General features: G+C 39.6%; 1 protein-coding gene and 1 non-coding gene across 2 annotated transcripts; one reads left to right on the forward strand and one right to left on the reverse strand.

The window, feature by feature from the left end:
- Positions 1-13,860: 13,860 nt before the first annotated feature.
- RNF138 (ring finger protein 138) lies at positions 13,861-60,013 on the reverse strand. Its single transcript, XM_067699389.1, has 8 exons — positions 59,759-60,013; positions 59,102-59,285; positions 37,695-37,860; positions 35,832-35,947; positions 23,727-23,783; positions 22,778-22,889; positions 17,809-17,916; positions 13,861-16,199 (listed from the first exon to the last, which is right to left on the reverse strand). Coding segments are annotated over exons 1-8 (813 nt in total). The 5' UTR covers positions 59,760-60,013; the 3' UTR covers positions 13,861-16,130.
- A 10,534-nt stretch (positions 60,014-70,547) lies between these two features.
- Positions 70,548-70,654, forward strand: LOC137204247 (U6 spliceosomal RNA). The gene has a single exon (XR_010933485.1). It is a non-coding gene; the product is annotated as a U6 spliceosomal RNA (small nuclear RNA).
- Positions 70,655-72,089: the final 1,435 nt, after the last annotated feature.

The following is a 72,089-nucleotide window of genomic DNA, read 5'->3' on the forward strand; positions in this document are numbered from 1 at the left end:
TCCGGGAAGATCCCACATGCCACGGAGCGGCTGGGCCCGTGAGCCATGGCCGCTGAGCCTGCGCGTCTGGAGCCTGTGCTCTGCAACAGGAGAGGCCACAACAGTGAGAGGCCCACGTAACGCAAAAAAAAAAAAAAAAAAAGAAAAAAAAATTATATGTATAAAGTTAGTGCCTAGAATATAGACCAAACTAGGGTATGAACCAGAGATGTGTGCATAAGGGAGCTCATGAATAAAGGAAAATATGGAAAACTACACTGTTCTTTACTTAACATATTCATACATTCATTCCAAAATATTTACAGAGAGCCACAGCCAGACACTGTGCTCGGTGATGGGGATACAGAAACAAATGACATGAACCCTGCTCTTAAATAGTTTACAGGGGCATTTAAATCACGCAAGATCCAACCTGATGAGTGTTATCAAAATAGGTATACACCAAGTGCCAGGGTCGAGCAGTAAAATACCTGCTTGTAATCTATGGCTGGATTTAGGAAGCCAGTTTAAAAGGAGAGACGGGCTCTTGGGGCAATCTGAGTGGAGAAGACTACAGAAAGCCTGGTTTTGACAGGGTTTACTGGTCACCAAAGTGCCTAGTGGGCTAAGAAGGAGAGGGGGAGCCCCACCATTCTGAAGTACAAACTGTGCCCTCAGATGGGGAGGAGAGTCACAGTGACAGTGCCATGAGCACCGGATTTTCGGGTCCCCACCATGGTGGTGAGAAGCAGCAGCAGCTGATACTCATACATACATCATGGGAATCTTCAGCTATAGATAAATAATGCTCAGCTGTTCTATGACTGAGGACTTTGCTTTGACAGGTGCTTGCTGTGGGTTCTGGGCCCTCGAGTTGCTGACTTTGTGTGGCCAGAAGGAGAAGACATTCATGGAGGAGGTGAGATGTGATTCATTGCAGGTTTCGGTAAGAATAAAAGGGAAAGAACAACATTTGCTTCAAGTGTCATAATTTAAGCCGTTGGTCACTGTTTCCATGGAGCTGGCTCCCCGGATGAGAGTTCTGAAGAGTTATGTCTGGGCCTGGGACACAAAAGAATGACACCTCACCTCACAGATGGAGCAGATGAAGTCATCATTGTTTTCAGACAAAGCAGACAGGACATACAGGCTACTGTTCCATCTTCATCTGAGAGAGGAAAAAGAGAGATAATGAATTACCATGGTAATGTGTCATCTTACATGTGGGCTTAAGGAATTCACTACCAGCAGTAGACATTTCAGGGCTAAGGACTACAAGACAAGAGTAACCAGCATATCTCACAAACTGGCCCTAAAACCAGTCCCGCATAGTGAAGTGACTTGAATTGCTTTAGCTACCCTAGAAACTTCTGTGGATGACTCTCTCATGACCCACCTTTATCAGTTTCTGGAAACTTTCTAAAAAGAAAATGTGCTTTCTTGCAACCAGTAGATAAATAAGTCCTGGAGATCTAATACACGATATAGAGATTGTAGACAACAAAACCGTATTAGAAACATCAAACTTGGGACTTCGCTAGTGGTCCAGTGGGTAAGACTCCACCCTCCCAGTGCAGGGGGCTCAGGTTTGATTCCTGGTAGGGGATCCCGCATGCCATGCGGTATGGCCAAGGAAAAAAAAGAGAGAGAAATATCAAACTTGCTAAGAGACTGGATCATAATTACTCCCACCACCACAAAAAAAGAAATATGTAACATTAATAGAGGTGTTAGCTAATCACATTACAATATATAAATGTATCAAATCAACACATTATACACCTTAATCTTACAAAATATCACATGCCATGCCAACTATGTTTTTTTTATTTTTGGCTGCATTGGGTCTTCATTGCTGCACACGGGCTTTCTCTAGTTGCAGAGAGCGGGGGCTACTCTTCGTTGCGGTGCACAAGCTTCTCATTGCGGTGGCTTCTCTTGTTGTGGAGCAAGGGCTCTAGGCGCGCCAGGCTTCAGTAGTTGTGGCACGTGGGTTCAGTAGTTGTGGCTCTCAGGCTCTAGAGCACAAGCTCAGTAGTTGTGGCGCACAGGCATAGTTGCTCCACGGCATGTTGGGTCCTCCCAGACCAGGGCTCGAACCTGTGGCCCCTGCATTGGCAGGTGGATTCTTAACCACTGCGCCACCAGGGAAGCCCTTTTTTTTTAGGGCTTTGCCACGGGGCTTGTGGGATCATAGTTCCCCGATCAGGGATCGAACCTGGACCCACAGACGGCAGTGAAAGCACCGAGTCTTAAGCACTGGACTTCCAGGGAATTCCCTATGCATCAATTGTTTTAAAAGAACAAATCCACTGACTGCTCTAAACGGCTCATAACGATCCAATCAACAGATTTCCTGCCCTATTTTATGCCGGTGTTATTCTCAGCGTGGGGGATAATGCAGCGAACTGAACAGATGAAGCCCTGCCTTCACAGAGCTTATGTTCTCATGGGAGAGAAGACAGCTCTCAGATCTGTGACCTTAGAGCACCACATGAGGGAGTGATGTGCACCCTGAAGACATACAATTCAAGGCAAGGAGGTCCACAGTGACTGAGGGCATTATTTATATGAGTGGTCGGGGAGCGAAAATCTCTTGTTAGATGACATCTTTCCGAAACCAGAAGGACAGAATTTAGTGAGTGGTGGGTATGAAGTTTCAGGATTAGAGACCCTGTAAAACAACACCTTTTAAGAAAATGAATAAACAAAAGTGGCCTGATCAGTTATCAGTTATACAAACAGTGGCATTTCCCAATGAAAAATTTGGGCTGCAAATCAACTCTCTATTAATCTCAAATGTGACCTAAAACACTACTTAATATTTATTTCTGATTCCCAAAACAGGGTTAAATTTTGGAGAAATGAAGGATAAAATTATTATAATAATCCATTTTCTGTTAAGTTTGCATGGAAACCACTAAGAGAAAATGACTTTTAGGAAAGCCTGAGACAAATAGCTGAGCTGTCTAAAATATTTTAAAATCTCCTTGTAGTTTAATTATTCATCAAACACATGCTATACACCTACAAGTGCTAAGTACTGGGCTGGGCACCAAGGGTCCGGATTTTGAGCCACAGCCCTGTCATCTGAGATTCCACTGCCAAAAGGGATGGTAGATTGGAAACTAATTACTTACATCGCATGGCTACAACAGAACATGGTCAAAGTGCGTTAGGAATATAACATCCAGAGAAAGGAGAAACCAAGAGGCTTCTCAGCGAAACCTCCTTTACCTTTCCTTATTGCCCTACCACAACTTATTCTTTTTATGTGCCCCAGCAGCTAGCAAAATACCTGGCACACAAGAGGTACTCAACAAATATTTGCTGAATGAACTGAACCAAACCAGGTGACACCTTGACAAAGTTCCTACCCAGGTTCTTCCTCCACCACATCCAGGGTTCTATTCTCATCTTGCCCCAGGCCTCCTCCCACACTACATTCCTTCCTTCCTTCCTTCCTTCAATAAACACGTAGGGACTTCCTTAGCGGTCCAGTGGTTAAGACTCCATGCTTCCACTGCAGGGGATGCAGGTTCGATCCCTGGTTGGGGAACTAAGATCCCTGGTTGGGGAACTAAAATCCACCATGATTAGGAAAGGGAATAAGGAGTATTGGTAGCAATTTTCAATAGGATTTTCAGGGAAGTGAGACAGAGGGAAGGGGGCAGGGCACAACCTTTAAAAGAATGACATAGTCCTTGAGGATACGACAAATCCTAGTTAGAACAGATTAGGCCCAAGATGGCAGAAGATTCGACTTCCAACAGACCTTGAGCCTCATTATATGCTCATTATAACACATTATCATATGGTAAACGAAACACTCACAGGTGCCATGACAGCTCCGAGGACAACCGTAAGAGGCCAGAAAGTGGGCCTGGTATTCCTGGAAATTCACACCTCTTCCCCAAAATAGTTGGAATAATCCTCCCACTTACTAGCCTATGAAATTACCCAGCCCGTAAAAACTAACCACCCCATAATTCAGGGCCACTCTCACCTTCTGAGACGGACCACATTCTGTCTATGGAATGTGTGTCTCTCTCAATAAACCTGCTTTCACTTTACCATGGCTCGTTCTTGAATTCTTTCCTGTGCGAAGCCAAGGACCCTCATTGGCGGCCTGTCCCAGGAACTCGCCCGAGACCTGGGACATAACCATCCTCTTGCACCATTTTTTCCTGCAACATCTTTACAAAGGAAAAGGAGGAAGGTGGTCTTCTCTCCCTCCCCACTTTTCCTTTCATTATAAAAATGCAGCCCACTTAATTCTTGGGGCAGAGCCCTCTTGCCTGCCCACTTGGATCCTTCACAAGCGTCCTATACTAATAAATCTACTTCTTACCTATCACTTTGCCTCTCGTTGAATTCCTTCTGTACCGAGATATAAAGAACCTGAGCTTCATTAAATCCTGAGATGAGTTGTTTGGTTTCAGTTGGAAGATTGTGGGTTCCAGTCCCAACTCAGGTGCAGTTTCACAAGGACTTACTAAGAAAGTGATATTTGAATAATAATCTGAAGGAAGTGAGGCAGTAAAACTTTGGGGATTTTTATGAGGAGAAAGTTCCAGGCAGAGGGGACAGCAAATGAAAGACCCCGAGTTGGAGGCATAACTGACATGTTAAAAGAACTACAGGGACGACAGTGTGGCTAGATTGTGTATGTGAGGGAGAGAGTATCTATAGGGAAGTCAAATGGGTAATGGCCAGATGTCTGTGTTTGTGTGTGGTGGTAGGGAGAGGGCTTGCAGGGCTTTGCCAAAAACTTGGCTTCTACTCTGTGTGTGATAAGCATCCACTGGATGATCGTGAGCAGGGGAATAACAAGATCAAAAATGTCTTAGGGAAATCATTCTGGCTGCTATCTTGGGAACAGACTGAAAGGTCAGCACATGCAGATTGTAAGGTTATTGCAAAAATCCACAGGGAAGCTGATGACAGCTTAGATCTGGAAAGTAGCAGTGGGGATGGTACCAAGAGGTTGGATTCCTAGACATCTTTTGAAGGTAGGATCAACAGAATTTGGACTGGATATGGGATATGGGAGAAACGGAGTAATCAAGGATGAGTCCAGGTTTGGGGGCTGAGCAACTAGCACAATAGAGTTGCTATTAGCTAAAAGTGGAAAAACTGAACGACAACCAAGCTTGTATGGGGACGGGGAGAGCAGGAGTTCAGTTTGGACAAATTAAGCTTGAGTTTTCCTTTAGCCATCAAATTGAAGATGACAGATCTATGAATAGGAAGTTTAGAGGGCAGGTATAGGTTAAAGGCAGAAATTTGGGGTTAACAGCAAAGAGTATTTAACACCATGAGACTGGATGAGACCACTAAGGTGTAAAATAGAAAAGAGAAAGCCTGCAAGGACTGGACCCTGAGGCCCTACCCACTAAAAGTTCAGGGACGCAAGGAGGAATAAGAAAAGAAACTAAGAGGGAGTGACCAGAGAGGGCCACAGAAGAACCAAGAGAGCATGGCAGCCTCCAAAGCAAGCGACAAAAAGATGGAGCGGGTGATCAATTGAGTCAGACGCTGCAGGTAGGTCAAACATGATGAGAACTGAGGGCTCATCATCGGACTTAGCAAAATGTTACCTTTGGCCACCTTGTTACATACAGTTTTGGGAGACTTGAAGCAATAATAGCCATTCTGGAGTAAGTCAAGTAAGAATGTAATAGAGAAGTTAGTGACAACGAATACAGACAACTCTTTTCAGGTGTAAGAAGTAGAACAAAAATGGGACATGAGCTAGAGGCAGAATGGGGCAAGAGAGTTTGGGTTTGGGTTTTATCTGAACCAGAAGTAATAGTGCATTCGTAACACTTTAAGCATGAGCCAGTAGAGAGGGAAAATTTTATGATGGACAGAGAGAGTGGACAATTGCTGGAACGATGTCATTTAGTAGGTGAGAGGATGAGATCTGGTACACAAATGGTGAACTTCATCCACAGCAGACCAAGAATGTGAGGTGAGTAGACTGAGTACCTGAAGCAGGTGGGTAGATGGGGGTGAGGAAGAGGTTGTAGAAATTCTCTTATTGCTAATCTCTCATTTCTATATAAATGGGATAAAAGTATCAATTGAATAATTTGTTGGGAGAATTAAATAAGTTAATGCATAACACATCGGAGGTGTGTAATAAATGTTAAATATTAAATACTATTACAGGTTAGTCTGGGTGATCTAATCTGCTCTCGTGATACTGAAACTGACCTCCTATCCTTTTTTTTTTTTTTTGGTGGTACGCGGGCCTCTCACTGTCGTGGCCTCTCCTGTTGTGGAGCACAGGCTCCGGACGCGCAGGCTCAACGGCCATGGTTCACGGGCCCAGCCGCTCCGCGGCATGTGGGATCTTCCCGGACCGGGGCACGAACCCGTGTCCCGTCCCCTGCATCGGCAGGCGGACTCTCAACCACTGCGCCACCAGGGAAGCCCTGACCTCCTATCCTTGATTCACATTTAAAATCCTGCTTCTACTGGACATCTCTCAAAATCAACAGATCTAGAACTCAACTCACTTTATCCCTCTCAGGGCAACTACATCTCCTGCAAGCTCATCACAGCGAATGGCTCCTCCTTCTTCCAGGGCACATCAACCAGGATACCAGTTTTCTGGATCTCCTGCTTTCTCTCATACTCACGCCTGAGCCATTTGGTAAGCAGATAGGGTAGGGGGTTCCCTGGAGAAAGAGAAGCATGCATGGCTTTCTTGACATAAGAAAAGCCATTTTGGCCTAAGCCATTTTGTGATCTCAGCCCGGCCACAATGCTTACCCTTGAACAGGTCCTTGTAATGACCTTAGGGAACAAAAGAACAAACTGTTATCAGGCAAGAGAAATCACAATAGCAAAGAAAATAAAGCAGTTGTAAAGACTCCCAGTTCTGTTTCAGGGGTAAAGATTAGCCTGAAGCACTTTCTTGAGCTGTTTTGCTGAATTGAAACCCCCTTTGGGCCCTCAACCATCACATCAACTGGAACCCAAGGTAACTGACCCTCCTGACTTCAATCAACTAAAGCTTGGACTCTGTTGATCTTGGCCCCAATACAAATACAAAAATGTATTTTGTCATCCAATTGTAATTGTGTGATAAATCTGTTGGCTGTAATGTTTGAACATTTATATATGCATAGTAGCTACGGATTGTATTTTATAGTATTTGGATAATTTTTTTAAAAAACAAAGTAAAGCACCATCTACATCTCTCATTATAACCAAACCAATATTCACTGTGTAATCTTTCAAAAGTTCAGCCTCTACCAGTCATTACCCTCCTCAAAGAGCCTGCGTGCCCCTGGGTACACAAGAACAGACCCTTGAAGCCTGGCTCCTCATGCTCTGCCCCATCGGAGTCTTGTCTTATCTCCCACCACACCCTCCATGAACTTCTGCTCTGTCCATCCTGCTCTCCTCACCTTCTCCTAAACACATCTTGCTGAGTGTGTTCCTGGCACTCTGCTCGTCTTATTATGATCTAGGTATGATGCACCTTCCAAAGTCCAAGTCAATGTTAGTCTCCTCTTCCTTGATGTCAATAAAGTGATCTCTCCCTCCTGTGAGATTCGACGGAATTTATTTTACCATACTTCGTCGGAGATGTTTTTATGGACATATTGTCTTTTCCCTCTAAGTTGTAAGTTCCTTGAAGTCAGGATGATATAGTACCCTTTGCCCTATATCCATAGTTTGTAGCCTAGTGTGAGTCTGATTTTGCTACATGTGATTTCCATTTGTTAGATACATAAAAGCTATGTTTAAAATGGTGTACACATGGTTCACTATAAATAACATTTCCATTACTTCAGTAATCCCCTACATTCACATGGTTCAGTGAATAGTTTTTGGACTTCTTTTCGGGCAGGTTGGAGTATAATCAATTTTTATTAAATACCTACTCTGTGTAAGGAACTGGAAATGAGAGTTCAAACAGCATGTTTGCCCTCATAAACTTTGCCTTCTATCAATCACCTTCACAATACTCTTATTTTTCCTAAAGAATCACAACTGTATTAGAGGAACTGGTGTTTAAATCATTAGAAGGACATGTGGACATGATGACAGTTTGGACCAAAACTAAGGGGTGAACGCTGAGTTTCATAGATCCCTAGATGCAGCAGGTTTACTCTGATAAAAGGAAGCAAAGTAGGCATTCTCTTCCCCCCTTGTTGCCTTCTGCACGTCTACACTGCGTCCCTCTAGGACCCTCTGCACCGTGTGGAATAGTGCATGACCCTCTACACTATGACTGTCTACACTGTGTTGAATCTAGCAGCTCTACTGCTAAGTCTGCCCCTTCCTTTTCCTGGACATTTTATCTCTGTTTCCCTTCAGTTCAGTTCAGCAAACATATATTGAGCACCTACTGTATTCAAGGCATGTTGGAAAGCACTGGTTGCCTGACTTATCAGTATGTTTTCATAATATATAAAATATATGTTATATAGAACATATATAAATTTATATTTGTGTATATTTTTATAAGCAGAGTAAAATTTATTAAGAGGATTAGGTTCAAAAGTAAATATGTCAGATGAAAACCAAATAAAATAAAATAACCCTCAGGGAGTGCTTGAATAGTCTATAAACCCTACATACGGGTTACAGAGAAGGTGAGGCTCCCCCTGAGGAAACAGCCAACTCATGCTTGAAACACCTCAGACTCACTGTGGGGCTTCTTGAGAGTGACAAAAGTTAAGTGTATATGTGATGAGAATTTGCTGTGAGTGCATACGTGTGTGCCTGTCCTTTTTTCTAGGAAAAACAAAATTATAAAGATGTGTGCAGTAAATACTACAAATCATGGTCTTTCTCCCTTTCTGGTTCAAATTGCCCAATATGCCTGCTTTCTCTTCTCCACTCTGGCCGTATTCCAAGCAACTGGTCTTTCAGAGTTCTCTCCATAATGTCATAGTTCTAGGCTGCCACCTAGTGGCTGTTTAGACGTATGTGGTTTTTTTTGTTTGTTTTTGTTTTTATAAATTTATTTATTTATTTACCTTTGGCTGCGTTGGGTCTTCGTTGCTGCGCGCAGCCTTCCTCTAGTTGCGGCGAGTGGGGTCTACTCTTCGTTGCAGTGCGTGGGCTTCTCATCGCAGTGGCTTCTCTTGTTGCAGAGCACAGGCTCTAGGCGTGCAGGCTTCAGTAGTTGTGGTACAGCAGGCTTCAGTAGTTGTGGTGCGTGGGCTCTAGAGCGCAGGCTCAGTAGTTGTGACACACAGGCTTAGTTGCTCTGCAGCATGTGGGATCTTCCCAGACCAGGGCTCAAACCCGTGTCCCCTGCATTGGCAGACGGATTCTTAACCACTGCGCCACCAGGGAAGTCCTGACTTCCTGAAGACTGGTTAAAAGTATGTGTTTTAACCAGTCTTCTTATTGTGCCTCTTGTGATTTGATGCCATCCCTAACACCTTCTGCATTTTCAACACCACCACTAACTCCGCCTGGCATTTAGGAACAACGTGTTCCTTCTGTGACAGATGAATAGTAGAAATATGTGCTTCCTTTCCCAGAGCTGCCAGTTTTCCTGTCACAGACTCATGAAAATGGATTACAATCCTTTACATCTTTCAGGATAACAAGTGTCCCAAGACCTTAAAACCATGGCAGGGTTGCACATTACTTCACAGTCTAGACATAATTATGGTTCTCTCCCAAATTACCATGTAATCTTTATTTTTAAATCCCAATATACCACAAGCAATAACAAATTCCTTTCACGAGCATTTACTGAGCACCTATTAGCCACTGCCTGGAGGAGACGCCACCTTGTGAGGAGACGTGAGGGACAATTGCTGTGATGCAATCTTTTTAAACTGGCATCTTCGTCCATTGGGGGCCTGGGAAAGAGCACTCAGGGACCCCGGAAGGGGTCAGTGATGTCATCACAGAAGAGGCTGGGCTGAGGCTTAAGCCAGAAGGTCAAGGGGCCAAGGTTGGAGGGGTGGGGAGGTGGAGTTAAACATGGCAGGGAGAGGGAACAGCAGCACTGTTTGGTGGGGCACACACAATGCCATTCTGGGATTTTATTCCTAGTTTCATCAGCCCAAGCAGCACTCCAGGATCTTGCTTTTAACAGACTTCTTTAAACGTTCTTAGGAGAACTGAAACCGAGCGGGACCCTGTGGGTCCCTCCTGGGTACAAAGCCTTTCTACGTCCCCTGTTTCTAGTTTGTAGGAAGAAGGTTTCAGCCTCTGAGACCTTCCTTGTGTTCCAAAGGGCAGATTCAGTTACTAATTAGGGGAGCGAGGGAATGCAGAAACAAAGGAAAGGCAGTCAAGAAACGATAGCGCAGCTATTAAAGCAGGATCCTGGTTCCTCCTCAAGGGATATACATAACAATACCTTAAGTTCTTCTGTATGGCCCCCACCCAGGTGCAGGGTGGTGACTTCAGGCTGAGCGCAAGATCCCTGAAGCACCGCCCTGTTACCTCACCACCAGCCAATGAGAAGAGAGTCACACAACCTGCAGCCCTCACCCCAAATTTTGCCTATAAAAACCCCGCCTTGGGGACTTCCCTGGTGGCACAGTGGTTAAGAATCCGCCTGCCAATGCAGGGGACATGGGTTCAAGCCCTGATCCAGGAAGAGCCCACATGCCGCCGAACAACTAAGCCTGTGAGCCACAACTACTGAAGCCCGCGCGCCGAGAGCCCATGCTCCGCAACAAAGAGGAGCCATCGCAAATGAGAAGCCGGCGCTCACCACAACTAGAGAAAGCCCCACACACAGCAATGAAGACCCAACACAGCCAAGAAATTTTTAAAAATAAAAACTAAATTTAAAAACTGCCCCAAAAACCATCAAGGAGGTACATGTAAAAGTATGAAATTACAACACTCCCTAACACCATACACAAAAATAAACTCAAAATGGATTAAAGACCTAAATGTAAGGCCAGACACTACCAAACTCTTAGAGGAAAACATAGGCAGAATGCTCTATGACATAAATCACAACAAGATCCTTTTTGACCCACCTCCTAGAGAAATGGAAATAAAAACAAAAATAAACAAATGGGACCTAATGAAATTTCAAAGCTTTTGCACAGCAAAGGAAACCATAAACAAGACCAAAAGACAACCCTCAGAATGGGAGAAAATATTTGCAAATGAAGCAACTGACAAAGGATTAATCTCCAAAATTTACAAGCAGCTCATGCAGCTCAGTAACAAAAAAACAAACAACCCAATCCAAAAATGGGCAGAAGACCTAAATAGACATTTCTCCAAAGAAGATATACAGATTGCTAACAAACACATGAAAGAATCCTCAACATCATTAATCATTAGAGAAATGCAAATCAAAACTACAATGAGATATCATCTCACACTGGTCAGAATGGACATCATCAAAAAATCGACAAACAATAAATGCGGGAGAGGGTGTGGAGAAAAGGGAACACTCTTGCACTGTCGGTGGGAATGTGAATTGATTCAGCCACTATGGAGAACAGTATGGAGGCTCCTTAAAAAGCTAAAAATAGAACTACCATAGAACCCAGCAATCCCACTACTGGGCATATACCCTGAGAAAACCATAATTCAAAAAGAGTCATGTACCAAAATGTTCATTGCAGCTCTATTTATAATAGCCTGGAGATGGAAACAACCTAAGTGTCCATCATTGGATGAATGGATAAAGAAGATGTGGCACATATATACAATGGAATATTACTCAGCCATAAAAAGAAACGAAATTGAGCTATTTGTAATGAGGTGGATAGACCTAGAGTCTGTCATACAGAGTGAAGTAAGTCAGAAAGAGAAAGACAAATACCGTATGCTAACACATATATATGGAATCTAAGAAAAAAAAAAAAGGTCATGAAGAACCTAGAGGTAAGACGGGAATAAAGACACAGACCTACTAGAGCATGGACTTGATGACACGGGGAGGGGGAAGGGTAAGCTGTGACAAAGCGAGAGAGAGACGCATGGACATATATACACTACCAAACGTAAAATAGATAGCTAATGGGAAGCAGCCGCATAGCACAGGGAGATCAGCTCGGTGCTTTGTGACCGCCTGGAGGGGAGGGATAGGGAGGGTGGGAGGGAGGGAGACGCAAGAGGGAAGAGATATGGGAACATATGTATATATATAACTGATTCACTTTGTTGTAAAGCAGAAAATAACACACCATTGTAAAGCAATTATACTCCAATAAAGATGTTAAATAAATAAATTAAATAAAATAAAATCTTGTTCCTACAAAATGCCGTGAAAACAGAACATCCTATACCTAGTTTATTAGAAAGGTCAGATTCTTACCTGGTTTCAGTGGAAAACCATTTGGTTACACTCTTCACCTGTTTTTCCTCAGTTATTACGAGGGGAAGACCAGTCAGTTTTCAGGTTTTATCTAGACATGGAACCACTAGGTGTCAACACGCATGGAGAAGGAACCATTTGCAATACACTTAACTTCCACATACAAATATTTAAAAGTAGCTTTAGAAGCTACTTTTTAGCTTTTCTGTTCTGGACAGAAAAGACAATTTACAAAACTGACCTAGATATTTCAAAACAATACTGAGCAAAAGTAGCCAGATATAATTTTTACTGAGTGCTTCCATTTGTAAGAGTATAAAAACAGACAAAACAATCTGTGGTATTAGAAGTTGGTGGTGGGACTTCCCTGGTGGTCAGTGGTTAAGACTTTGTGCTTCCAATGCAGGGGGCACGGGTTCAATCCCTGGTGGGGGAACTAAGATCCCACATGCTGCGCAGCATGGCCAGAAGAAAAAAAAAAAAAGTTGGTAGTAGTGGCAAGTAGGAACAAGGGGACTTACGGGATTCTAACAACTTTTCTTGATCTGTGCTCTGATTATTGTTCACAATTTCAGTGTCATGTACCGTTATTTTGCCCATTTAGACAGACATGCCATTTCCTCCCTCACATCTTGTGTATTTTCTTCCTCTCCATAACCTCCTTAGAATGGCTATAATTCATTAATGTCTCTCCTCCGTATTCACTCCCCTGCCTGTTCATCTTATATTCTGCAATGGTATATCCTTCACCAATCTATTAAGAATTCTTATTACACAGGAAATTGCATAGTATAGTGTAATGCAAGTTTGTCAGTCAAGTACCTAATAAAATACACACATTTATCTTCCTCATTCCGGGGTGAGAGTGCAGTCACTCCCATTTCTCAGCCTCAGAATTGGACAATCGCTGTTGGGGTGATGCAGGCTGTAACACACACTTTCAGGTCTCTGTATCTTCTTTTAACCTCTTGATATAACTCATTTCCATTCCCCATCTTTTTTCAGAACTGTACTGCCTAATTAGAAAATTATATTCCATATTAAGTGGTAACGTGGAATGAGTACTTTATTCATATTTCTATTAGTTTTACAGTACATGTATTCTGGGCCACACCTTTTCTACAAACATCACAGCCTCCAGAGAGGGTTTATTCTTTGAGTAGCAGCCCTAAAGGGTTCCTATAAAGTTATGATTCACTGAAGATTGTAATTAATACTTGCTAAACATGCAACAAGTATGTGACATGGTATTTGGCAATATATTCTTAGAACCCTGATACCTTATTTAAGGGTAACTTTTCCATTTAAAACTGTCTGTTAACCAGTTAACTAGCTTTCTGTCTGGTTGCTAGCATGGTCTGAAAATCCTGCTGTGTGAACACTTGATAAAATAGCTTTATAAGTTGATTAACATTTGAAAATAAAGATAAAATAGGTTTGTAAAGGTAAACCCAACATATAGTATCAGCATGTGGTATCTTTCTCCTATCCACTTTTTTAAGTGCAAAATAATGGGTCATCTCCTACATGTCTTCCAGGGTGAGTTATGAGAGTTAAATGTTATCATGTTTGCCTCTAGACAAAATTTTAATGAGACACACAAGTAGGAGAAAACCACGTTTAATTGAAAAATAAAGCAATACATCTCAAATAAGACTGTTTAACAACATAAACTGTAATTTGTTGAGGCCTGTAAGTGGTATTCTGAAATTTAGGTAGAGTATCAATACAGTTTCCTCCCTTATCCTGACTCAGCTATATGCACGTTAAAAACAAGGACTGTCTCATGAATTTAAACTGTGTATCTGTAAAGCCAATCCCTATTCCTAATCCACTGACAAAAGGAAGGGAGGTTTTAAACAAACATTTCCATACTGAGGAGCTCCCAGATAAAAGCAAATAAAGTCAATATTTTCCTTACAAAAAAAACTTATGTGAAAGACACACCAGACTATAAATGATATTTAACTAACCCACAAACTTCAAAACACAATTTCATCAAGATGATCTCTACAATTTTCCTTTAAAGAAGTTCTCAAATCCCAGAATGGTTTAACTTGACATACTGGAAGTACTAAATTTTGAAAGAAAGTACTAAAGTTATTGCTTAAACTGGAAAAACCCATGGTAAAAAGTTTTTTTAGAAAAGAGTTTGTTAAACAGCTATTCTTACAATTACACTCATGTAACCGCAGAGAAATGTTCAAGCACATAGTAAACATCACTCTTTCGAATGACACAACCAAGGCATATGTTAACATGTATGGCTTTTTTGGTGATTGTTATTACTACCCATAAATTACTGTTTGACTGAAAAAGGTTTTTACAAAACTCCACTTCCAAAATTAACATTTTTATTAAATCAAGTTAAAAAAATGTTCACTGTAGAAAAGTCAACAAGGATTTTAACAAAATCAAAATATACCTTTTTATACAATATATGTATATATTAGCAGCAAACTACTTCTGAGACTTTCTTTTATGTTCTTTTGAGTTATTTATTTTAAAGAAAGCATCAACAATGTATTAGTATGGAATGTCAGCTAATCCACTCTTCATCTTTTATTCTGTGATTTGGGCCTTCTAGTACAAGTTATTTTATGATTCTCATTAATGAATACTAAGAACAAACCCAGTTTTTGACTAAAATGTAGTGAAACAGAGTGGCTGGTAGAATCCACCTCACTACTATAGTCCCACATTACCTTAAGATAACAAATGAGCACCATATAAACAGGTAATTGTGTAGGTGTGTAAACTCATTTTTAAGGTGTAATAGTAGCCAAGTAGATAACTTAGCATTTGACTGTTACTTTAAAAATTTGGTGACATACAAAATTTTAATCAAATCAGATAAATACTTTGATCCCATATTGCTTGTGCATTTTTAAAATCTTAATAGAAATTCTGTATATAACCTGACAAACTGCATGCATATATGTGTATATACACATACAAAAGTGTATGTATATATGCATATACATCTTTAGATTTGAACAAATTTCTAAACTGAGACGAAGTCAAACCTCTCATTTAAATATATATATAGAATGTAATATCACCAACTGAAAGTTTCTAATAAAAGTTTCATCTTAGCTAATCAGCAATTCTGCTATTGAAAATTCTGAGGCCAAAGAGCTGTAATTCAGCTTACTGTACTTTAGGCTTACAAATTAGTCAGCCAAACAAACAAGATATGAAATTACCAACTGCCCACCAAAGAAATAAATTTTTCTCTTGATATTTCCTTCTAACAGCAAAAAGGAAATATCTATACAATGAGCTTTCACTTTTTAAAGAGTCAAAATTAGTAAAGAAATCTCACTAGTCTTCAAAAATACTAAACATTATATAAATACAATTTTCTTATAATAGTTGAATTCCTCTGCTAGAATCTGTATTTAAAAAAGTTTCCTTTGGATTGTTTCATTTAGCACTTCAAGTCTCCATTCTGCAACTCAAATAACTGGCTCAGATTTGTTAGGTTTATATCAATCTCATCTTTCACAATTTGGTACTCTGTTACCTGTGTACAATAATGTCAATGGGAGGAACTGCACAAAATTTCAAAAGCAAGGAAAAATTCAATATGTAATATAAAAAGATAAGTACAACAGGGATTCCCTTTTCACCATTACATTAATGAAATATAATCCTTTTAATGCTTTTAAAGATAATGTCCTAACTTTTATCTTTTAACTTATCAAGAGAATGAAGTTTTTAGATGGCCCACCTTTTTCAATTAAAAACTAAATCAATAGACTGAATTACTTTTATTAATATGCACATCAAGTTATTGAAACGGTGACTTCATGTAGTTTTCTCCTTAAAGATGGCACTTGCAGGTACAAAGATGCAGAGACGTCTACAGCCTTCAGACGTTTACCTGAAAAGATTCTTCAACAGCAGTTTGATATTGGGTTTCCTCATCTAGCTGAAGATTCTAAAAACAGTAACATTAACATGTCAATAGGAAAAACATACTCAATACTTAGTCCAATACATTACACATCTTGATACACATACATACTTGAAACAGTTTATGTTACACCATATACTTCTTTAAAATATAAGCACTAAATACCTAAACTTTTAATAAAAAAATTCAGTTACAATTATTTAGGAATAATTGATAAATAACAGATGATCAGCAGACAATGAAATTTGAGAATTACAGTGTTTTATGATAAGTTATTAATTGAAAGTAGTATAGTTAAGGGTAACCCACAATCATAAATTTTCTGTCATCTCTAGAAAAGAATGCCAATGTTGGAAGGTATATTTATTTTAAAGAAAATAAGCACTTATTACATTAAGACAGTTGAATTAACATCATCTTAATCATAACATAAAGGTAAAAACTACAGTTCACTCAGTCTGATTATACTACTACTCAACTTGAAAAATTCTATTTCTTTTCAATTATGGTCTATGGACTTGCTTTAAAATAGGCCTCCATTTGACAATCTCAAAACATTAAAATTACATGTTCTTCTGTGGCAAGGTAAAACAGTCTGACAATTAGATCAAAAGCAGTTCACAAAATAAATTTTTGTTTTTCCAAACACATAGTTCTCCAGATGCAGTAACCTTTCTTACACTGAGAATTTAAGAATAACCTATAATTACTTCATAAAACTACTAAAATTATCAGAGTACACTTGAATTTTACATATATTTGAAATATTATTACATATATATTTTTATACAGTGTGACTAAAAAATGTAAATTACACAAAATAAAAAATATATATATCAAGAATGACATAATTTCAACACTGGAGGGCAGAAGAAATGGAAATTCTGTTCATGCCATTCTCAGAATTGCACATGTCTATGCTTATTACATAAACTGGAAAACAAGTATGAACCATTCTTTGTCAGGCTGAATCTTGAATTAGATAAGGTTTTAATTCATTGAAAATGAATAAAATGCAATTTCACAATTAATAAAATGAAAGTCATCTAATTTTTTTTTTTGTAACTATCAAGACACATTTGGGAAGTAGAAATTAACCTCATGCTTTGCTCTGGGGATCCATTTTTATATTATATAACTTCCCTCATGCACTCTGTTAAAGCAGTGAACTAAGGCCAGAATCTGCCATTCAACCTGGCTTTACATAAATAAGCTCCCTCATTTTTAAAAAGAATGTGTCTCACGTGCAGATAAAAGAAATCTATTATGAGTTTAACAAGCTACTTACACTACACAAGAAATACATCCTCCATCTGTCATACCAATTTTACTTTTCTAGCAAGTATAATTTTCCTTAAATCTAGACAGTTTTCATATATATCATCATTTTGTTAATCTGGGGGTTTGCTCTTCCTCTATTAATTATCTCTCTAATATAGAAGGTGGACAGTAAATTCAACTTTTACCACTTCTACAAACCAAAATTCACCTATATTATCATAAAAACAACAGAACTTGCTCTATAACCATCCAGTATGATACATCTTGCCTCAAAACTCAAGTCTAGATTGAAAAAGTTAATTTAACTTCAATATTTAAATGGTATTTTCTTAATCTTGAAAAACTCACTTACCACAAATTCTCCATAATCAAACTGATGCCTTTGATTTAGATGACTAACGAAATTTCTAGTAATCTGGCTAGGATCTCCCCAAGGAAGAGACACACAAATAGGACATGTCTATAAAAAACACAGTATTTCAAATAAAAAATAATGAAAATAACCAAACAACATTATTGAAAGTATTAAAACATGTTACAAAAAAATCTACATGAAAAGCATTTCTAAGGGCCAAATTTCATGACTAGATTATTTCTAGATCAAATTACCTTAGATAAATTACACTAATCCAACACAACACAATAAAAAGAGAGATCTAACATATTCTATTACTTAAATCTGATTATTCTACTGTTTTAACAGCAACACCATATCCAGCCTTAACCAACTGTAATAATAATTACCAGTAACCAGTATGTAATCTCATTAGAGCCACACAATAACTGTGACATAATTATTATTATTAGTTTAATTTCATTTATAAGTAAGATGAAAGCAAAGGAAGCCTTAAATTGTATCCTTAAGGTTTCAAGTGAAGTAAGTACATCTTAAAAAGTGAATGAATTACAGACTGAAATGAAACAAAACAGAACTTTAGTAACTGGACTATAGCCAAAGTTTGTGCTATGTTGAATATAATGCAGAAACAAAAATTCACTAATGCAATATAAAACAAATGAAATCTCTTAAATATGAGATTTTCCCCAGGAGATGTCTTTGGCACTGTATCTGTTTACTTAACAGTAACAGACCCTCTCCTAATGAGCAAAGTAGGGGGAGTATCTCCCTTAGCACTACCCGAGACTTTAAGGGCATACTGGGGCATACTCTTCCACAACTTTTTGTAAAACTGCTAAGAGGTATCCACAATCCTTATTTTATCTTTTGATACATTTTCCTTCTAATTTCTGAAGAAAATATTTACATATCAAAATGGTAAGTATCTCTTCCAGCTCAGTTTCTCCTGTTTGATATACAGTTGAAATTGAAACTCATGCTCCAAATGTGGAGCTGTAGAACCATTAACACAATGTTGGAATCCTGCACTCTGCTCTATTCTCCTTCACTCATCAAAAAAGGTCTCACCACTCTCATACACACCCTCAAAATGGCATCAAAAAGATATGTATGCATCACATGGAGGCTAAACAATACACTACTTAATAACAAAGTGATCACTGAAGAAATCAAAGAGGAAATAAAAAAATACCAAGAAACAAATGACAATGGAGACACGATGACCCAAAACATATGGGAGGCAGCAAAAGCAGTTCTAAGAGGGAAGTTTATAGCAAGACAATCCTACCTTAAGAAACACGAAAAAAAAAAAAAAAGAAACAGGAAACATCTCGAATAAACAACCTAACCTTGTACTTAAAGCAATTAGAGAAAGGAGAACAAAAAAACCCCCAAAGTTAGCAGAAGGATAGAAATCATAAAAATCAGATCAGAAATAAATGAAAAAGAAATGAAGGAAACGATAGCAAAGATCAATAAAACTAAAAGCTGGTTCTTTGAGAAGATAAACAAAATTGATAAACCATTAGCCAGACTCATCAAGAAAAAAAGGGAGAAGACTCAAATCAATAGAATTAGAAATGAAAAAGGAGAAGTAACAACTGACACTGCAAAAATACAAAAGATCATGAGAGATTACTACGAGCAACTCTATGCCAATAAAACAGACAACCTGGAAGAAATGGACAAATTCTTAGAAATGCACAACCTGCCAAGATTGAATCAGGAAGAAATAGAAAATATGAACAGACCAATCACAAGCACTGAAATTGAAACTGTGATTAAAAATCTTCCAACAAACAAAAGCCCAGGACCAGATGGCTTCACAGGCGAATTCTATCAAACATTTAGAGAAGAGCTAACACCTATCCTTCTCAAACTCTTCCAAAATATAGCAGAGGGAGGAACACTCTCAAACTCATTCTACGAGGCCACCATCACCTTGATACCAAAACCAGACAAGGATGTCACAAAGAAAGAAAACTACAGGCCAATATCACTGATGAACACAGATGCAAAAATCCTCAACAAAATACTAGCAAACAGAATCCAACAGCACATTAAAAGGATCATACACCATGATCAAGTGGGGTTACCCCAGGAATGCAAGGATTCTTCAATATATGCAAATCAAACAACGTGATACACCATATTAACAAACTGAAGGAGAAAAACCATATGATCATCTCATTCGATGCAGAGAAAGCTTTCGACAAAATTCAACACCTATTTATGATAAAAACCCTGCAGAGAGTAGGCATAGAGGGAACTTTCCTTAACATAATAAAGGCCATATATGACAAACCCACAGCCAACATCATCCTCAATGGTGAAAAACTGAATGCATTTCCACTAAGATCAGGTACAAGACAAGGTTACCCACTATCACCACTCTTATTCAACATAGTTTTGGAAGTTTTAGCCACAGCAATCAGAGAAGAAAAGGAAATAAAAGGAATCCAAATCGGAAAAGAAGAAGTAAAGCTGCCACTGTTTGCAGATGACATCACACTATACATAGAGAATCCTAAAGATGCTACCAGAAAACTACTAGAGCTTATCAATGAATTTGGTAAAGTAGCAGGATACAAAATTAATGCACAGAAATCTCTTGCATTCCTATACACTAATGATGAAAAATCTGAAAGTGAAATCAAGAAAACACTCCCATTTACCATTGCAACAAAAAGAATAAAATATCTAGGAATAAACCTACCTAAGGAGACGAAAGATCTGTATGCAGAAAATTATAAGACACTGATGAAAGATATTAAGGATGATACAAATAGATGGACAGATATACCATGTTCCTGGATTGGAAGAATCAACATTGTGAAAATGACTACTACCCAAAGCAATCTACAGATTCAATGCAATCCCTATCAAACTACCACTGGCATTTTTCACAGAACTAGAACAAAAAATTCCATAATTTGTATGGAAACACAAAAGACCCCGAATAGCCAAAGCAATCTTGAGAACGAAAAACAGAGCTGGAGGAATCAGGCTCCCTGACTTCAGACTATACTACAAAGCTACAGTAATCAAGACAGTATGGTACTGGCACAAAAACAGAAAGATAGATCAATGGAACAGGATAGAAAGCCCAGAGGTAAACCCACGCACATATGGTCACCTTATCTTTGATAAAGGAGGCAGGAATGTACAGTGGAGAAAGGACAGCCTCTTCAATAAGTGGTGCGGGGAAAACTGGACAGGTACATGTAAAAGTATGAGATGAGATCACTCCCTAACACCATACACAAAAATAAACTCAAAATGGATTAAAGACTTAAATTTAAGGCCAGAAACTATCAAACTCTTAGAGGAAAACATAGGCAGAATGCTCTATGACATAAATCACAGCAAGATCCTTTTTGACCCACCTCCTAGAGAAATGGAAATAAAAACAAAAATAAACAAATGGGACCTAATGAAACTTCAAAGCTTTTGCACAGCAAAGGAAACCATAAATAAGACCAAAAGACAACCCTCAGAATGGGAGAAAGTATTTGCAAATGAAGCAACTGACAAAGGATTAATCTCCAAAATTTATAAGCAGCTCATGCAGCTCAATAACAAAAAAACAACCCAATCCAAAAATGGGCAGAAGACCTAAATAGACATTTCTCCAAAGAAGATATACAGATTGCTAACAAACACATGAAAGAATCCTCAACATCATTAATCATTAGAGAAATGCAAATCAAAACTACAATGAGATATCATCTCACACCAGTCAGAATGGCCATCATCAAAAAATCTGCAAACAATAAATGCGGGAGAGGGTGTGGAGAAAAGGGAACACTCTTGCACTGTCGGTGGGAATGTGAATTGGTACAGCCACTGTGGAGAACAGTATGGAGGTTCCTTAAAAAACTACAAATAGAACTACCATATGACCCAGCAATCCCACTACTGGGCATATACCCTGAGAAAACCATAATTCAAAAAGAGTCATGTACCAAAATGTTCATTGCAGCTCTATTTATAATAGCCTGGAGATGGAAACAACCTAAGTGCCCATCATCAGATGAATGGATAAAGAAGATGTGGCACATATATACAATGGAATATTACTCAGCCATAAAAAGAAACGAAATTGAGCTATTTGTAATAAGGTGGATAGACCTAGAGTCTGTCACACAGAGTGAAGTAAGTCAGAAAGAGAAAGACAAATACCGTATGCTAACACATATATATGGAATTTAAGAAAAAAAAATGTCATGAAGAACCTAGGGGTAAGACAGGAATAAAAACACAGACCTACTAGAGAATGGACTTGAGGATATGGGGAGGGGGAAGGGTAAGCTGGGACGAAGTGAGAGAGTGGCATGGACATATATACACTACCAAACGTAAAATAGATAGCTAGTGGGAAGCAGCCACATAGCACAGGGAGATCAGCTCCGTGCTTTGTGACCGCCTAGAGGGGTGGGATAGGGAGGGTGGGAGGGAGGGAGACGCAAGAGGGAAGAGATATGGGAACATATGTATACATATAACTGATTCACTTTGTTATAAAGCAGAAGTTAACACACCGCTGTAAAGCAATTATACTCCAATAAAGATGTAAAAAAAAAAAGATATGTATGCATCAAAAAGAAAGTATGATTCTTTTCCTTTCTTGCTTTATGCACTCATATACTACATTCTGCAAGGATACAATTTACAATGCTACTGCTTGGTAATGAATCCTCAGTTCACCTTTCCTTATTTCACTCTTTCCAGGCTATTTTCGTACATTACCCTCACAATTAAGCATACGTCTTTTTATAAGTTAGTTACTGGGATTTTAAATATCTCATTTTGCTTCACAGTCATCAATCTTTTGTTGACAAAATATACCTTACTGACAATGCCCCACAAAATTTAAAGTAACCACTTTCCCTTGTACAAATGAAGTGAAATAAATGGGACAGCATACCTTAAACAGAAGACTGTCTTAAACATACATACTTACCACAGGAACTATCTGAAATAGGTGATTACTATTACAGTGATCCAGTAAACGCTGTCTGGTAAAATTTGATTCTTGACACAAGGGACACTTAAAGGTGGGATGCCCAGAAGAACTATAAAACAATTTTAAATGTAGCATACTGAATTTGAAATCATAACGTAAAAATGATGAGCTCCTAGTTTTTGACCAATTTTTATTTCTTTCTTTAAAAGTTATAATTATAGACTAATCAAAGATTGTCTCACTTTTAAAAAACTATGTTTTCAATAAATAATCTACAATAGATATTCCTAAACAATCTCAGTTTACAGTACCCTTAGTGTCTAGGAAATTTTTTCATGGTGCCTCTACAAGAGGCCTAAACAAAAATAATAACAAACCTAGCTGTCTCATTTATTAAAGTAGTTAGATTCAAACAACTTAGTCATTCCTGTAACTAATAGATGTCACTGTATGTCCCTTGAAAATTCTAAATATCCCATGGTGTCCCAGTATGGAAATACCATATCTAGGAAATTAAAACTTTTAAAAGACTTACATCCATATGGTGTATCTTTAATTTATCCTAGTTCTAAGACTCTAACATACAAAATTCATAGGAAAAGTGAAAAACAAAAGCATCAGCCATCAGAATGATCAACATTTCAAAATATTCTGAGGATCAGGCCATCACTGGGTTTTAATATCTCAATTTCAGCAAGGGACAGTTCAGTATTGACAACTCTGCCTAAATTATGCATGGAAGAAATCTGACCACAGTGAAAGAGGAGAGCTACACGCTTCTAATTTAATGTGACCTGTAAAAGCAACTGCATCATTTATCTCTAAACTGCTAACTTATGCATTATGTCTGATGATTTAACTGAATTTAAATTTTTTTAATTTAAAAATCCATTATTACAAAGTGATAGGTATTATTTACTAAAATAATAGAAATTCAAAAGCTTACCTTGTATTCTCTTGATACGTTTCTGTGTTATCAGATGTGGATGTTTCACTCCTATTACTTAAGAGGCATGGGGGGGAGGGGGAGAAGTTAATACTTCAAGTAATAAAGCACAACACAGATTCATTAACTGCTAATGAAGACAACCAGTCTGAATTTGTTTGAAAAGCCTAAACTTCAAATAGGTCTGAACTATGATATAATTATGGCATTAATTACTTTTCAAATAAATTCTGATAAGACTGCTTATGAGGTCCTTTAAAAATTAATTTAGGCATAGTTACAAAAGTATAGAGAATATAGTATTTTGCAGAATTGTCTTAAATCCATAGCATGAACATTTCCCCAGGTCCTTTAGACTTTCAAATTAAGAGACTCCCCTACCTCTACCTGGACTAGTTAGTTTTTGAATGCTGGGGTAGAATCAAGAATTTGTGAACTTCTTGACTTGTAACTAGGATATAGTTTAAGGTTGTAGCATCCAAAATGATGCTACAACTCCTAAATGGAGTAGGTTAAGAAAAAATATTTGAATGTTCATTATGTTTATATTTTCCAAAAAGGAACTAGGCTTTCCAACATTTAATATACAGAATAACTTGATGTCCTCACTGGGACCCCATGCCAGTCATGTGTCTTATGCAGTATCAGAGAAATCCTGAGAGAAAAGTGGGCATTCCATATGAGGACTGTCAGTCATGCATTACAGAATTTCATCAATGTAGTCAATTTTATAAAAACAAGGCCTTTCAATAGCAGAAACATTAAAATAAAAACGAGATAGGTAGTGGACCACAAAACTGTTGTGAAACTTAGAAAACTGACTTTTCATTTTTCTTTTACAAAAGGACAAGCAATACTGTATCATCTACCTAACAGATGTTCTCCAATGACAGTCATTTCCCTTCTGTGAAAATACTGTTGTGTCTCCACACACATTCTCTGCAAGAAAGCTTCCCTGCCCAAATAGGAGACTATTAAACCACTATTTTGCATCTTTTTAGCAGTTATTAATCTGTCTCTGCAGGTAAAGGTGGTATTCTAACAATGTGGAGACTAAAAACTGCTTTTCAAAATAAATTCAAACTACGGAGAGTGCATGTGTTAAAGGGATGTTATGACTTTACCAAAAACAGTATGTCACCTATTTTTTAAAAATCTCATATCTATACATTTAAACTTGGTAACAGATTTTTCTAAACTGTTTTTAAATCTTCCAAATAAAGATAATCATTGGGTTTTGAACATGCCCTAATAAAATATAAAAACTTCCAATTCGTTTGTAAGAACAACTATAACATAATCAGAGACTATGGAAAATTTCAACAAAAGCCCTTTCAATATTTACCAAATGGGACTGAAAAATATAGGAATCTCAACCTATGACATACTCTTCCATTTGGATCTGTATTGTGTGTTGTAGGTATCTTTTCAGCCATGATAGTCATCAGACCAAGTATCAAAGTAAAGTGAATTTAATCGAAATCTTTAAATTACTGTCACTGTATTAAACCAAGATTTTAAGAAATTTTAGAAATCATAGTCAACCACATTGTTTTCAATAAAAACAGTAATAAAACTTTAAGAATGAAAATATTTTATACCATTAAATAAAGCAAACTTATTTTTAAAGTAACTTTTTCATCTTTATCTCACTTAAATTTTGCATGTGTTATGCGTAAAGTATCAGTACTATAAAACACATGCATAGTTTTAAAATAAACACACACATACTCAGAGTACATGCTCAATTTTTTTCACTGGTGGGGTATGCAATCACAAAACTCCTGATTTAAAGCATTTTAATATCAAAGTTAATGCCCTTTTTAAATGTTTTCTCCTTTCCACCTACTTTTACAATTCTCTATTTTCCATTATTATTGTTATCATCATTCTAGTCCTTCCTGATCATCCTGTATCATGCCCAGGGCTATTACTGGGAACCTACTCATTTATTCTAGAAATGTATGAATGAGTTCAACAATAGAAAATCTATTACTGACAACCATACTATCAATTTAAAAAACATATGATCATTTATTTCATCTTATGTAGAAACCATTCACTAAAATTCAACCTCCAGAATGGAAACAAAAACAAAAAAACCTCTCATCACCCACAATGCTTTTAAAAGTACAAATCCCTAAACTCTAGATAGCAGAGTATCTGGGAATGAAGTCAGATGTATACATTTTTTTAACTGCATACAAGATTCTGATTTGAGTAAGAACCATTCAATGGAGAAATCTTAAATTCAGGATGATAGCATCATAGAACAGATATAGAATATGTTAAAAAAACTGTAGTGAACACCATCCATAATAATAAAATTTTAGATGCATTCCCACTAAAATCAAGGAAAAACAGGTGCCTTCTATTTAATACTGGATCGAGGCCCTAGTTAATGCAATAAATCAAGTACAAAATGAAGCAGTAAGAGACAAAAACTGCATTGACAAACCAAATAATTTTCTACATAATAAATCCAAAAGAATCTACAGGTAAATTATTTAGAACTATTAGAACTAATAAATCAGCAAAGCTGCTAAATGAAAGATTAACATAAAAATCCTTAATATTCCTACTCACTAGTAATAACCACTTAGATTATAAAACAGGAAAAAAGATCCATTTGTACAGCAACAAAAACTGTAAGGTTTTAGGGGCTTCCCTGGTGGTGCAGTAGTTGAGAGTCTGCCTGCAGATGCAGGGGACACGGGTTCGTGCCCCGGTCCGGGAAGATCCCACATGCCGCGGAGCAGCTGGGCCCGTGAACCATGGCCGCTGGGCCTGCATGTCCGGAGCCTGTGCTCCGCAACGGGAGAGGCCACAACAGTGTGAGGCCCACGTACCGAAAAAAAAAAACAAAAAGAAACTGTAAGGTTTTACCAGGAAAAGATATACTAGAACATATTTATGTGTGCTCTAAATGGACTTCTTTTACTGAATTTTTTTTTTTAATGGAAGAGATAAACAGGTGGGAAATTGGGTGGGAAAAATGAGTATCATATGATGTCAATTCTCTCCAAATTAATCTATGATTTCAATAAATTCAACCTTTATAATGCTTCCGATCAAAATCTCTACAGGAATTTTTAGAAAACTCAAGTCTGATCCTAAAATTCATATGGAATAGCAAAGGACCAAGAATAACAGAAACAATTTTCTAGGTAAAACAAGAGGGAGAACTTTCCCTACATGATATTAAGACCTATTGTTAAAGCCACAGTAATTAAGATAGCATGGTATTAGAGGAATAAACGAAGCAACAGAACAGAATAGAGATGTGTAGGACCAAAATGGCATTATAAATCAGTGGGGAAAGAATGGACTCCTCAATGAATGGTACTGGGACAAATGGTTATCACTTGGGGAAAATTTTTCCTACCTCATGTTATACATCCAAAATAAATGTGAAAAGCACAGCTTTAAAATGTTAAAGAAGAAAATATCTTCTATAACTTTATGATGTGGGAAAGGATTTCTCAAGCATGACACAAAAAGCAAAAAAACATAAAGAAAATAAATATAATATATATAAAAGTATAAATATAATACTTACGTATGTCAAAAGACACAATAAGACTAGCCAAAGACTGATCAAAAATATTTGCAATCAGGCAATGAAAGCCAAAACAGACAAGTGCGACTGCATTAAACTAAAAAGCTTCTGCATAGCAAAGGAAACAACAGAGTGAAAGGCAACATATGTAATGGGAGAAAGTATCTCGAAACCACGTATCTGACAGAGGGTTAATCTCCAAAATACATAAGGAACTCCTACAACTCAACAGCAAAGAAACTAATGACCCTATTACAGAATGGGCTAAAAATACGAATAGAGATTTCTCCAAAGATGACATACAAATGGCCAACACGTATATGAAGATTCTCAATGCCACTAATCATAAGGGAAATACAAATCAAAACCACAATGAAATATCACCTCATAGCTGTTATGATAGCTATTATCAAAAAAACAAAAGACAACAAGTGTTGGTGAGGATGTGGAGAAACTGGAACCTTTGTACACTGTTGGTGAGAATGCAAAATGGTGCAGCTGCTATGGAAAACAGTTACAGTGAAGTTCCTCAAAAAAATAAAAAGTAGAACTACCATATGATCCAGCAATCCCACTTCAGGGTATTTATCAAAAAGAACTGGAATCAGAATCTTGAAGAAACAGCACTCCCAAGTTCACTGCAGTTCTATTCACAATAGCCAAGATACAGAAACAATCTTGTGAATGGATAAAGAAAAAAAGATATGAATGGATAAAGAAAATGCGGCATATACATGCAACGGAATATTATTCAATTTTAAAAGAAAAGAAAGTTCTGCAACTGTGACAACATAAATAAACCTTGAGGCCATTATGCTAAGTTAAACAAGCCAGTCACATGCATGATTCCACTTATATGAGGTATCTAAAATACTCAAACTCAAAGAAGCCAAGAATAGAATGGTGGCTAACAGGAGCTACAGGACGGGGATATGAGAGTTTCTAATCAACATGTACAAATTTCAGTTATGCAAGGTAAGTTCTAGAGATCTGCTGTACAACACTGTGCCTATGCTGTATATAACAATACTATACTGTACACTTAAAAATCTGTTAAGAGAGTAGACCTCATGTAAAATATTCTTATCATGATAAAAAGAGGGGTGAGAAAAAAACCCAAAAAACCTATGCATGACTATGCCATTTTATGCTAAATTAAATTGTGGCATTACCTAAGGCAGTTTTCAAAATACTAGAGTACCTCATTTCCAGTCTTTAAAAGGCGAAGAAAAATCTCCAGTTCTATGCTTACACGTTTCAGAAAACAGCAAAAAAAAATTTTTTAATTCTTTGGAAAAAATGTAAATATATTTGTATTGCATGTAATAAAGAATTATTATCCAGAATATATCATGAATGCCTATAAATAAGGAAAAGGAAATTTTATCTCATACTTGTACCAGATTCCTTAATAGTTACTTAGCTACTGAAAATGTTCAACACCTTGGAGAGAAATCTGTTATAAACATAAAACCGTTTGCAAATTTCATTCTTTCAGTCTTTGTGTTGTATTTGGACTAAACTGTTATAGGTTTACTGACATCCAGTTATTAATGTTTACAAAGAGTTAAGATTAGTTGGAAAAACCTGCAAACAGACCAAATAATTTCCAAGGAAGATAAAATAGAAATGTGTGCTGGTATCTAATGATTACATGCATCCTCCCTCTCTCCTTTCTAGTAGCTAAAGAAAACAGAAAGATACAGTCCTACATGTTAAAAACAGAATTTTATGTTATGAACTAGAAATGGTGTTAGTAAAGTAACTAGCACTGCTACATAATTATTATAAGAAACTACCCCATACGAATGCAATAATTTTGTTAAACATTCACCAACATTTATTACTTTACGGTAAATAGTTTTACCCTGACTGATCTGACTGAAACGTGTGTTGGTTTATTTTGGATGACTCGACTGGAAGTTATACTGCTTACACAGATGGAAAGGCAAATTATGTCTGTTTTATCCATCCCTGCATATTCAATAACATGTAGTGTGCCCAGTAGTTCAGAAGGTACAATAAATGTATGCTGAATTGATTAAATGATCTAAGGGTTTATTTTGAATATTTTTTAAACTATGTTAGTTTCTTCTTTTGAGGACCTATGGGCAAAGCACTTCCGTATAATCTCTTTTATTATCAGGAAAAGCTGTCTTTCTCGTTAAGAACTATTTGGTTTACAATATCATAGACTTATTTTTTTTATGAAACCTTTATTTTTTATTTATTTTTTATACAGCAGGTTCTTATTAGTCATCCATTTTATACACATCAGTGTACACGTATCAATCCCAATCACCCAATTCATCACACCCCCACCCCCACCCCCCTGCCGCTTTCAGCCCTTAGTGTCGATACATTTGTTCTCTACATCTGTGTCTCAGTTTCTGTGATATCAGTGATGTCGGTCTGTAATTTTCTTTGTAGTATCTTTGTCTGGTTTTGGTATCAGGGTGATGGTGGTCTCATACAATGAGTTTGGGAGTGTTCCTTCCTCTGTAATTTTTTGGAAGAGCATGAGAAGGATGCGTGTTAGCTCTTCTCTAAATGTTTGATAGAATTCACCTGTGAAGCCATCTGGTCCTGGCCTTTTGTTTGTTGGAAGATTTTTAATCACAGTTTCAATTTCGTTACTTGTGATTGGTCTGTTCATATTTTCTATTTCATTCTGGTTCAGTCTTGGAAGGTTATACCTCTCAAAGAATTTGTCCATTTCTTCCAGGTTGTCCATTTTATTGGCATAGAGTTGCTTGTAGTAGTCTCATAGGATGCTTTGTATTTCTGCGATGTCTGTTGTAACTTCTCCTTTTTCATTTCTAATTTTATTGAGTCCTCTCCCTCTTTTTCTTGATGAGTCTGGCTAATGGCTTATCAATTTTGTTTATCTTCTCAAAGAACCAGCTTTTAGTTTTATTGATCTTTGCTACTGTTTTGTTTCTATTTCATTCATTTCTGATCTGATCTTTATGATTTCTTTCCTTCTGCTAACTTTGGGTTTTGTTTGTTCTTCTTTCTCTAGTTCCTTTAGGTGTAAGGTTAGATTATTTATTTGAGATTTTTCTTGTTTCTTGAGGTAGGCTTGTATAGCTATAAACTACCCTCTTAGAACTGCTTTTGCTGCATCCCATAGGTTTTGGATCATCGTCTTTTCACTGTCATTTGTCTCTAGGTATTTTTTGATTTCCTCTTTCATTTCTTTAGTGATCACTTGGTTATTTAGTAACGTATTGTTTAGCCTCCATGTGTTTGTGTTTTTTACATTTTTTCCCTGTAATTGATTTCTAATCTCATGGCGTTGTTGTCGGAAAAGATGCTTGATATGATTTCAATCTTCTTAAATTTACTGAGGCTTGATTTGTGACCCAAGATGTGATCTATCCTGCAGAATGTTCCGTGAGCACTTGAGAAGTGTAATCTGCTATTTTTGTATGGAATGTCCTATAAATATCAATTAAATCTATCTGGTCAATTGTGTCCTTTAAAGCTTGTGTTTCCTTATTAATTTTCTGTTTGGATGATCTGTCCATTGGTGTAAGTGAGGTGTTAAAGTCCCCCACTATTATTGTCTTACTGTCGATTTCCTCTTTTAGAGCTGTTAGCAGTTCCCTTATGTATCGAGGTGCTCCTATGTTGGGTGCATATATAATTGTTATACCTTCTTCTTGGATTGATCCCTTGATCATTATGTAGTGTCCTTCCTTGTCTCTTGTAACATTCTTTATTTTAAAGTCTATTTTATCTGATATCAGTATTGCTACTCCAGCTTTCTTTTGATTTCCCTTTGCATGGAATATCTTTTTCCATCCCCTCACTCTCAGTCTGTATGTGTCCCTAGGTCTGAAGTGGGTCTCTTGAAGACAGCATATATATGGGTCTTGTTTTTGTATCCATTCAGCAAGTCTGTGTCTTTTGGTTGGAGCATTTAATCCATTCACGTTTAAGGTAATTATTGATATGTATGTTCCTATTACCATTTTTCTTAATTGCTTTGGGTTTGTTTTTGTAGGTCCTTTTCTTCTCTTGTGTTTCCCACTTACAGAAGTTCCTTTAGCATTTGTTGTAGAGCTGGTTTGGTGGTGCTGAATTCTCTTAGCTTTTGCTTGTCTTAGAGCTTTTGATTTCTCCATCGAATCCGAATGAGATCCTTGCTGGGTAGAGTACTCTTGGTTGTAGGTTCTTCCCTTTCATCACTTTAAGTATATCATGCCACTCCCTTCTGGCTTGTACAGTTTCTGCTGAGAAATCAGCTGTTAACCTTATGGGAGTTCCCTTGTACGTTATTTGTCATTTTTCCCTTACTGCTTTCAATAATTTTTCTTTGTCTTTAATTTTTGCCAATTTGATTACTATGTGTCTTGGCATGTTTCTTCTTGGGTTTATCCTGTATAGGACTCTCTGCGCTTCCTGGTCTTGGGTGGCTATTTCCTTTCCCATGTTAGGGAAGTTTTTGACTATAATCTCTTCAAACATTTTCTCAGGTCCTTTCTCTCTCTCTTCTCCCTCTGGGACCCCTATAATGCGAATGTTGTTGCATATAATGTTGTCCCAGAGGTCTCTTAGGATGTCTTCATTTCTTTTCATTCTTTTTTCTTTATTCTGTTCTGCAGCAGTGAATTCCACCATTCTGTCCTCCAGGTCACTTACCTGTTCTTCTGCCTCAGTTATTCTGCTGTTGATTCCTTCTAGTGTATTTTTCATTTCAGTTATTGTACTGTTCATCTCTGTTTGTTCTTTAATTCTTCTAGATCTTTGTTAAACATTTCTTTCATCTTCTCAATCTTTGCCTCCATTGTTTATCCGAGGTCCTGGATCATCTTCACTCTCATTACTCTGAATTCTTTTTCTGGAAGGTTGCCTATCTCCACTTCATTTAGTTGTTTTTCTGGGGTTTTATCTTGTTCCTTCATTGGTACATAGCCCTCTGCCTTTTCATCTTGTCTATCTTTCTGTGAATGTCTACGATATCATAGACACTATTAATAACATAGTGGATGTTTTCCTCTTTGTACTACTTGGAAGCTGTGAAGCACAGTGTACAGAGTATTACAATATGTTCAGCTAATAACTGAAATCCTATGTGCTGGGTATATTTTTTGCCCCTCTAGATCTTCTCTCCTCCATTTTTCACCATGCTCTTTGTACTGAGAAACTAACCTGCATTAACAGGTTCCCTTCTCTGCTTCCCAAATGGGTTCAGCCCAGCAGGAGATTTGGAGGAAGAACAAGAGGAAGGTTAGGATACCTATTTTCCAGACTCCTTCCCAGCAAAACTGCCTTGACTGGTTGCATCCCTCTCCAACTGCCCTCTCCACATAGCTTTCTTTCTCCAATTCTGGTGTCTACTTTCTCCCCTCCCCTGCTTTCAGTAGACCCAGAGTACATGACTATTCCTTGTGACTTCCTATACCCTGCTTACATAGTGCACCCAATACTCTACTCCTTACAAATAGTCCCTTCACACACAAAAATAAAAAATTAAAGAATAGTCCTTCACTAAATTCCCCTCAAATTATCTAATTTGAATATAATTATCTGTTTCCTCCCAGGACCTGACTATACATTCTGGCTTCTTATATTTCCTACCATTTTTTAAAAAATCTTTTCCTTCCTTCAACAATTTCCTTACTAGAAATTCATATACAAACTGAATTTTTCCATTGCAACTAGAATTTTGCATAGGATATAAACATGAATAAGACTAGGAAGCCCATTCTATTAGATAAAAAAAACAGACAAGTAAACAGGAAAGACTTCAGAGTATCTAACACTTGGTCTAAGTCTTCAAAGAGAAGAAAAAGTCCACTGGCTGGCAAAGTGTGGGTTAGAATGGTGGGGAAGTATGGAGGTGAGGGAGTGATGGTGATGATGATGATAATTAAAAACTAACATTTAGGAAATTCCCTGGCAGTCCAGCGGTTAGGACTCTGTGCTTTCACTGCTGAGGGCACGGGTTCAGTCCCTGGTCAGGCAACTAAGATTCCGCAAGATGCGCTGCACAGCAGGAAAAAAAAACAAAACAAAACCAACAAAGCAAACAAAAACCCCCAAACATTCACCAAGTAAGGTGCTATTCAATATGTTTTACTTCTATTAACCTACTTATTGACTCCCACCAATGAGGTGTTTAATAGTATCACCACTACCTTTTTAAACAGATGAGAAAACTGAGGTACAGTTTCTTGCCAAAGTCATACAATTAGTAAATGACAGAGCCTCGTACCCAGCAGTCTGGCTCCAAGTCTTCATGTTTAATGACTAAGTTATATTGCTTCTCAAGGATGGCCAGGATACAGTGGGAATAATTCAACATGGCTAAGGCATATTATGCAATATGGGTAGCCAAGAAAGACAAAGGCTAAACGGAAAGGTAAGTGCCAGATCAGAAAGGGCTTTAGAATAGGGATTTTGTCTTATTAAGCTAGTTGTTGAATTAGATCATGGAACCCCTTGAGAATCTTGACATTCTCTCTCCAGAAAAATGCACACATAGTACACACAAAAAATTCGCAGTTTAAGCAGTTCACAGAGCCCTTACTGGCCCGTGGAACCCAGGAGAAACACAGCTATGGGGCCACAGGAAGTCACTGACAAGGTACAGAAGCGTAGGTACAAGGACAAGGAGAAAGAGGTCAGAGTTGCACTTCTGAAATATCACTTTGGCAATCGTATACAGGACAGATTAAAGGAGGACCACCAACTAAAAGAATACTACAACAGTTCAAGTGAGAGATGATGGGGACTTGAGCTACGGAAGTGACAATAGGGGCAGAAGAAAAGCACAGATGAGGAATACTGCTATTAGAAATCAATAGTACCTATGACCAATTAGATCTGGGGGGTAAGAGGGAAGAAGGCATGTCTCATGAGAAGAAAACTGAGTCATTTAACAAGCAGTGACTGTGCATATCATATATACTAGGAACTTTGCTAAGAACTAGAGACACATTGTTGAACAAGACAAACACCATCCCTGCACTTAAGAATAATCTACTGGGTTAATAACAAATTGTTGAGTAATTTCAATACAGCAGAAGTACAGAAATAAAAAAACCAAAAAGGATGAACCGAAGGGGATTTTTTTAAAAATCACAAAATAAGAGTGACCAATTTCATCCAAAGACACTGAGTCAAGTAAAACGAGAACCTAAAAGAGCAGGAAATAAGAAAATTACTAAAGACCTTTACCTGAACAGTTTCAACTAAGGAGTTGAAAAGAAGCCTTACTACAGTATAAGTGCTTCTAAGAGTGGTTAAATTACTGAAAATTAGCAACATGTGAAATGAAATGCTACTAAAATAAAATCTTAAAGACTCTGCTTAAGATATCGCCTCCTGGGAGCCCTTCTATAATGCTGCCAATACTGCCTTTCTTTACAGAATGGTGTGTGCTTGCTACTGAGTTTTTAAAAATTAAGCACTTCATTGTTTAGAGATACATGCGTGGGTGGTAATACTATAAAGAAAAGCAAAAGAATGAACAATCCAAAAAAGAGGATAGTGGTTACCTCTGGGAGTATGGGGTTCAAATTGGCATGGGCTCACAAGGAGATTCTAAGGTCCTGAAAGGAGCTTCCCTGGTGGCACAGTAGTTGAGAATCCGCCTGACGATGCAGGGGACATGGGTTCGATCCCTGGTCTGGGAAGATTCCATAGGCCGCAGAGCAACTAAGTCCGTGCACCACAACTACTGAGCCTGTGCTCTAGAGCCTGTGAGCCACAACTACTGAGCCCGCGTGCCGCAACTACTGAAGCCCACATGCCTAGAGCCCGTGCTCCACAATGAAAGGAGCCACCACAATGAGAAGCCTACGCACTGCAACAAAGAGCAGCCCCCACTCACAGCAACTAGAGAAAGCCCGCGTGCAGCAACGAACACAGCCAAAAATAAATAAATAAATAAAATAAACTTATTTTTAAAAAAATAAGGTCCTGAAAAATGTTATAATTTTTGACCCGGCTTAGGTATTTGTTTTGTCACTATTTTTTAAACCACACATGTGCATTCTGGCCATTCTTATTCATAAAATACATTTCATAAAAATGTTTAATGTACATAAACCTGAGACAATAAGATACAAATCAAGCCAAAACCTAGCTTTAAAAGAATTGAGACTAAAATAGAACTACAAATTTAATCGTACCAAATCTCACTTTTACATGACATTTTATCAAAATAAAAATTTCAAACAATTCTATTCTTAGAGAATAAAAGGATTCTAGTTTGCAAGTACATTACTGAAAGGGATTTTCTCTAGCTTTCAAGTAATTTCAGTTGCAAAAGAAAACATTCAATTCACAGATCTACTTTTTATTCAGACATGTAAAGTTTCTTAGAATGATTTTTACATAACATAAGCTTAAGTCTAGCATAAAGTCAATCTCCCAGATGTCATTTTACATGCATCAAACAAACTTATGAGGACAAAGGCAATTTACTTTAAAAACACAAACACCCACACATACACAAAAACACTTTATACAGTCTCTGCAAAGTTTCCATTTTAACTATAAAAATAAAAACTATAAGAATAAATATTGCTTACCTGTTCCCTACTGAATCTTGAGAGATCTGAAAGTTGGGAATGACAGAAGAAACACCATATTCATCTTGGTACTTCTTACAAGATTTGTAATGATGTCTCATGCGATAGAATTTAATCTGTAAATTATTGATTAAATGTAATGTGACTTTCAAAAGAACAAATATAACATGATTCCATTTATATGAGGTAGAACAGAATTCAGAGATAAAGTAGAATACAGGTTACTAGAGGGGTCGGGGTGGGGGTGGGGGAACGGCAAGTTACAATTTAACAGGTACAGAGTTTCTGTTTGGGATGATCAAAAAATTCTGGAAATAGATAGTGGTGATTGCTGTACAATGTTATGAATGTACTTAAAACCACTGTATTGTACACTTAAAAATGGTACGTTTTCTACCTTACCATTCATGATACTGCACTCTAATTGTTTATTTGATGCTTCATACAGATTATGTGTATGTATATACATATCATGTTTTCTTACCAAATGGACATATATTGTATAAAAAAAGTTTACCACAATCTTTCACTTATAAAAAAAATAAAATAAAACTAAAAAAAAGGTACGTTTTACGTTATATATTTTACGATAATAAAACATTTAAAAAATGTTTAATGTAATATGACTTTTAATATAAAAAGGAACTCATAAGACTTGAGATATTGCCAACAAGAAGGAAAAAAACAAGGCAGAAATAGATAACAAAATATTCCATTTAAACAAGAGGTCTTTGTTTTTTTTTTTTAAGTAAATGATTTAATTCTTAAGTAGGAGCTGAAAATAAGCAGTAAGTTTCTCTCCATTAGATTCAGAGACAATGGAGATGAGTCCAACTGTCTGTAAACTCACCATAAAAATTAACAAATAATTTTACACCTGAAAAAAAAATACCACTAATAGACAAAAAATAATATTAAAAGTATTAAGAGGTTGCCTCATAGCACTGGGCATCTTTTTATTTATTTAACTACTGCAACCTGGCAGAGTTAGAAAGTGCTTTAAAAAACTAAGTTCCCAAGTTAACACTTGGAACATTTTTCAGTTTCTCTCTGAGGAGCAGAGCCAGAAATCTCTCAAGTGTATTTTCCAGCTTCACTTCATTGCCCTGTCAGTTAACACCTCCCTCAAAGACATGGAAAAGCAGATATGTCTTGTGTGAATGCATGAAACAGCAACTGGTTTTTTTGCTCACTGACTTTATTAGCTGTTTGAAAAAGTGGTTGTGATAAATCCATAATAAACGAATATACTCAAAGCCTAACCACCTCTCACCATTTCAATCCCTCTCCAAACGGTAGAATAAAATCCAGACTGGAGAATTAATGCCAGTTATTTGCCAATACCTGATTTTTTACACCTGTTCCTTAAAAGGCAAAGTCTTCTGCCAAGTATTTTGTGATTTCTTAGATAAATACATAAACATCCAAGTACAGTGGGCAGCTAGAGAGTTCCCCCTTGACTACATAAATCCATTTGGCCCATTTCTACCTGCAAAATTGCAATAATGATACTACCACCAGAAAAACTATTCAAGGGCTGAATCTGTTCCAGAATGGGGCTTCAATGAGTTAAATGCCAGTCTGTTCATTCAGTTCATTTAGCAGGTAATCAACAAGTGTTTATTTTGAAAAAAATGCCACGCTAAAAATTACGGCAAATTCAGAGACTGTATCTATCTTTCGGTCTCTGTTCTCAGTAAGTTTATAATCTAGTAAGATCTACAGCCACAGCTTTTCTGGCCTTTTCTACCCAATTCTCAACCTAAATAATTTCTCTTCAAAACAGTACCCACCAAGACAAGTCAAACAGAAATTTCAGAGTAGAAACTTGACTTTCAAAGAACTATGTCACATTTACTCTACCTGTTTTGCACAGCATCTGCAGCTACCAGAAAACCTCCTCATGATATTTTCAAGGTCTAAGGCCCGTTCAGGACATGCTCTTTCCCTTCTAGTCACATTTCCACGACACAGGGGACAATGTATTCCGCTTTCTCTCATTGCAGTCAGGAAACATTTTCTACAGAAACTAAACCAAACATTTGTGACAGGTTAACTACAGAAAAAAGTACTCTTTTCATTTCAATAATTAAACACAGCAGTTTTGGGTATGTAATCATGCTAGGCTATTTGTATGTACATAAATCTAGAATTTTTTAAAACTGTATATGAATTTCTCAGTGTAAGACTAATGTCTGGACTAGATGGGAATACTAAAGAAACTACTTTTAACATAATACAGGAAAAATAAATATTATATAACATTATCAGGGGAAGCATGGTACAAAGGAAAACTGCATCTTATCCTGTGTTGTTTAGCAGCTGTGTGATTTTCAGGCAACACACTTAACCACAATGGATCTCCATTTCCTCCCCTTACAAAATGAGAGAATGGACCACACATCAGCTTTGTCTCAAACTGATGTACTTCAAGATGTTGTTCTACAAGATATGAATAGGTCTCCTACAGAAACTGATTTCCAAAATTCAAGGATTATTCAAAGTTATTAAGGTTTCTCTGCTAAGGAAACCAAGTGTTGCCCAAACTTCTGTGGTCAGGATATATGAAAATTCCCACAACAGTGTGCAATGGAATATAATTTGAGAAATACTTAAGAATCCTGGGCTTCCCTGGTGGCGCAGTGGTTGAGAGTCTGCCTGTCGATGCAGGGGACACGGGTTCGTGCCCCGGTCCGGGAAGATGCCGCGGAGCAGCTGGGCCCATGAGCCATGGCTGCTGAGCCTGCGCATCCGGAGCCTGTGCTCCGCAACGGGAGAGGCCACAACATTGAGAGGCCCGTGTACCGCAAAAAAAAAAAAAAAAAAAAAAAAAATCACAGCCATCTGTACCTGGGCTCTAGAATAATTATACATTTAATTCAACCCCCTATAAATACAAATATACTAATCTTCCACATGTATACTAACAAAAAAGTTGCGAGGTAATAGTGTGATAACAGATCACACTGAGTTTACTAACCAGGCGCTGAGCAAGTCACTCTTCTTGAAAATCAGTTTCCTCACACATACAATAAGCATCTACACTTGATAGGGTTGTTCACAGGATTAAGATAGGTAATGTAATAAAACGCTCAAGACAGTTATTTTTGAGTCAGCAAAGTGCTTGATAAATAGTAGCTAATATCACTAAGGTAGCATTAGAAGTGATCACCAATACTTTAAAACATGGAAAATATTCATCATAACCAGGAGTCAAAGAAATGCAAAGTAAACAAGACAAAAATACATTTTTCAGTTGTCAAAACACTAGTTTAAAAAAAATTATAGGCAAATTAAGGAGCCGTGTGGATGAAAGGCTCTTGGTGCTGCAGCCAGGAGTCAGTGCTGTGCCTCTGAGGTGGGAGAGCCAACTTCAGGACACTGATCCACAAGAGACCTCCCAGCTGCACATAATATCAAACAGCAAAAATTTCCGAGAGATCTCCATCTCAACGCCAGCACCCAGCTTCACTCAACGACCAGCAAGCTACAGTGCTGGACATCCTATGCCAAACAACTAGCAAGACAGGAACACAACCCCACCCATTAGCAGAGAGGCGGCCCAAAATCATAATAAGTCTACAGACACCCCAAAACACACCACCAGACGTGGACCTGCCCACCAGAAAGACAAGATCTAGCCTCATCCACCAGAACACAGGCACTAGTACCCTCCACCAGGAAGCCTACACAACCCACTGAACCAACCTTAGCCACTGGGGACAGACACAAAAAACAACAGGAACTACGAACCTTCAGCCTGCAAAAAAGGAGACCCCAAACACAGTAAGATAAGCAAAATGAAAAGACAGAAAAACACACCGCAGATGAAGGAGCAAGATAAAAACCCATCAGACCTAACAAATGAAGAGGAAATAGGCAGTCTACCTGAAAAAGAATTCAAAATAATGATAGTAAGGTTGATCCGAAATCTTGGAGATAGAATGGACAATAGAATGGACAAAATGCAAGAATCAGTTAACAAGGACCTAGAAGAACTAAAGATGAAACAAGCAACGATGAACAACACAATAAATGAAATTAAAAGTACTCTAGATGGGATCAATAGCAGAATAACTGAGGCAGAAGAACGGATAAGTGACCTGGAAGATAAAATAGTGGAAATAACTACTGCAGAGCAGAATAAAGAAAAAAGAATGAAAAGAACTGAGGACAGTCTCAGAGACCTCTGGGACAACATTAAACGTACCAACATTCGAATTATAGGGGTTCCAGAAGAAGAAGAGAAAAAGAAAGGGACTGAGAAAATATTTGAAGAGATTATAGTTGAAAACTTCCCTAATATGGGAAAGGAAATAGTTAATCAAGTCCAGGAAGCACAGAGAGTCCCATACAGGATAAATCCAAGGAGAAATACGCCAAGACACATATTAATCAAACTGTCAAAAATTAAATACAAAGAAAACATATTAAAAGCAGCAAGGGAAAAACAACAAATAACACACAAGGGAATCCCCATAAGGTTAACAGCTGATCTTTCAGCAGAAACTCTGCAAGCCAGAAGGGAGTGGCAGGACATATTGAAAGTGTTGAAGGAGAAAAACCTGCAACCAAGATTACTCTACCCAGCAAGGATCTCATTCAGATTTGATGGAGAAATTAAAACCTTTAGAGACAAGCAAAAGCTGAGAGAGTTCAGCACCACCAAACCAGCTCTACAACAACTGCTAAAGGAACTTCTCTAGGCAAGAAACACAAAAGAAGGAAAAGACCTACAATAACAAACCCAAAACAATTAAGAAAATGGGAATGGGAACACACATATCGATAATTACCTTAAATGTAAATGGACTAAATGCTCCCACCAAAAGACACAGATTGGCTGAATGGATACAAAAACAAGACCCATATATTTGCTGTCTACAAGAGACCCGTATGCTAACACATATATATGGAATTTAAGAAAAAAAAAATGTCATGAAAAACCTAGGGGTGAAACAGGAATAAAGACACAGACTTACTAGAGAATGGACTTGAGGCTATGGGGAGGGGGAAGGGTAAACGGTGACAAAGCAATAAAGAGGCATGGACATGTATACACTACCAAACGTAAGGTAGATAGCTAGTGGGAAGCAGCCGCATAGCACAGGGAGATCAGCTCGGTGCTGTGTGACCGCCTGGAGGGGTGGGATAGGGAGGGTGGGAGGGAGGGTGACGCAAGCGGGAAGAGATATGGGAACATATGTATATATATAACTGATTCATTTTGCTGTGAAGCTGAAACTAACATACCATTGTAAAGCAATTATGCTCCAATAAAGATGTTTAAAAAAAATAAATAAATAAAATAAAGTGAAAAAAAAAAATTATAATATCCAGTGTTAAAGGAGACATAAAGAAATGAGTGCTCTACATTTCTTTTTTTTTTTTTTTTAATTTATTTATTTTGGGCTGTGTTGGGTCTTCATTTCTGTGCGAGGGCCTTCTCCAGTTGGGGCAAGCAGGGGCCACTCTTTATCGCGGTGCGTGGGCCTCTCACTATAGCAGCCTCTCTTGTTGCGGAGCACAGGCTCCAGACGCACAGGCTCAGTAGTTGTGGCCCACAGGCCCAGCCGCTCTGCGGCATGTGGGATCCTCCCAGACCAGGGCTCGAACCCACGTCTCCTGCATTAGCAGGCAGACTCTCAACCACTGCACCACCAGAGAAGCCCCGTGCTGTACATTTCTGAATAGCAATTTGTCAATACTTAACAAAATCCTTAGTGAGGGTGTCCCAAAACTCTGAATGCCATTTTGAGCTTTAATAACTTCACAAGTATAAATACCACAAAGTTACAAAGACCATCATTTTTAAGTTTAATTGTTTAAATTAAAAACTGAAATTCTGTTTATATGTTTTGTAAATTTGGGGTAATACATTTTTAATTTAAATTCTTTGTTTCACTCAGTGTTTGTATTCTTTAATCAGGGGGACTGTAAAAAGGAAAAAAAGAAGAAAGGAGAGTCAAACAAAAAACCCCACAAGACTAACTGGAACAATAGTCTAGATCATGATACGGTCTACATTAAGGCAGGAGTAGGAAGGAGGGACAGAGGGTCTCTATTTTAGAGACATAGTTCTCAATGTCTATGACTGTGTATGAAGGGGGCATCCTAGGTTAAAAAATAAAATATAATTTTTTGACAATTACTTGTGAGAGAATGAGAAAGAAAAGCATTTCTAATTTAGAAGACTGAGTAAAAGGTGACTGTATTAACCAAACTGAAAAATACTAGAAGAGTTGGTTTAACAGAAAAACGCAAGTTTAAAGTACCTACAGGGCTTCCCTTCTGGCGCAGTGGTTAAGAATCTGCCTGCCGATGCAGGGGACACAGGTTCAAGCCCTGGTCTGGGAGGATCCCACATGCCGAGGAGCAGCTAGGCACATGTGCCACAACTACTGAAGCCTGTGCGCCTGGAGCCTGTGCTCCGCAACGGGAGAAGCCTGCGCACCACAACAAGGACTGGCCCCCGCTCGCCACAACTAGGGAAAGCCCAAGCGCAGCAACAATGACCCAACACAGCCATCAATCAATCAATCAATAAATAAATGTATTAAAAAAATAAAGTACCTACAAAAAGCTCAATGCGTGTTATCCAGCAAACAAGTGGAAAATTGGATCTGAAAATTGGGGGGAAGAATATGGAGAGCAGATAAGGTAAGAAGAACACTAAAGAAACAATCTAGAGAGATATAAACATTAAAGGAAGGTTCAAAGAAACAGAAGAACCAAGAGTAAATAATGTTACAGAAGCCAAGTCTAATAAATTACCAAAGAGAAAACAGTAATTAAAGAGCTAAAGGTAAAACTATCACCAAACTATTAAGCTAAACCTTCCTCTTTAAATAAAAATTGAAACTGTCAACAAAGTTCACACCAACAAAATTCATTACACAGAGATAACCATGCATAAAATTGATGTAGCTTGAGTGAACGAAATGAAGCAGGTTAGTAACTATTAGCAGGTAAATTAGTGAATATGCTGGCTAATTTAACAATTACAAGTAAAATATAAACACAGAACATTAAAAGATTTTTTGAAACCTGGGTGTACAAACATAAGCTGTATTTAGGGGGAGTGGATAAAATAAACCAAAATTTCAAAGCCCACTTATTCAATACCTGAAATAGTATATAACACTACATACCCACCAGAATGACCAAAATGAAAAAGGTGGAAAATACCAAGTGTTGAGGAGGATGTGAAACCAACCTAAACTTGCATTCAATGCTATGAAAGTGTAAACTGATACAACCATTTTGAAAATTAATACAACCATTTGGCAGTATCTAATATAGCCAAGTAATTCCACTCCAAAGTATATACCCAACTGACTTGCATATCTCATCAGAAGAAATTTCCTAGAAAGTTCATTGCCACACTATTTGTAATAGCCAAAAGCTGAAAACCATACAAATGTCCATCAACAGAAAAATGCATAAACAATGACAGCATATCCACAAAATTAAAACTATAGTATACCGTAATAAGAATGAATTTGGATGTATGTTAAGCTTTGGAAGCCAAATGCAAAAGACTACAAGCTGCATGATTCTTTTTTTTTTTTTACATCTTTATTGGAGTATAATTGCCCTATAATGGTGTATGATTCTATTTTTATAAAGATCAAAGAGCAGGTAAAACTATATTGTTAAAAGTCAAAATAGTGGTGTCCTGGAAGAAGTGGGATACACTCCTTGGAGAATTGAGGAGTTTCTGAAATGCTGGTAATGGAGTTCTGGAGTTCTATTGCTTGGTATGGGTGTTGAACACATAGGTGTGCTCAGTTTGAAAAAAATTCACTGAGCTGACTTTTATGATGGGGCACTTTTCTGTTAGGAATACTACACTTAATTTTTTTCAATTAGGAGTAAAAACAAGGGTAAATATGTTTAAACTGTTATAAAAATAGCTAAATTAATCTTCTAACTGGGCTTAAAAACAAACCGAAAAAAAAAAATCGCTAGAAAATTTCCAGAGCTAAAAAAATACGTCTGCAAAATAAGAGACGACCAAATGACCAGTACAATGAATTTCTGAAAGATTTTCATCCGGATCACTAGAAAATCTTAAATAATTATTTTTTCAACTTCTAATAGCTTCCAGAGAGGGAATAAAAAACAGATCACGTACTAAGGAAAGAGAATCAGATTAGCTTCAATCTCATCAGCAATAACAAACAGATGACAAAACAATAGAATGATGTGTTCAAAGTTCTGAGGGAAAGTGACTTATAACCTAGAATTTCATCTTCTGGCTACTAAATTATTTGTTTTTTGAACCCTAGGCATTTCTGATAATGCAATAAATACAATACCGAGAAACGACACATTCTGCAAAACTGCACACTAAAACTTACAGGGCTTGTGGGGAAAAAATGGTTGGGGTAGACTAACTGCCCGGAGAACACTGTCATCAGAGAACTAACAAAAACCCAAACAGGGCTTCCCTGGTGGTGCAGTGGTTGAGAGTACGCCTGCTGATGCAGGGGACACGGGTTCGTGCCCCAGTCCGGGAAGATCCCACATGCCACAGAGCAGCTAGGCCCGTGATAGCCGCTGAGCCTGCGCGTCCTGAGCCTGTGGTCCACAGCGGGAGAGGCCACGACAGTAAGAGGCCCGCGTATCACAAAAAAACAAAAAAAAAAAACAAAAAAAAACGCAAACAACCCTAATAAAAATACTAACACGTTTTAAAAGACATTTACGTTCTTAATAAACATTTTACTCTAAAGCTTAAAAAAAAGAGGTGAGGGGTTAGAAAGGAGTGATTAAAGCTGATAAATTCCAGAGAGATCTCATGGCCAAACCGAACCAAGAAAAAAATGTAGGTTGTGTGTTTCGTACAGTAGTGTACAATTCTGTGGCTTGCTATATTCAACTGAGTTTTAGTGTACTTCTCTTCAGCTAATGTAACCATTTGCTAATGGCTCAAAACATCAATGTGCAGGGGAAAAAAATACATATAAACCAATCCGTTCTGATATAATCTTGTATAACAACAGAATGTTATCACTGTTGAGTCTGTTATCACTTGTCTCTAACCTTGTTTGTGGTCTTTTGATATGGAAAATTTTTAATTTTTAATATAGTCTAAATTCATCACCTTTTCCTAAAATTACGGTTTGTGCTCATAGTCTTAAGCCTTCCTCTTCTCAAGATCAGGGATATTTCCCTACATTGCCTTCTACGAAGTTTAAGTTTTGCTCATCACATTTAAGTTTTTAATTCACCTAAAAATACCTCTATGTACAGTAAACAATAGAGATTTCATATGCAAAGCCATTATCCAAATACCATTCTACTGAATAAGCCATCTTTTCCCCGATTTGCCATGTCATATCTATCAGAGTTCTAATACATGTATGGAATTATTACTGGGCTCTCTAGTATATGTCCTACTGATCATTTATCTACTGCTGAATTAATACCATACCATTTTAATTACTATAACTTCATAATACTACGCCACGGTATCTAGCAGGGTTGGTTCTATCTCTATGTTCTACTTTTTCCAAATTTTCTCAGTTATTCATGGTCATTAACACATCATTATGACTTTTTAATCAGTTTTTCAAGTTCTACCAAAACAATGATGTTGAGACTTTATTGGAATTGCATTAGCTTTTTTAGAATCATCTGAGGGAGAACTGGCATCTTAATTTTATTGCATGGTTACATGTCATGTCTCTCCACCTATTCAGATTTCTTATGCTTTTCAGTAGTTTTTCAACTTTCCCTACAGAAGTCTTGACATTTTTACTAGATTATAATAGTCTAATTATTTATAAACTATTTATAGTTTTTGTTGCATTATAAATAGGATTCTTTCTATTAATTTTTTATCTGATTACTGTTGGTATAAAAAAATGTTACCGACTTTTGTCTGTTGTTCTTATATCCAGAAACCTCTCTGTACATTCTTAGTAGTTCTAATCATTTGTTAGTCGTTTCTCTTAGGTTTTAGATGTAGTTTTATCATCTACAAATTATGACAATTTTATCTCTTTTTCCATCTTTGTATACCTTATTTCTTCTTTTCTCACTGAATTGCCTAAAGCCTGAAATACAATGTTAAATGGTAGGGAGGATATAAATACCCTTGTCTAGTTCTTGACTAGAAAAGCACATAGGGTCTACTATTCAGTACATTTACTATAGATTTTAGGGAAGCTACCCTTAATTAGAATAAAAGTAAGTTCCATCCTATTCCTAATTTGCTATGACATTTTACAATGAAAGGCTGAACTCTATTAAATGCTTTTAGCATCTATTGAAATGATCATGTGCTTTCAACATCCAAATTCTCTTCCTATTTTAAAGGTGTTCTTCATTATGTGATTTTCAGTGAAAATCAGTTCCTCCTGAAAGGGCAAAAAACTGTGGGTCTGTCAATTCCTCCCAACAATTCTGTCAGTTTTCATCTAAAGTTATGTTGGTAGCTGCAAAAAAGTTCATGATTATTCCTTTTATCCACATGAAATGACTCTCTTTTTTGTAATGCTATCTGAATTAAATGGTCTGATATTAATATTTCTATACCAGCTTTCTTTTAGCTGACATAGAAATATAAAGACTCAGAAAAGCTCTCTGAAAGACTCAGTTCTGCTGTAAAGTGTCACACACATTCCTAGAAGTCACTGCACTATGCAAAATCATCCAATAAAAACCACAGAGCTCATGGGAAAAACAGGGTTGGGGCACAACACTCAAATGTACACATCCAAAAGAATACTCTATATAGGTTACAGACGCATTCACGTTTAAAAGTTTTAACTTAGCCTGAAAAAAATACACACTACTCATTACAATAATTGTTAAAAAATATTTTAGCTTTATTTATGTTTTATATTCCCTAAGGGAAATACTTTAAGCAAATATGAATACAATCTATATGTATACTATGCTACCATTTCTGTTTAAAAAAAAAAAGGCAGAGGGGGCTTCCCTGGTGGCACAGTGGATGAGAGTCCGCCTGCCAATGCAGGGGACACAGGTTCGTGCCCCGGTCCAGGAAGATCCCACATGCCGCGGAGCAGCTAGGCCCGTGAGCCATGGCCGCTGAGCCTGCGCGTCCGGAGCTTGTGCTCCGCAACGGGAGAGGCCACAGCAGTGAGAGGCCCACGTACCGTAAAAAAAAAAAAAAAAAAAAAAAAAATTAACTCAAAACAGATAATAGACTATAGTAAACTGGGTAATGGCCATCCAAAGATACATTCACTTCCTAATTCCCAGAACAAGTTAATATCACCTCATATTGTAACAGATCTGATTATTGTTAAAGATTTGGGGATGAGGAAATTAGCTGGAATTATCCAGGTGGGTCCTAAATGTCACCACAAGTGTCTTTATAAGAGAGGCAAAGGGAGATCTGACAAAAACACACAGGAGAAGCCATATTGAGATGGAGGCAAAGACTGGAGTGATGTGCCCCCAGCTCCTCGAGGCCCTGCCAACACCTTGATTTTGGTCCACTGAAATTGATTTCAAACTTCTAGCCTCTAGAACTGTGAAAAGATTAATTTATGTTGTTTTAAGCCACCAAGTTTGTGGTAGTTTGTTACAGTGGCCCTAGGAAACCAATATGCAGAGTTAAATGTGAAGCATTAAACTATAAAACTTTGAGAAAAAAATAGAAAATATTCACAATACAGAGCTACACAGAGTTCTTAGACTTAATGTTAAAAACACATTCCATAAAAGGAAAAACTGACAAAGTGGACTTCATAAAAATTTTTAAATGTTTGCTGGGCAAAAAAGATTGTTAAGTAGATAAAAAGACAATCCAAAGACTGGAAAAAAGGGCTTCCCTGGTGGCGAAGTGGTTGGGAGTCCGCCTGCCGATGCAGGGGACACGGGTTCGTGCCCCGGTCCGGGAAGATCCCACATGCCGCGGAGCGGCTGGGCCTGCACGTCCAGAGCCTGTGCTCCGCAACGGGAGAGGCCAGAACAGTGAGAGGCCCGCATACCGCAACGCAACAAAACAAAACAAAACAAAGACCCGGAAAAAAATATTTGTAAATCATATACCTAACAAAGGAGTAGTATCTAGAATACATAAAGAAGTCTCAGGGCTTCCCTGGTGGCGCAGTGGTTGAGAGTCCACCTGCCGATGCAGGGGACACAGGTTCGTGCCCTGGTCCGGGAGGATCCCACATGCCGCGGAGCAGCTGGGCCGGTGAGCCATGGCCGCTGAGCCTGCGCGTCCGGAGCCTGTGCTCCGCAATGGGAGAGGCCACAACAGTGAGAGGCCCGCATACCGCAAAAAAAATAAAATAAAATAAAAGAAGTCTCAAAGCTCAAAAGTTAGAAAGCAAATGATCCAATTAAAACATAGGCAAAAGACACTGAAGAGACATGATTTTAACCTAAGATATACCGGTAGTAAACATGCCCATGAAAAGATGTTCAACATCATTAGCCATTAGTAAAATACAAATTAAAATCATGAGGTATCACTACACAGATTGAAATGGCTTAAAATTTAAAACAATGACAGGGACTTCCCTGGTGGCGCGGTGGTTAAGAATCTGCCTGCCAATGCAGGGGACATGGGTTCGAGCCCTGGTCTGGGAAGATCCCATATGCTGTGGAGCAACTAGTGCCACAGCTACTGAGCCTGTGCTCTAGAGCCCGTGAGCCACAACTACTGAGCCCACACGTCACAATTACTGAAGCCCATGCGCCTAGAGCCCATGCTCCGCAACAAGAGAAGCCACCGCAATGAGAACCCCATGCGCCCCAACGAACAGTAGCCCCCGCTCGCCGCAACTAGAGAAAGCCCACGCACAGCAATGAAAACCCAACGCAGCCAAAAATAAATTTATAAAAAAAATAATAAAAAATAAAACAATGACAACATGAAACACTGGCGAGGATGCAAAGAAACTGGATCACTCATACACTGCTGGTGGGAATATAAAATGGTATAGATACTGTGGAAAATAGCTTGGCATTTTCTTAAAAGACAAACCATGCAACCACCATATGACCCACTAATTGCATTCATTGCATTCTTGGGCATTTATCCTAGAGGAATGAAGGCTTACGTTCACACAAAAACCTGTACATGAATATTTATAGCAGCTCTATTTGTAATAGTCAAAAACTGGCTATTCCAGATCTCCTTCAGTGAATGAATGTTTAACCAAAATGTGGTACATCCATACCATGTATGGATGCATATTCACCAATAAAAGGAACTAATGAAAACACACAACAACCTGAATCTCCAGAGAATTATGCTGAGTGAAAAAAGAAATTCCAAAAAGTTACATATTGTTTGATGCCGTTTATATAACATTACTTAACATTCTTTTTTTGCTAACAGCTCTATTGAGATTTAAGTCACATACCATACCCCATTCACCCATTTAAAGTGTACATTTCAGTGGGTTTTTTACTGTTATTTATAGAATTGTGCAATATTTAAGATTCTTGAAATGTCAAAATTATGGAAATAGATAACATGGGACTTCCTCGGTGGTCCAGTGGTAACAAATCCGCCTTCCAATGCAGGGGACACAGGTTTGATCCCTGGTCGGGGAACTAAGATCCCACTTGTTGTGGGGCAACTAAGCCCATGCAACACAACTACTGAGCCCACGCACCTCAACTAGAGAGCCCTCATGCCGCAAACTACAAAGTCCACACCCCACAAGTAGAGAGAGAAAACCCACACGCCTCAATGAGCGATCCTGCGTGCCGCAACGAAGATCCTATGTGTTGCAGCAAAGACCCAACGCAGCCAAAAATAAAAAATAAAAAGTAAATAAAATTAAAATTAAAAAAAAAAATAGAGAACATATGAACATTAGTGCTTGCCAAGGGTTAAGGAGGCACAGGGTGGGATCAAGAGGAAAGTGGGTGTGGCTATAAATGAGCCATGTGAAGGATCTTTGTGGTGATGGAAACTTTCTTTATCTTTACTCTATTAAGAAGGAAGATATCCCGGTTTTATTTACAAAACATTACCATTAGGGGAAATTGGGCCAGGGTACACAATTTCTGTATTATTTTACAACTACATGTGAATCTACAGTGGTCTCAAAATAAACAGTTTAACTTATCCGTATATTATAATGCATATTCACTTAATAAATACATATTAAATACTTACTACATAACAGAACTAGGGACATATCAGGGGACAAAAGTGATGAAAATCCCTACCCTGATGGGACTTACAGCATTGTGTGCATGCAGGTACTTGTGGCAAGTTTGTGTATATATACTACTATATCCAAAAACATTTTAACAAGTCATATTATTCTGTGCTAAAAATAGTAAAAGTAATTAATGAAAGTGAAGAATCCCAAAGAATCATATTATTTTAAGAATTCAAATATACTAAAAAGATTTTTAAAAGAATGGAAAAGGAATGCCCTCTAAGAAATACTGAGGTCAACTAAATACGACAGGCAAATTAATAAAGATTCAAAAGCATACATCATATATCTTAGTAGATTCCAGGTAAGTCCAAAAATGGACTTTTTTTAAAGACTCAAGAAACAGAAAAAATGGAATAGCATTATAACTTTAGATAAAGAGAATCAAGTATCTCAAATCTGAATGTATAAGAAAATGTAATAATATACCAAAAACAAAGCAACTGACAGGAAAATAATGTAAAATAAGTAATAAATTACAATAGATTATTATTAAATCATAGTCACAGAAATGATCACAAATGTACCTACACACTCTGAACAGTAAAATTATAAATTAGTATATAAAAATTTAATATGGAAAAATGCACATAGCCATATGTTGCTAGCAACTAAAGAAAATTTTAAAGCGACTTCTAGACACCATTATGAACTGCATTAAACTAACAAAATATTGCTTAAAAAAAATTGCTCAACATAGCGAATATCCTGCTCGGGCTGCGCGCTGGGCCACGGCGCAAGCACTGGAAGATGGGGCCGCCCGCCCATCCGCCCCGTGCCCCGGGTCCCCGCCCGCCGGCCACCCCGGCGTCCCCCGCGAGGCCCCGGAGCCGAGGGCCAAGCGGCCGCGGACGGCAGCGTAGAAGGCGAGAGGTAGAGATGATCTTCAAAATGAAGTCTCTGGAAAATGTTCAGTTCTCTGCAGGAACTACAAAAATGGAAGGAAAGAACATTTTCAAAACGAAATTGTTGCCACCGCAATGAAGAGTAGCCCCCTCTCTCCGCAACTAGAGAAAGCCCGTGCACAGCAGCGAGCCCGTGCCCAGCAACGAAGACCCAACGCAGCCAAAATAAATAAATAAAATAAAATAAATTTATTTTTTTAAAAAAAAGCTTTCTAAAAAAAAAACGGAATTGTTGTGAAAGTGTGTTTACAACGAACTGATACTACTGACAGGGTTTTTTTTTTTCTTTTTAGCTAATAAAACACTTTAACAAGATTGTATTTATGGTCAAAGGAAACTGGACTAACCATGCGGCCGAAGACTTTTCCCGCCATGACCTACTCTGGGAACAGCCCGCAGCGGCTGCAGGAGATCTGTGAGGGGCTTGAAGCAGCCGCCCAAGACCCCCGCCCCGGGGCCGCCAGCAGGGCCGAGCAGTGACGTCCCGCTGGACGCCAAGGCCCTGGGGGGCCAGGCAGCAGCGGCAGCAGCAGCAGCAGACGAGGACAGACACGAAGTTCGGGCCTTACCAGAAAGCCCTGAGAGAAATCAGATACTCCTTGCTGCCCTTTGCTAATGAATTGGGCCCTTCAGCCGCCGCAGAAGTAAACCAACAAATGCTGCAGTAACTGGTGGACGTGGGCTGTGACCAGATGGGTGGACGCTCCCAGGAGGCTGCCCATCTGGGGTGCAAAGGAGACCAGCAGAGGTCCCTGCAGAGGGGTTTCTAGGCTACAAACCCAAGGCCCTTTCTGTGTCCCATTGCGCTGTTTTCCACCTCCTCTCCAAAACCATCTTGTTAGCTGCTTTCCTTTTCAGGCAAGATCCAGAGATTTCTCAGCTCTCCTGATATTGTGTCACATGCACTTTCTGTCCTGTCCCTGTGATGATGGGAAGGCTTTCCCATGTAGCCGTTTCCTTGGGGTTTATTTGGCTTATTCTGAGCTGTCATGGGGAAGAGACTGGCTTCCTTTGACCTGTGTTTGGTTTGTGCATTTTTTAACTCAGCTAAGGGTAAGGTTGGTTAACATGAGTTGGCTCTCTGCCTCTTTTTTCTCCTGTTTTAAAAGATAGCCATGTATGCTGTTAGAGGAGACGTAACTATATTAAGGGAATGAGAAAGACTAGAAAATAAAAAGCTTGAGAAATTTAAAAAAATGCTGGCAAAGATGATGGAATACAGATATACTTTAATAGTCTTAATGGCACTGTGTAAATTAGCCCAATTTTGTGGAAAGCAACATGACATCTATACAAACAGCAGTAACTATTTATTGAGCACTTAGGCAGGGTTCCAGAAACTTTACATAATCTTGAATTCTTAAGAATAAATAAATGTTTTAAAAGTTCCTTTATTTTACAAACAAGGAAACTAAGACTTTCAAAATAAATAAACCTATATGAGACTGAAGGCAAGATGCTACTTCATTGAAAACAAGGCCCTGCACATTCCTTCTACCTCAGGGTCTTTGCCCAGAATGTTCCCTCACCCCAAAATACTCTATACACAAACACAGTCCTCCACAAATTAACACCTACACATCACAAATCTCAGCAACAATTTCACTTCCTCAAGAAAGGTCTTTACTACGTACCCATCCACCCACCAACCCACCTAGATCTGGTCCCCTTCTTATACTCTCTCTTTAAACCTATGAGTTTGTAACTGCACACGTATCTGAGTGTTTATTTGAATTAAAATGTGTCTCACCAATGCCGGTTCTGAAGGCAGGGATCATATCTAACCGTATACCACTGTAGGTATAACACAGAGCTGGGCACCTAGTAGGAATTCATTAATATTTGTTAAAGCAATGAATGCTAATTTACCTAAATCTAATCCAAAATTTTACTTAACCCAAGATATAATCCAGTCCTCAAATCAAAACCATAAGCACCTTCCATGTACAAAACACTTCAACAGAGCTATAGTCATCCTTGTGTGACACAGCTGACAAATTCCCTTGTATTTACCCTCTGACCCAGCAATTCCACTTGAGAAAATTTATCTTATAGGAAAAACTCTCACATGTGAAATGGTATTCATACAAGTTTAATCAATGTGCCATTATTTGTAACAGCAAAAGATTGGAAACAACCTAAGTGTCCATAGATAAGAGATTGGATAAATAAATAAATAATTTAATAATTAAAAAAATAATCAAACATGGGGCTTCCCTGGTGGCGCAGTGGTTGAGAGTCCGCCTGCCGATGCAGGGGACAAAGGTTCGTGCCCCGGGTCCGGGGGGATCCCACATGCCGTGGAGTGGCTGGGCCTGTGAGCCATGGCCGCTGAGCCTGCGCGTCCGGAGCCTGTGCTCCGCAACGGGAGAGGCCACAACAGTGAGAGACCCGCGTACCGCAAAAAAAAAAAAAAAAAAAAAAAAAAAAACAATGGAACACTAGAACACTAAATATGTTCCATGGGGTCAGGAATTTTTGTCTGGCTTGTTGAACCCTAGAATCTACATTAGTATTGTTGGCACATAATGGACACTCAGTGTTGGCTTACTGAATGAATGAAAACTCTACAATCTCCCCCCCACCAAAAAAAAAAGAGTAAGAAGGCCCTTTACGTACTGATATAGAATGACCTCCAATACAGTAACATGAAAATAGCAAGGTACAAAAGAATACATACAGTATGCTGTTCTCTGGAAGAATAGATAAGGTAACAGTGATTGTGAGAGACAATCATATTATTTCCTTTTGTACCTTTAAAGCTGTGAATTACAATATTCTCCATTCACAATAATACCTTCGATAATAAATATCTGGACCAAAAAACTTGAAACAGCCTCCTTTCTGTTTACAATAATAATCTAGCTTTTTGTGTTAGATGCTATAGTTATTAAACTAAACATAATTTTATATTTTTATGGGTTTTGAAAACTATAAAATACATATATTATCATTCACAAACATTATCTCATTTGGCCCTTGCAACAACCCTGTGAAACAGGTTGTTTCTACCCCTGTTTTATGGAGAAGAAAACAGGCTGAAAGGAGTTAAATGACTTGACCAAGTGATACAGCTAGTAAGCTGTGGTCTCCCAACACAAACCCACCATTCATACATTTATTCAATACCAAATACATACAGTAGGCTCAGGTAAGTACAAGCAGACCTGGGTTGCTGCCTTTTAAGAGCTTACAGTCTAGTAGGAGTGTGCCTTCCAATGCAGGGGATGTGGGTTCGATCTCCCTGATCGGGGAACTAAGATCCCATATGCCGCAGGGCAACTAAGCCTGTGCGCTGCAACTACTAAGCCCGTGCCACAACTAGAGAGAAGCCCGCGTGTCGCAATGTAGAGCCCGTGTGCTGCAACGAAAGATCCCATGTGCTGCAGCTAAGACCCGATGCAGCCAAAAATAAATAGATAAATATTTTTAAAACTTGTTAAAAAGAGCTTCCAGTCTAACTGGTGAGAATGGCATCAGTCAAATCGTCTGATCCCAAAAATATTATGATTATGAACTGTGATAAGAAGTACAAAGAGCGATTTCCCTAGTGGCGCAGAGGTTAAGAATCCGCCTGCCAATGCAGGGGACATGGGTTCGAGCCCTGGTCCAGGAAGATCCCACATGCCTCGGAGCAACTAAGCCCATGAGCCACAACTACTGAGCCTGCACTCTAGAGCCCACGAGCCACAACTACTGAGCCTGTGTGCCACAACGACTGAAGCCCGCATGCCTAGAGTCTGTGCTTCACAACAAGAAAAGCCATCGCAATGAGAAGCCCGCGCACCGCAAGGAAGAGTAGCCCCCACTCACCACAACTAGAGAAAGCCCGTGCACAGCAACGAAGACCCAACACAGCCAAAAATAAATAAATAAATTTATTTTTAAAAAAAGATGGCCTAGAGCAGCAATTATTATATCAGCAAGAAACCATATAAGCCTGGCTTTCAGATTTATAACAAGTACGTAGTAAAGAAGATATTTTGAAAATATGTATTTAGAGCATGACTGTCCAAACAGGATACCAATAAAGGTGTTCAAATTGTAAGAAATATTAAGTGAAAATTCAGGGACTGGATAATCCAAAGCAGGTCAATAAAGAATCATACAAATCTGTGCTTAATGAGAAGTGGAGGCTGATTTATATTAGCTCATTTTAAAAGATGCTTCCTGGGACTTCCCTGGTGGTCCAGTGGTTAAGACCCTGCGCTCCCAGTGCAGGGAACACAGGTTCCATCCCTGGTTGGGGAACTAAGATCCCGAACACTACCTGGCATGGCCAAAAAACAAAATAAAAATAAAATAGGCCCCGAAGCAAACAGATTAGATTTCCATTTTTAACAATCTGGCAAGGCATCAACTTGTTATTATATGTAATTTTCATTGTGATAGAGCTTACTTCTAACTGTACAGAGTTATTTCTTTAACCATTCAAAATAGAGAAGGGAGGTTTGGTTCAAAGAGTCTTTGAAGATTACAAAGGGAAAAAAAACAAGAGATAAATACCTTACCACTATGCCAGTCTGTACCTTCTGAAACATACCTGCTCAACTTTCATATTCTTAATTCATCTTTACATGTTTTTCAAAACATCTGACCACTCTAAGGCATCTGACACTGCTGACTACCTTTCCTTAAAATTCTTCTCGGTTTCCCGTCACACTCTATCTTGGTTTTCTTCCTATTCTTGTCCATTCCTTCTCAGGCTGTTCTTTTCTCCACTCTACATTTAAATATATATTCTCCAGCACTTTGTTCTATCTAGATCTCTGTTATCTTTCAATTTATACTCCTCCTCCAGGGGCTACATCCATACTCACAGCTTTAGTTCCATGTATTCCAGATCTACGTACATACACTTAACTACTGGACATACAATCATCAAATCTTACACAATCTCCTTAAAATGTCAGGAATCTCTTCTCTCCATTCCCTCTATCATTACCTTGGTTCAGGTTCTAATCGTTTCTCTCTGACAGAGCAATGAATGACCTCTTCACTAGTCTCACCAGTACCAAGCTAGACAAGGCTAGTAATTAGTAAGCATTCTAAAATTTAAATGTGATCATGCTGCTCCCCTGCCAAAATTATTCAGTAGGTCTCTATGGCTTTCAGGAAAAAGTTCAAATTGGCTTACACAGTAAATTCCTGTCAATGTCGCTAAGCTCCATCTCTACCACACTCAATCTTTTGGCCAAACTTTGTAATCGGGATACAGTTTGTATCTTAACCCCTCCTCACCTCTGCATATGCTGTAAACCTAATCAGGGTATTCCCCAACAATCCCTGAATGCCAATTCTGACCTAAAGTATAACTTCATCCAGGAAATCTCTCCTAAACTCATAGGCTAATTTAGATACCTGCTCTCAAGGCTCACATAAATTCTCCTCCTCAATTTCTTCCATACCAATCACATTCATGTATAGGTCTTCTCCATTAGACTATTAACATTCTCCAGAGAAAGAGCACTTTGTTTTGTTTTGGCCTCACGACATGTGTGACCTTAGTTCCCCGACCAGGGATCGAACCAGTACGGAGTCTTAACCACTGGACAGCCAGGGAAGTCCCAGAGAAAGAGCACTTTGTATTCCCTGTAACTGACACACAGAAGGCATCCGACAATTGCTGTTTGAAGGAATGAATGAGGATTAAATGAGAATTTATATTTTGGTAAAGTTATTCTAGTGATAATGAACTTGCTCCTTTTACTAGAATGGGCAAATCCTTCACTGCAGTTGAAATGGCACAGGGGCTGAAAGCTCTTATCACCTCATCTCTCACTATTCATGAACAAAAAATTAATTTTGTAGCTAAATATAAATTTGTTTAAAGGCACAGGTTTGTCCTCTGTGAAAAGGGAAAAGCAAATGACATTCTAAACTAGGTTATTTAAAACAGAATTCTATTTCCCCACCAAACTCCTCCCAATCAATACCCTGTTCCACCATTACCACCCTTTCCAAAGAAAACTTTTTCTCCCTCCACCTTAATTAACTGTTTAGCCAGAACCTTAGACCAACTGTGTGTTCATTTGAGAGGGGACGATGCTGGTAAAGGAGGGGATGGAGGAGGGTGAGTAGTAAGTGTCCAGTTCTCTTAACAAAACCTACTCCATATTTTCTTTTCACATCCCAGCCCAGGGAGGTGATTTAATAAAAGTCCTCAACAATCATCTTCACTCTCTTTTCCACAGCCTTGATTGACGTCAAGCCAAAACTACAGTTTGATTTAATAAAATGTCTCACAAGGGAAGTGAACTAGAGCAAACTGCATGGAATTTTGAGGGAAACTAGAGATTACAATGAGTTCTATGAGGTCAATCACCTAACAGGTAATTGAAATGATTCTGTCCAGAAAAGACCTACTGCCTCACTGTGCCCTCCCTTCCCTCCCTTTCTTCCACCCACTGCCAGCCCAAGCACAGAAAAGGCATCAAGTTATAATAAACACTAACAGATTAAAGACTAAAAGTATACACTGCTCCCTAAACATCTCAAGATATTTTTCTAACAATCTGCATTTGTTGCACCAAATGATAAAGGAATAAGATTGTCATTCATCTCCCGTAAGCGGCAAAAATATAACTGGCATAACTTCTATGGTGAAAAGTCACATACTCTTGGGCTCACACAACCACTATCATTAGGAATAAGGTAGACAACAGTGCAGGGAAGACTGGGGATCGGAGTGAAAAGAGTGGGTCTCAAGAAACAACTGTAAGGAAGTTTGTGATTAAGAGCCCCAAATTCGGGCTTCCCTGATGGCACAGTGGATGAGAGTCCGCCTGCCAATGAAGGGGACACGGGTTCGTGCCCCGCTCCGGGAAGATCCTACATGCCGCGGAGCGGCTGGGCCCGTGAGCCATGGCCGCTGAGCCTGCGCGTCCGGAGCCTGTGCTCCGCAACGGGAGAGGCCACAACCGTGAGAGGCCAGCGTACCGCAAAAAAAGCAACGGGAGAGGCCACGAAAGTGAGAGGCCCGCGTACCGCAAAAAAAAAAAAACGAACCCCAAATTCAACAATCCATTCTTTACAAAATTATAGAACCCCCCCCCCCAAAAAAAGGTCGAAGGAGAAATCGATTTAGAAACTTGTTCGACTCTTTTCAGCTATTTGTAAGCACACAGAACTTTCAAGCCTGGATGTACTTTTTCAAATAGAGATTTCCAAGCCTCACCTGCCAGAAATTCTTTACAAGTTTGTAATGGAGCCTGGGAATTGGCATGTTTACTTAAAAAGCTCCCCAGGGACTCTGATCAGCAGCTAGGTGTGTCAGAAATGCTATACACCTTTACCAGAAGGGCTCCTTCTAACCCTTATGGACACCCTACGAGTCTATATTAATTATCAAAGTTCTTCCTAACAGCATCAGGCCACCTCACCGAATCCCTCTGTGTTCTCCATCACCCGTAGGATTACTGCCTTAATTTCAGTTCATTCCTCACAACAGCGGTCTATCTTTCTCATCTCCACCCTTGTAGTAATCAAGTAATAAGCAGAAGAGTAAAACAAAGGGAAACTATCACTTCAATACCCGGAAATCCTGTCAGTTCTAACATATGAGGGAAGCAAACCCATTCTAGGTCATTCCAACCTGCACTGAATTTTGAACGCATCGAAACACTTTCAAAGGTGGTCTGTGAAGCGGGTCTGAAAGGTTAAGTTAGAAGACAGCTCCTCGATCTGGAAAGGATGGGCCAAGGTTCTGAAAGGAAAAGGGAGACCTGAAAGCGGGGCGGGTCGGGGAGCCGGGCGAGCGGGCCGTGCGGGCACCTCCGGCCGGTTCTGACACTCGACACCCCAGCCTTCACTCAGGTTGCTAGGAAACAAAAAGGCTCCACGTTCCCTGCAATTCCTCCCGGGCCTGCAGGAGAAGACAGGGGCCTCGGGGCCCGAGGACGCCACGGGGACAGGCCTTGGCACTGCCCCGGGCACTGCCCCGGGGGCGCGGCAACGAGGCAGCTCCGGGGCCCGGGAGCTCCGGCTGAGGGGCCAGGCGCAGGGAGCCGGCCGGGAGTTAAGGGGGAGGGCGGCCTGGCCTCCGACCGGCCGCAAACGGGCCCTCGGCGCCGAGCGGCGCCCGGGGAGGCCGTGGCGGGCTCGGCTCCCGCCAGGCCGCAGCCCAGGGTCCGGGGCGGGGTGAGGGGCCTAAACGACCATCCGGCTCCGCGCGGGGGAGGGGGCGTCTACTCACACGTGCTGACAAGCCGCGGTCCGTACGGGCGTTTTGAGCACCTCCTGACAGACGGGGCAGTAGAAATCATCTTCGGTGTAGGACGTGGCCGCGGAGAGCTCCTCGGCCATGTCGGGAGATGGGGGATCGAGGTTATGGCGGCGGCAGCGGCCCAGGTGGCGGCGTCTGCCCGGGGCCCGACTCACTGCGTGAACCAGGAGGGGGCGGGGAATCGCGTCAGGAAGCGGCTCGCGCCAGGAAGGAGGCGGGGCCCTGGAGGGGCGGGGCCCGGCGGAGCCGGGCCGGGCCGGGTGGGGCGGGGCGGGACGGGACGGGGCGGGGCGGGACAGAAAGCCGAGACGTTACGGCCGCACGCGCCGGGCGAGGGTAAATCCCCGGGCTGCTGCTCTTGCCGGGGCAGGACGGGGAGGCGGCGCTGGGCGGGAGGCAGCGGCCGAAAGAGCGACCCCGCCCGAGGCCACTCCCTTACCTGGCTCCGCAAAGCAGACGCGACTCAGCCCTCTTCTGCGCCGCCGGCGTCATTTTCCCCGGCCTTTCGGCTCCTTTTCCCCACCCCCTCCTCGAGCCCCCCACCCGCGCAGCCGGCTTTCGGCCGCAACCTACGGTTTTCCGCGGCTCCCCGCCCCGACCCTACACTCCACTTGCGTAGACGCTCACTTAGGTGAGCCAGCTTCACGGGCTAGTGTTGGTAGAGAAGCCGGGAGACGTCCTCGGGCTTCTTGTCCAGCCGCTGCCGTCTTCGCCGCCGAGGCCTGGAACGGAGTGGCCGGCGGAGTGTGCTGGGCTCACCGACCTTAAACAGGGCCGGGATCGAGGCTCATGGTGCACGTGGATCCCACCGCCCCCTTCAGCTGCTCTCTCGTGGCATCGCGCTGCCTGCAGCCAGCCCCGCTGGTCACCGAACATGAGGCGGCGAGCGCGGGGCCGATGAGGGGGTGGAGGGCGGCCTCCGTGGCAAACGGCCTGTGACGTATGCAGCAGCTTTTCACGTTAACAGCTGGGTGTTCACTGTACCCCCAGCTTCCCTACAGCAGGGATCCCCTTTCGAGCCACTCCTATCAGATACATTGGGGTTTTCAGGAATTTTTCCTCAAAAAATAGCATTACATGATAGTAAATATTTGATCCTTATTGTTGCCCTTGTCAGAATGTTTGATTCATGTCAAGGTGTGTTATGTAATAATCCGTTATGGGATTTTAATCCTTCGGAGAGGAAAAATTAAAGCCCCCTTGAGAGGGTTTCAGCTTTAGACCTTAACACAGTGTGAGTGACAAGTTACAGTCGCAGATGCGGTTTTTCACCAACACCTTTGTTTTGTTGACAGCTTTGAAGAAGAATGAGGTGGAAGCGTGAACCTAGGCATTTCACCGTTATTCAATAATTTAAATGCTTTTTTGTTTGTTTGTTTTGGTTTGGTTTTGGCCATGGTGCATGTGGGAATCTTAGTTCCGGACCAGGGATTGAACCTGTGCCCCCTGCAGTGGAAGTGCGGAGTCTTAATCACTGGACTGCCAGGGAAGTCCCAAATGTTTCTTTTTCTTTTTTTTTTTTTAATGGGCCCTTAATTCCGAGATATATCCACACAATTGATAGATCTGTAAGGTGAGGTCACAACCACATGAATGGAGCTAAAGAAATCTAGAACATTATAAAGCATCCTCAATTTGCTTCAGAAAAGAAAAAGGTTTCATTACCATGCTTTGTTAAAGCTTTCCGCTATGAACAAAATGAATCATAAATAGAAGCCATTGAAAGGCCTAGTTAATTCAATTCTGTCATTTATTGTCTACGGTGTCCTTGGCACTGTGTTAGATGTTATGCAGGTGTCATGAACTTTGCTCTCAATTCATTTATACTCTTGGATATCTATCAAAATGAAAAGACAAAAAATGGTATTTGCCAAAGTATTAAATTTTTCATTAACAGTGACTATAATGAGGCTAGGAAGAAGAACGATTGGATTTGTATGGACTTAGAGAAAACCTCATGGAGGAAATGGGTCTTAATGTTCATCTTTAAATGACAGTTCCTAGAGTAATACTCACTGAATTATTTGTCCAATGAACAGCGAATTCCCTCCACCACCAAAGTACATTTTGTATTTTTTTTTCTTCCTTTCATCCATAACAAGGTAGAGCAAGAAGGCTAATTTTAGCTTCAGATTTCTTGGGAGGAGGAAGAGTGCTTGATGTGAGGGCGGGTACTTAATCGCAGTAGTCCAGGTGCTTTTCAAATTCTCTTACAAAATGATTCTTTGATTCCAAATTTCACATTTTCAATAATATATTCCCAATCATATTTTACTTATTTTGACCACTTTAGGAAGTGGTATTTTCTGCTTACTAGAATGTTTCCCTTTACTCATTAAGAATCCTTAACCAGAACATTAATTTTGTGACTTATAATTTTACTTGCTTCATTCTTTCTCTAATGGCAGCCTTACTCATGCCCTAATCCAAACATGTTTGTATTACTTCTCATATACTCTGAGACTCAAATAAGCAGTTGACATACATGTAAGCATATAGTTGACCATATGTGGAAATACATAAAAAATGTGGGTATAAGGAAAATGTAGTAACCCACTGAGAGTTAAGCTTAGAAAAATAAACCATAAATGCCAAAAGACACAATCTTCTGTCTTGGCAGCATTTCATACAAAAAACTACTTGATATTTTTATGGCAGCATCACAGATTTACTCCAATTATGTTCAGCTGTGTAAATAAAACCTCCTCAGTTTGGGGGCATAGGGGGAAAACCCTAAATGTTAGACCAGCTTTATAAACTTAGTCTGTTGAAATAATTTAAACATTTCCTTTAAGTTTAGGTTAAAACACTCAATCTGTTAATAGTCCATTTCCCTCAGTTGGCTCCACTCAAAATGGCATCTGGAATAAGAGGAAGGACGAAGGGTAGCTGACATGAGTTTGAGACACGACTGGGGAATCTTGGACCTGCAGGTCACCTTTGAATTCTTGCTGGACTTTTCTGCAGAGAAGATAATTTTGGCTGCTCTCTAAAATGCAATGAGTCCTGGGCATTGTGCTGCTGGTACCTGATGGTGAGGGCTACTCTGGCCTGTCTTGCCCGGTTCAAGGCCTTGTCCCCAGCGCTCATCTCTCCTCTCAACCTAACACACCTTTCTTCAACTTTTTGTTCCAACCATAATCCTGTTGATGAAAATTAATCAGTCGATCTAAGAAAGAAATGGAAAATTTTATTCGAGCCAAATTTGAGCATTATGACCTGGGAAGAGTATCTCAAAAAGCTCTGAGAACTGTTCTGCCTATTAGAAGTCAAGGCACAGTTTTATAAGTTTTTTGAGACAGAGGACAGTACATCAAATGACATTATTGACAGTTTACATAATCCAGATCTAAGTGTCATGTCATCGTGGTGGGTCACGTGACCCCTTACAAGCTCAAGGAGTAACGTTATCTTTTAAGGAGTTGTCTTGTTGATGCTAAGGAGAACATCACTCTTTATGGTTCAACAGGTATTCCTGCTGATGGGGGAGGTTTGGTCGATGCATAATGCAGATACATGATGCACAGTGGTGGGAGAGAGGAAGCCAAAGGTCAGAGAAGAATTGTTTATGTTTACATTTTTGTTTTGCCATAAAATATGGATTTTATTTCACAATCCCTTGGACTGGAAAGAATGGACCTTTCCCTTTGCTGTTTATGGCTGATTGGGTTGATTGGGTGCTGCTCCCATATGTAAAACTCTTCAGTCAAGTCTACTAAGCCAGGTAATTAACATACTAAAGGGGGAGATAAGTGAATTTAGAAAATTAATTACTTTCTTTACAAAGCCTGGATTTGTCTTGGTATAAAACCTTCAAAGTTTTACTGGTAAAAGTGACTGCCTTTGAAGAAGTGAACGGGGAAGCTGGGAGATGGAATAGAAGAGAGGCTTATCTTTCACTGTCTACCCTTCTGTGTCTTTTTAAATTAGTACCATGTGCGGTGCTGACCTTCAGCTGCTTGGCAGCCGTGCAGGTGCAGCTCTTCTAGTCCTTTTCAGCCTGGCCCCTGATTGGTCAATAGTCTGTTCTGAATGGCCAGTGCCCATCTGGTTCCAGTTGTTAAATATTTTCTTTTTCTTTAATTTTTTTTTTAAATTTTATTTATTTATTTATTTTTGGTTGTCTTTACTTTGATTTTGGCTGTCTTTGTTGCTGTGCACGGGCTTTCTCTAGTTGCGGCGAACGGGGCCTTCTCACTGCAGTGGCTTCTCTTGTGGAGCACAGGCTCTAGACACACAGGATTTAGTAGTTGTGGTACACGGACTTCAGTAGTTGTGGCTCGTAGGCTCTAGAGTGCAGGCTCAATAGTTGTGGCTAGTGGGCTCAGTAGTTGTGGCGCACAGGCTTAGTTGCTCTGCGGCATGTGAGATCTTCCTGGACCAGGGCTCAAACCTGTGTCCCCTGCACTGGCAGGCAGATTCTTAACCACTGTGCCACCAGGGAAGTCCAAATATTTTCAATATTACTCCTGATCATGTACATAAATAACCTATTCACTGAAGGCATATAATTTAATTGTTTAAGCTTGTTTTGGAAATGTTCTTTTTTCCAAAAAAAAAAAGCAAAGTTCTTTACATTCCTGTTAAATTAATACTAATTTCTTCTTTTCCCCTCTTCACACCAGCACGTGCGTGCGCACACACACATACACAGGCAGAGGGATGCCTAAGGCTAAGTAAGAAGGAGTTCAAGTGAATAAAAATGTGAAAGGGAAACCATAATAGGCACCATGTTCCTATCAACAAGCATTTTTTTTTGCCCGCACTGCACAGCTTGCAGGATCTTAGTTCCCCAACCAGGGATTGAACCCACACCCTCAGCAGTGAAAGCACAGAGTCCCAACCACTGGACCACCAGGGAATTCCCAACAAGCATTCATAAATCCTACTTCCATCCCCCGCTCTAACAAATCATGATTTTTGTTTAGGTAGCTTCTATTTTTCTCCCAGCTCTATCTTTTAGGAGGTAACCCTTATTCTCAGCTCAAGGGGGAAACCCATGATTGAGATGAGCCAATCTGGATGGGTTATTTCTTCTTACACATTTAAGCCTGGGCCTGTGACTCAATTATGATCAAGGAGGTGTGACAGGAATTCTTCTGAGGGGCTTCAGCAAGTGCTTTCCTTTGCTGATCAAAAAACAAATAGGAATAAACAATTCCATGCTACTTCTGGATGTTTTTCTGTCTATCTACGCTGCCTGAAACTCTGCAACCATCATGAAACCATGAAAAGAACAAGCCAGAGGATAAGCCAAAGGACTGAAGATGTCGGAGCTGAAAGATTGAAGAACGGAGGTCCTTGATGTAATTGAGCATTAATCTCATCAGCCCTGAAACCGCCCTACAATGAAGTCTTAACCACTGGACTGCCAGGGAATTCCCTACCCTACCTCCTGTTAAACCTTTCTAATAGTTTAAGCCATTCTCAGTTGGCTCTTTTGTTATTTGTAGCTCAGAGTATCTGAGCTAGGTATTTGCTTAATGACTACCAGATCTGTTCCCCCTGCCCTGCCCCCCTCAGTCCTCTATTCTGCTCTGTATTGCTGGAGTTAACCCTTGCAAACTGTATCCCATTTTCCCTTACCAACTGACTTCTTGCTATATTCAGCCAGTGGGAGGCATTGAAGAGAAACTGGAAGGGAGAAGGAAGGAAGAAGTCAAGGTATTTCTCCCTCTGTGATACTGTGATTTATAATAAGAAATATATATTTGGTCTTTGTTCCTGTTTTGGGCACAGAGCTCTCCTAAAAACCTTTTGAATTTCCTAATTGATAAGAACAGTAAAGGTATCTTTTTTTATGTTACTAAGGTGACTTTGGGAAAGCCCCAGAAGTTGGAGGTTGGTCTCCAGAGGAACCAACCAAGTGCTTAAAGGGTTGGAACTTTTAGTACCACACCCAGACCTCCAGGGAGAGAGGGGCTGGAGTTTGAGTTCCCTCACCAATGGTTAATGATTTACTCAATGATGCCTCTGTAATGAAGCCTACGTAACAACCCCAAAGGACAGGGTTTAGAGAGCTTCTGACTTGGTGAACACATGGAAACTGAGGAAAGTGGCCTGGTTAGAGAGCATGGAAGCTCCGCATCCTTTTCCCCATCCTTAGTCCTACACATCGCTTCATCTGGTTGTTCCTGAGTTGTACATATCCTTCTATAATAAACCAGTAATCTAGTGAGTAAACTGCTTTCCTGAGTTCTGTAAGCCACTCTAGCAAATTAATCAAACCCAAGTAAGGAGTAGTGGGAACCTCTGATTTATAGCTAATGGGTCAGAAGCACAGGTGACAACCTGGACTTTTGATTTGGTGTCTGAAGTGGGCAGGGGGATGGGCAGTCTTGTAGGACTGAGCCCTTAACCTGTGGGATCTGGCACTATATTCAGGTAGGTATCAGAATTGAGTTGAATTGTAGGACTCTCAGCTGACATCTGAGAATTGTTTAGCATATGGGAAACACCCCCCTACACACACGCATTGCAATTGGGTGACAGAATTTTACCCTCTCTTTGCTTCTGGCAGTGGCCTCATTTCTTCCATGTTTCTGAAACTGTGGACCTCAGATTGGGACTTGAACCCACCATCTTTTAATCGACATCACACACGTGGTCTCAGGACTTAATGAAGCTCAGGTTCTTTTTTGTTTAAATTTATTTATTTATTTAGGCTGCTCTGGGTCTTAGTTGCAGCATGGGGACTTCTTAGTCGTGGCATGCAGGCTTCTTGGTTACGGCATGCATACGGGATCTAGTTCCCCGACCAGGGATGAATCTGGACCCCCGGCATCGGGAGTGAGGAGTCTTAACCACTGGACGGCTAGGGAAGTCCGAAGCTCAGGTTCTTGATGTCTCATCACAGAAAGAATCCAGTGAGAGACAAAGTGATAGGTAAGAAGTGGATGTATTTAGAGAGAAACACGCTCCACAGACAGAGTGTAGGCCATCTCAGAAGGCGAGAGGCACAGAAATATGGCATGGTTAGTTTTTATGGGCTGGATAATTTCATAGGCTAATGAGGGGGAGGATTATTCCAACTATTTGGGGGAAGGGGTTTCCCTTCCAGGAATTGGGCCACCACCCACTTTTTGATCTTTGATGGTTGGCCTCAGAACTGTCTTGGTGCTGGTGTGTGTGTGTGTCACTTAGCTTACGCTAATGTATTACAATGAGCATATAACGAGGCTCAAAGTCCAATGGAAGTCAAATCTTCTGCCATCTTGGATCTAGTTAGTTCTAAGCAGTTTTTGTCATGTCCTATGGCTATATCATTCTTTCAAAGGTTGTCCCCTGCCTCCTTCCCTCCTGTTTCAGTTCCAGCTTCTGGGAGACCACCCTTCCTTCTATGATCCTGGTTCCTGCTGGACAGTCCCTGCCTTTTCTCAGTGGCTTCTGTGTTTGCCTTGCTATCACACTTGGTCTTTCAGCAATTCTGACATCTTTGTAATTAATTTTCTGTATTAAACATTTTCTTTTGAACTACTTATTGAGAGCTTTCTTTCCTGACTGGACCCTGACCCATTTTCCTAACTGAATCAACACTTTAGAAGGACAAGGGGAAGGTAAAGGAGAAAAAAACACTGCAAAAGTGGTTCTACTTCCCAGAAGAGAAGGAACTGAGTTACTTCCATTGCAAGTTTAAATTCTCTCCTCATAGCTCTGCAAATTAGCACAAATGGAAACTCAAAAGTGAGATCTAATTAAACATAGAAAATAAAGGAATTCACCTTTTCAGTCTACCCCGGTTTGGGACAGTTAAATTTCAACTCCTTCATAAATGTCATTATAAATATGCATTTTCATGCTATTTACCTTACATTTAATTCCATATCAGCAGCATTTTTATGTACTATTATACAGCTGTCGTTTTAAATAATATTCCTATTAGTAACCCCATTGGGCCTATGTATCCTGTGAAGTAAAACCTCCGTGTTACAAATCGATTAACATAGAGGTGTGTATAGTTCCAACTTGAGACTGTCACAGTTTCAAGAATATGGAATTGAGATCCCTATATTCTAGTCAGTCTCCATTAAGTACATTAATGTTGCCTGAAAACTGGGTTCGCCTCTTGGTGGGTATCTAGCCAATAGACACAACCAAGCCAAAGGTTGGGAGAAGGAAGGACTTATTACTTGCAACAAGTAAGGAGAACACCAGGGATCTCTCCTAAAGCACTGTCTACCTGAACAGCAAAATTGGGGAAGTTTTAAGCTAAGGGTACATGCATATTCGTGAAGGGGCTTGAGCAGAGGAGAATTCAGCATAGAACTGGGGCAAAGGTTGACAGAGTCCAAGATTTAGTTGATTGAAGTCAAGAGGGTCAACATCACATTTCTTCTATCCTGCACCTGGTCAGGGTGGGGCGGGGTGGGGGTGAGGGGGTGGGGGAGGGGGGTGCTTAGTTCCTTCAGCACTGAAAGATATATTATTATGTATATCTCTTGAGGAGGAACTAGGACTCTGTTTTATCACTGTGCTTTTCTCTCTTCCTGAATTCCTTTGTTCCCTTATGATCATTAATACTGAGACCTGTTCAAGGGCAAGCATTGTGGCCAGGCTCAGATCACAAAATGTCTGAGACCAAAATGGCTTCTCTTATGTCAAGAAAGCAGTTCCTGGTTCTCTTTCTCCGGAGACCCCCTTATTTATCTGCTTACATTAACTTGGAAGGTATGTTAACAGGAGCTGTGGGGCAGCCACCTCCTTCCTTCCCCAGGCGTAGAAAGCCAATCTGTAGAGAGCAAGCCAGCAGTGAAAAACATATTCTGAATGTAGCTAAAGTTGTTTCACTGGATAAACTATGCTGTCCTCAGAGGCAGAGCTATAGATTAGACCAGAAATGGCAAGAGATTTCAACAAATCAACTCACATTCCAAATTTTCTTTGATGATGTTTGAGAGAAAGCTATAGAAGAAAAAGATCCCTCTCCCCGTCCTTTGTCCTCCTACCCACCTTCTCCCTTCCTCCTCCTCCATTTTTCTTTTTCCTTTTTTGCTTTCATTTACTTCACACATTTATTGACATCTTCTGTGCATTGTTCGGTTCTGGGCTCACAGCCAGGACAAAGGCAACTATTACAAGATTAGTTCTAGTATAACAGTGGAGGCAAAAGCTTCACACCAGTTTTTAAAAGCGAACAAAGCCTAATTTTTAGGGAACTAGAAGAACAGTTCAGAACATAACCACTCTTCTTTCTGTTCTTAAAGTTAATTATTCCAGCCATTTCCCCCTCAATACATATGCATTTGTACTTCCTCAAAAGGAGACAATCTAAAGCCCCTTCCAGCTGTGCTTCTAGAGGCAATGTCACAAGACTACTATTTTTTCCAGTGCAATATCTCTTACTTCTTCCTTTAGTTGAGTCTTAATCTAGTCCAGTTTTGTTTGTTTGCTTTTGTTTGTTTGTTTTGGCCGTGCCCCACGGCTTGTGGGATTTTAGTTCCTCCACCAGGGATTGAACTCGTGCGCTTGGCAGTGAAAGCTCAGAGTCCCAACCACTGGATGGCCACGGAATTCCCCGGTCCAATTTTAATATCTCATCATCCTGCAGTGTTTTTTTTTTTAAATTAATATTTTGCCACATTTGCTTTCTCACTCTCTGCATATGGTAATGAATTTTTTAAAATATTTATTTATTTATTAATTATTTAGGTTGTGCCAAGTTTTAGTTGAGGCATGCACGTGGGATCTAGTTCCCCAACCAGGGATCAAACCTGGGTCCCCTGCATTGGGAGTTTGGAGTCTTACCCACCGGACCACCAGGGAAGTCCCATCCTGCAGTCTTAGGCTAAATCATAAATGTAATCCCTATCAGCCACCTCTCATGTGCCACAATGCAAAACAAATACAACTACAATAAGAATTTCCATTTAGAACGTGGAGAAAGGAGAAGGAACCATAGAATGTGTACCGTCTGCTGTTGGACAGAGTTAATGAAGCAAAGCAGAGAACAACTGAGTCTCATGGTTGACTTGAGAGTGGTGAGAATCCCGTTGTCAATGAATCTGGGTCTCCGATATTACCTGCTGGGATAATTACTGTTGCCAGGGGAACACCTAAAAGGACATTAGCATAGACTAGCCTGTCTAAGAAGAAGGAAGGCGTCTATCTCATTTGCAATTCATTTTTTTGTTAAAGGTATTGGGGTACCAAAATGAGACTCTTCTTGAGACTCTAAGGAATTAGGACATTCTGCCTTATTGATTTTATTTTTACTTTTTATTTATTTTTAAAAATCAGCTTTATTGAAGTATTATTTATGTATGAGAAAATGCACCTACTTTGATCGTCTAGTTTGATGAATTTTGGTAAATGCTGCCCTGTTGATTTTAATGAATCACAGGCCTGTCACAGGTTGGGTTTCTGCTGGTGCTACATTTCTGATAAAACTGTAGCCATCTGTTTATCAGTTTCATTTTAGGGGAACTTCCTCACAGTAAACACCAAAAAGTGTGTCAGGTCATGGGGCTGCTAAATTGAAGACAAGACTGGGCGACCCTCAGGTTTTCTATTTGTTAGCAGCAACTCTGGGGATAACACACATCCAGGGCACTCTGTTTGACAAAGTTTGTCTTAGGACAGTGTAGATGGAGAAACTGGCTGGGCTGGCAGAGAACTCTTGCTCTCTGTCTTCTAGAATATCACTCTACCCCCCAGACTGAATTCCAGTCCAATATACTTTGCCATGTCATTGCCATCCTGTTTGTCAGGAGGGGAGCCAGTGCGTGGCACTGTGGTACAGCTCAGCAAGGCAGGGTACCCCAAATCCTCCATTCATTCCTCCCCAGTGGCCAGGATCTCACCCTTTCTCAGTCAACGCTGTAATCTTACGCACAGAAAGGGAAGTGAATCAGGGAACTTGAGCTCTTCACTTTGGTCCAGCAGATGATTACTTTCTTGAGTTGGACCTCAGCATTCTCACTTTCCAATTCTTTTTTTTCTCTACCTGCATTCAGGAAAGTCTCAATGAGAGCATGCAAATTTCTTGTTGTACTTTATTGAAGGTACTCAGGAAAATGTAACAGTATCTGATTTTCAGTCTGGGTCCAATCAGGAAAGAGATTTGAACCAACAATCATTTGAACAGAGAAAGTTTAATATGAAGAATTTTTAACTCTACTAGGGGATTAACATGAGAAGTAAAGGGGGAGGGGATAAACTGGGAGATCGGGATTGACATATACACACTACTATAGGTAAAATAGAAAACTAATGAGGACCTACTGTATAGCACAGGGAACTCTACTCAGTACTCTGTAATGGTCTATATGGGAAAAGAAGCTAAAAAAGAGTAGACATATGTATATGTATAACTGATTCACTTTACTGGACCCCTGAAACTAACACCACATGCTAAATCAACTATACTCCAACAAAAATTAAAGTAAAAAAAAGCGAATTCTAAAGAATATAGAGTTGAGTGCTCGCTTCAGCAGCACAAGTACTAAAATCAAAACAATACAGAGAAGATTAGCATGGCCCCTGTGCAAGGATGACACTCGAATTCATGATGCATTCCGTATTTAAAAGAAAAAAAATAATAATACAGGGTTGAGATAGAGTACCCAAAGAAGGACTCTACCTCCACCTCCAGACCTTTGTCCAGACCCTGCTGAAGAAGGGCCCAGCTGTGGCTCACAGGGTGGCAGAGAAGTCACTGTGGCACCATGCTGTTGGAACTTGCTGGATGTCTGTCCTCTAGTTTGCTTCAGGCAAACTCTTCCCTCCTGGTGGTCCCCAAAGGCGAAATTATTTAAGCTCAGGGTATTTAGTGTGAAAAACAACAACAACAGTGTGGTCAAACCCAAATTCCTGTGCCTGGTGCACGGTGAGACCAAAGAAGCAGAAACATCAGAGTTTGGAGCAGAGAAAGGTTTGTTGCGGAGCCAAGCAAGGAGACGGACAGCTCGAGCTCAAAAAGCCCAAACTCCCTTATGGTTTTTGGGGAAGAGTTTTTATTGGCAAAATTTGGGGGGAGGGCTGCAGGGTGTATGACTTTCTTCTGATTGGTTGGTGGTAAGGTAACAGGGTGGCGTTCCAGGAATCTCAATGATCAGCCTTCTGGCTCCAATCATTCTGGTGTCCACATGCTTGTGCCCAGCCTGAAGTCACCATCCTCCACACTGAATGGGGGCCTTGGTTTCTGTAGAAGAGCTCAGAGATATATACCAGACTGCTATGCATCTCCCCCCCTAGGAGGAACCAGAACTCTGCCCCATCGCTGCACTAGTCTTTCTGACTGCTTTTCCTTTGTTTCTGCATTCCCTCATTTCCCTGATTAGTAACAGTTTGAATCTGCCCTTTGGAACTCAGAGCAGGTCTAAGAGGCTGAAGTCTTTTTCCTACAAACAAGAAATGGGGAGACACAGAAACGCTATTGTACCTGGGAGGGTCCCACAGGATCCTGCTCGGTTTCAACAGTACCCATAACAAAAACAAGAACTGCCTTCTCGTCCTAAGAGTTCCATCAAAATTCCTATAAAGAAGTGATGCTAACTCAGACTGGCAACTCAAATCAGTAAATATCTAAGAGAATGTACAACTGCAAATGGGGGAAAAAACAGGCAAACAAAGCTGTGTGCTCTAAGTTTCATCAGAAGTCTGGAGAGAGGCCTGGGGGTGGGGAAACAAAAGCAACAGGGAGAAGCATTGTTCAGTCTCTATATTTAAATACTTTATTTTTGAAACCTCAAGGGCTTCACCAGTGACATGATACTTCTTTCCTAAATTTCACCAACAATTGTAATTTCCCAAACTGGGAGGCATGGAACTATATATTTGGCATATAAATTGGTATTTGGTTTACCCACATACCAATTTTGTTTGTTTGTTTGTTGACTGTGGTTAAAAAAAAAGCATAAAATTTTCCATTTTGGGCTTCCCTGGTGGCGCAGTGGTTAAGAATCCGCCTACCAATGCAGGAGACATGGGTTTGAGACCTGCTCCAGGAAGATCCCACATG

This window comes from Pseudorca crassidens, chromosome 12 (genome assembly GCF_039906515.1).
Source record: "Pseudorca crassidens isolate mPseCra1 chromosome 12, mPseCra1.hap1, whole genome shotgun sequence".
Classification (NCBI taxonomy): Eukaryota; Metazoa; Chordata; class Mammalia; order Artiodactyla; family Delphinidae; genus Pseudorca; species Pseudorca crassidens.

Bases quoted from the DNA above. Each gene is read 5' to 3' on its own strand.
- RNF138 (XM_067699389.1), bottom strand. The intron at 35,948-37,694 runs GTAGAGTAAATG...AATAATTTACAG, and splicing joins GCAGATGCTGTGCAAAACAG to ATTAAATTCTATCGCATGAG. The intron at 22,890-23,726 runs GTAAGCTTTTGA...ATTGTTTTATAG, and splicing joins ACGTATCAAGAGAATACAAG to TTCTTCTGGGCATCCCACCT.